Source organism: Silene latifolia, chromosome 1, assembly GCF_048544455.1.
Source record: "Silene latifolia isolate original U9 population chromosome 1, ASM4854445v1, whole genome shotgun sequence".
NCBI lineage: Eukaryota > Viridiplantae > Streptophyta > Magnoliopsida > Caryophyllales > Caryophyllaceae > Silene > Silene latifolia.
In genome coordinates this window covers 146,236,794-146,308,882 of record NC_133526.1, presented here as the reverse complement: position 1 = coordinate 146,308,882, position 72,089 = coordinate 146,236,794, and the positions used below count along the sequence as shown (strand labels likewise).

General features: G+C 41.1%; 2 protein-coding genes across 2 annotated transcripts; one reads left to right on the top strand and one right to left on the bottom strand.

Annotated features, from left to right (window-relative positions):
* The first annotated feature begins 38,322 nt into the window (after nt 1–38,322).
* On the top strand, nt 38,323–56,495 carry LOC141610293 (E3 ubiquitin-protein ligase KEG). Its single transcript, XM_074428608.1, has 16 exons — nt 38,323–39,266; nt 42,905–43,267; nt 43,359–43,589; nt 44,006–44,131; nt 44,210–44,546; nt 44,666–44,823; nt 45,864–46,021; nt 47,702–47,820; nt 49,014–49,148; nt 49,740–49,864; nt 51,307–51,411; nt 51,499–51,732; nt 51,864–52,197; nt 52,531–52,719; nt 52,816–53,121; nt 54,977–56,495. Exons 1-16 carry the CDS (start codon nt 38,590–38,592, stop codon nt 56,189–56,191), a joined length of 4,812 nt encoding a protein of 1,603 aa, XP_074284709.1. The 5' UTR covers nt 38,323–38,589; the 3' UTR covers nt 56,192–56,495.
* A 935-nt stretch (nt 56,496–57,430) lies between these two features.
* Nucleotides 57,431–64,463, bottom strand: LOC141610277 (histone-lysine N-methyltransferase, H3 lysine-9 specific SUVH1-like). Its single transcript, XM_074428607.1, has 3 exons — nt 64,091–64,463; nt 61,709–63,960; nt 57,431–57,760 (listed from the first exon to the last, which is right to left on the bottom strand). Exon 2 carries the CDS (start codon nt 63,759–63,761, stop codon nt 61,731–61,733), a length of 2,031 nt encoding a protein of 676 aa, XP_074284708.1. The 5' UTR covers nt 63,762–63,960; nt 64,091–64,463; the 3' UTR covers nt 57,431–57,760; nt 61,709–61,730.
* Between the last annotated feature and the right edge of the window lie 7,626 nt (nt 64,464–72,089).

Genomic DNA, 72,089 nt, shown 5'->3' with positions numbered 1-72,089 from the left:
GCAATTTAAAGAAGTGTATCTGACTAGCTACCTAAAGATATGTATCTAGCCATATATATGAGTGTATCTAGCTAACTAGAGGCATGTAACTAGCAACTTAAACGAGTGTATCTAGCTTGCTAGAGGTATATATCTAGCAATTTAAACGGGTACGTCTAGCATGTTAAATGTTTGTATCTAGCAACTTAATGATATCAAACGAGGGAAACGGGTATCCTAAATGTGGGACAGACTAGAGTAGACATGCTCACAAACACTAAATCAAAATTAATTAGTTAGTAGATTCACATTTGCATAAAAAAAATAGATTCAACACTTATATTTTCAACACTTAGATTAAACACTAATATTTTCAACACAATTGTATTTTCAATAACTAACAAAATCAACTGCTCAAAATGTTACCTTTGTCAAAAAAAAAACTGCTCAAAATGTTGGTTTTTGCACTACCTCTAGCAAGTAAAGAAGGTTTTCTGTAACTTTATGTGTGATTCAAATAATCATTGAAAATGCCCAAACAATATAAAATCAATATGAATCAAAAACCCAATAGAAGAATAAAATGGATCTTATCAAGTTTTCAAAGTCTCACAAATTACACTGTAATGCACCATTATCTTACACAAATTGCAGTAATATAATGATAAAAAAAAAACTAACAGACAAAAGTCAGGTACATAATCCGTACCCCTACAACCACCGCTATGAACCCCGTGACCACCACCATCCACCTCATAAACCAACACTGACTAACACCACGACCATACCGCCATCACCACCAACTTCTAGTCGCCGACCACCATGCTACAGTCCATCAGCTATGTTGTGCAAGCTCACCTTTCGCCACCACTAAAACCTCCACCGGAGTCGTTTCCAGCCGATGAGGGTGTTTTCTTACTCGAAATCGTCAAACTAGAGCATTACTGTGATTTTTTTTTGTGAAATTTCACTTGATTTTTAGTAGATCTATTATTTTAAGCATGAAATTTGAAAACGGAAAGTAAAAATGAGAAACAACAAGGGTGGGACGGAGCGACGTCATTGGCAACGTCTATACTGAACACCGACGTCGGCGCGTGAAGTGACGGAGACGATGATCGACTCAATGGAGAAGAGATGTTGAAAATGGAAAGACGCATTAGGCGTGAACCACCGAACTATGTCGGAGCTCCGGCGACGAGGTTGGGGCCGACGGTGACGACATGTGGTGGTATTGATGGTAGTGGGTGAGAGAGGTTAGGTGTTTCTTGTTGAGGGAGTGGGTTTTATTGTTTTAAGGAAGAGGAAAGATGACAGGAGGTTTAATATAAGCCATGTGGTGGTATCACCTCAGTTCGTAAGTTCGCACCGAACTTATAGTTCGCACGAGATCCTATTTCTATATATATATATATATATATATATATATATATATATATATATATATATATATATATATATATATATATATATATATATATATATATATGTATATCATTAAAAAAGACAATAACTTAACAACAATCACAATCAAGAATAATACACAATAATTAAACATTATAACCAATATAAATGACGATTGTCTACAAATAATCTTTCTTTCTTTGAATTGGGTCCTTATCACTCCAACCTAAACCCATCAATGTACGTTTCAATTCACTAGAAAACAAGCACTTGTGATTTATTAATGTGAAAAAAAATCGGCAGCAATTCCCCTCCGTTCTCCAAATACACAATGTAGAATAAATAATTACTCCACATATGCATTCAGAGAACATTAAAGGAATTGTCACCAAACTCTTTTCTCATTAACAAATCATAAGTACATGTTTACTACCTAAGTGACTTGAAACGTACAAAGACAGTCCCAAAACGGGGAATATTCAAAAATTACTCCTAATGAGTAATTTTTGAACGAGTACTAGGTCAATATGAACAATAATTTTAACAATATTAAAAACAAAACATACAACAATGACTACTATCCTAATAATGTCAATTAACAAAAACTAAGTAACATTAAGACTAATTTTTCATTTAACATATCTAATCTAATTAACATTAAGTCTAATTATCATTTTAAAAACATTAACATTTCACAAAATTTAACAAATTTCAACATTTAAATAATGGCTTCTATCCTAAGGAAACATGCATGAACACCAACAACAATTTCAACATCAATTCAACAAAAGCTTCTATCTTAAGGCAATTAACCTAATTAAACAAAAATTAAATCAAAAGAAAATTAATAAATCACCAAATTAAGAATCAAAGAATTAAAAGAACAAGAAACATTAAGACTAATGTTTCATTTTACATAGCTAATCTAATTAACAATAATTCCAATTTTTAACAATATTATTAACACTTCACAAAATTTTCACAACATACATTTAAACAAAATGGGCTTCTAACCTAAGTCAACATGCATCAACACCAATAGTAATTCAACAACAATTACAACAATAACTACTATCCTAAATCAATTAAGCTAATTAAACAAAAATTAATTAAAAGGAGATTAAAAAATACCTAATTAACTTCACAAATAATTAAAAAGAAAGAATGAGAAAGAAGGCGGCAGGACGGCGACGGCGTCGGCTGTGGGAGCACAAAATAAAATGAAAACAAGAAAAGGAAAAGGAAAAAGAGAAAAGAGAGAGGAGAGAAAGACAAAGGAGATTACCTAGTAGTGGCCGCGACGGCGTGGTGGTGGTGGTGTCGGAAGTGGAGGAGGGTGGTGGTGGTGGTGTCAGGTTTTAGAGGGTAGGGTTAGGGGTTTAATAGATTTGGGGGAAATGAATTGGTAAAGTGTCGAAGGAGTTTGTTCGCGTTTGAGGTAAAAGGAGTGTCGTCCGACGGAAATTCCGTCAGTTATTCTCGGTTTCCTGGCGGATATTCCGTCAGTATTTTTATATTACTGACGGAAATTCCGTCAGATGCTCAATAATGCACCCAACTATAACCCACCACAGTGTGAGAAATGTTTGACGGAAATTTCATCAGAATTAAGCTATTACTGACGGAATTTCCGTCAGATGCTCAATTATTGTGATAGCTAGAAGGCACCACAGTGTGAGAAATATCTGAAATGTCTGACGGAAGTTCCGTCAGAATTAAGCTATTACTGACGTAAATTCCGTCAGATGCTCAATTATTGTGAAAACTAGATTCCACCACAGTGTGTGAGAAACGTCTGGCGGATATTCCGTCAGAATTAAGGATTTTCTGACGGATTTTCCGTTACATACTATTTAGCGCCATTGACTTTGTCAACGCGCCAATATTATCTAACGGATGATCCATCAGGACTCGCTACTGACTGTTTTTCCGTCAGTTTCCCGTGTTATCTGACGACTCGTTTTTTCCGTCATATTTCCCGTCGCTATCTCGAGTTATCCTAGTAGTCCATGTAACACCCCCTCATACCAAGGTGCCTTACCAGGACCACCCCACCATGAAAGTGTGTTACCATCTCGGTTGCCCGAGGTTAGTACATATCAAAAGCGTCTGAACTGAGCACATTTATTAAAATACCATAAAGTGTTAAAGTTTACATCAACCAAAATCCAAAACTTGTTCAATAAAACAACTCCAATGTCTGACAACTAATGAAATCAACACTAAGACTCGGATGGTGATGCTACGACTGGTGATGACAACACTCCCATGACTGCCCCAAGCTCACCACTAACAATACCTGTCAAGCCTGCTCACCATCCCCGAATGGATCACAGTAGATTCCACAAACAACAACGGGGTCAGTATTACTCAATCAATATAAGACAAACAAACAAGGTAACCAGTTGATCATCCTCCACTCCCGTCTCCCGATCTCACACAATAACTGACTACACACCGAAGTGTGTAGCCCTGCCAGATTACCCATCGCAACAGGTAATCCTCGCCGCCAGTGGGTGACCGCAGCCGATCCCACCTAGTCCAGCTCATCAATGAGCGACTGACAATCCTTGCCCCTTAATGTGCACATCTCCTCCCGTGGCGGATTCCACGGAGGGCGAACTAGGGTGTGAAGCCACTCCCGCAAGTGACTCCACCACAATCACAACCCACACAGCATCACAGCTGTCACAACATCTCCACACCAACACCGTCACAACAACGCCCGTACACCGATGATCAGCAGATAACAACAATCACAACACAATTATGTCTTAAACAATGAACAGTAAACTGAATAGGGAAAACCCTACCTTAGCAATCAACGGCAGTACGAAACCGAACAATCAGAAAGGCTCCTCTATAAAGTCTTCTCCTATACAATAACCACATAACACAATTACACATTGCACATTCCCCCCTTATTTCCCAAATTCCATACACACAGTAACCCCAAAAGAATGTAAATAACATGGGAATAACACTTACCAACAGTAGAGTGAGAGATTACACGCAAGGACCACAACGATTACACACACAATGAGATTATGGAATGATTTGGGGAGTGATTAGAGTGTGATTAGGGAAATCGTAAAGTGATTAGGGTAGAAATGACGTTTTAGAAACTAACTTTGCATATTAAATAACCCTAAACACTCCCGCATCAAACCGCTGAAATAATACTCTCCAGACCGGATACTCGGTCGAGTAAAGTGTATACTCGGCCGAGTAAAGTGTATACTCGGCCGAGTATCCTCTACTCGGTCGAGTATTCTTCATACTCGGCCGAGTATTTATCGGCAGAACCAAAACATACCACGCAATTAGCACTACTCGGCCGAGTAGGCTCTACTGGTCGAGTATTCAACTTAAGAAAATCCGTAGTATTACAGTCTTCCCCCCCTTAAAAAGAACTTCGTCCCGATGTTCACACTCCACCCTAAAACAAGACACCACAAAACACAAAAAGACACACCACCAAAACATAAAAAGACTTTCCAAACAAACATTTATCAACCCAAACAACTACACAAGACACCACAAGACTCACCAACCCGACTCAAAAAAAACAAAACACAACCGCGACCATCTCCTACCCCCTAAAAAGACAATGGTTACGTCCCCGTAACCAAACGTACCTGATCAAAAAGGTTAGGAAAACGTTCTCGCATAGCTTCCTCGGGTTCCCATGTGGCCTCTTCCACATTGTGATTAGACCAAAGTACCTTGAGTAAGACCGTCTCACCATTCCTTGTCTTACGAACCTTGCGGTCAAGAATCTCTTTAGGAACCTCGGCGTAGGACAAGGACTCATCAAGCTCGATATTCTCCATCTCAAGGATATGCGATGGATCACTCACATGCTTCCGAAGCTGGGAAACATGGAAAACATTGTGGACTCTATCCAAAGCTGGTGGCAAAGCTAATCTGTAGGCTACCTCGCCTATCCGGTCCAAAATCTCATAAGGACCTATAAACTTCTGACTTAGCTTACCTTTCTTTCCAAACCTCATTACACCTCGCATAGGTGACACTTTCAAAAGGACCTTGTCACCTACCGCGAACTCAATGTCTCTGCGGTGCAAATCGGCATAACTCTTCTGACGGTCCTGAGCTGCTCTCATCTTTTGCCGAATCATCTGGACCTGCTCAACCATATCCTGGACCAGCTGTGGCCCTAAAACCACAGTCTCAGAACTATCATCCCAACAAACTGGTCTTCGGCACTTCCGACCATATAAAGCCTCAAAAGGTGCCATCCCGATACTCGTATGATAACTGTTGTTGTATGAAAACTCAATCAGGTCAAGCCTGTCTTCCTAGCTGCCCCCAAACTCCATGACACATGCCCTCAACTTGTCCTCTAAGGTCTTGATGGTTCGTTCTGTCTGACCATCGGTTGCCGGATGAAAAGTTGTATTCATCTTCAAGGTTGTACCCATCAACTCCTGCAGGTCTTGCCAAAACTTGGATATGAACCTCGCATAACGATCAGAAAGGATATCCTTGGGTGTACCATGTAACCGTACCACATGCCTCCTATAACCCAATGCCAGCTGCATCTTAGACCAGGTATCTTTCATAGGAACAAAGTGAGCTGACTTGGTTAACCGGTCAATAATCACCCAGATCATGTTATTACCTTGCTGTGACCTAGGCAATCCCACAACGAAGTCCATAGAGATTGACTCCCACTTCCACTCGGTACTTCCAAAGACTGTATCTTACCTTGTGGTCTCCTCTGTTCACCCTTGACCTTCTGACAGGTCAAACATCTGGCCACGAACTCAGCTACATCTTTCTTCATGTTTGGCCACCAGAAAGTCTTCTTAAGGTCTTTGTAAAGCTTGTCACCACCCGGGTGAACCGAATAAGGAGTGCAATGAGCCTCCGTCAAGAACACTCTCCTCAACTCTGCATCCTCAGGAACACACCATCTCCCATCAAAATGGACACTCCCATCTGTATGGATAGAAATCCTGGAAACTGTCCCACTCTCTACTCTTGACTTCCATTCCTGAATCTTAGGATCAAGCTCCTATTTACTCTTGATGTTCTCATATAACTCTGGCTCGATCGTCAAATCCCCAATGGTATCTCCCTTCCTTAACATAAAGATCCCCATCCTAGACACCCCATCCCTCAGCTTCAGCAAGGACATGGCCGTACATAGCGAATGAACGCTCTTCCTACTCAAAGCATCTGCAACAACATTAGCCTTACCCTCGTGATAGATGATCTTCATATCATAATCTCTAATCAGCTCCATCCACCGTCTCTGTCGCATGTTAAGCTCCTTCTGAGTGTAGATATATTTTAAGCTCTTATGATCAGAAAACACCTTAAAGGTTGCTCCATAAAGGTAGTGCCTCCAAATCTTAAGAACGAAAACAAATGCACCCAACTCTAGATCATGAGTAGGGTAATTCTCCTCATATAGCTTTAGCTGCCTCGAAGCATAAGCTATGACTTTCCCTGCCTGCATCAAAACACAACCAAGACCATTCTTTGAAGTATCGGTATATACCTCAAAGTTCTCACATCCCTCTGGCAAAGCTAGAACAGGAGCTGTGGTCAAGCATTCCTTTAAGGTCTGAATCGCCGTCTCACAACTCTCATCCCAAACAAATCTGGTCTCTTTCCTCATCAAGGATGTCATAGGTCGTGCTATGGTAGAGAAGTCTTTCACAAATCTCCTGTAGTAGCCAGCAAGGCCTAAGAAACTCCGAATCTCAGCAACATTCTTCGGTGATTCCCACTTGGTTACGGCCTCAATCTTGCTAGGATCCACAGACACCCCCTTCTTAGATATCACATGACCCAGAAAAGCCACCTCCTCCAGCCAGAACTCGCACTTAGGTAGCTTGGCATAAAGTTGATTCTCTCTCAGAGTCTGCAAGACTATCCTCAAGTGCTCCTCATGTTCTTCCTTAGTCTTAGAATAGACTAAGATGTCGTCGATGAAAACAACCACAAACATGTCCAAGAACGGTGTAAAGATCTGGTTCATCAAGTCCATGAAAGCTGATGGTGCATTGGTCAACCCAGGCATCACCACGTACTCATAATGACCATATCGAGATCGAAACGTTGTCTTAGGAATATCCTCATCTGCTATCCTCAGCTGGTGATAGCTCGACCTCATATCAATCTTGGAGAACACACCTGCTCCACTTAGCTGATCAAACAGGTCATCAATCCTAGGCAAAGGATACTTGTTCTTCACTGTGACACGATTGAGCTCTCTGTAATCAATGCACAGTCTCATACTCCCATCTTTCTTCTTCACAAAAAGAACTGGGGCTCCCCACGATGACACACTAGGCCTGATATAACCCTTGCTTAGCAACTCATGTATCTGCTTCTTCAACTCTGCTAACTCTTTAGGTGCCATACGGTAAGGTGCTTTGGATATCGGACCTGTTCCCGGTTTAAGCTCCACACTGACATCAACGTCCCTCTTGGGCGGAAAACTCGGTATCTCCTCAGGAAAGACATCATCAAACTCTCCCACCACAGGTATCTCAGCAGCTGTCTGCGGCTCTACTCGGCGATATCTCACATGACAGAGAATCAAGGGGCACTTCTTCCTCAAACATGACTTTAAAGTCATCACAGCTATGAACTTACACTTAGGTTTTACCACAAACCCTCTATAGGACACCCTTAGGACCCTTTAAGGACACTCTCTTTTGCCGACAATCTATCTTGGCATCATACTTACCCAGCCAATCCATCCCGACAATCACCTCAAACCCATCCATAGGAAACTCTAACAGGTCTACCGGTAAATCTACCCCTCCAACCACCATAGACACCCCCTTATATAACTTGAGACATGACACAAACTCCCCTGAAGGTATGAACACATCATCTTTTACAACCTCAAACTTCCCCAAACCCATGGACAAGGCATGACTCTTAGACACAAAAGAATGTGTAGCCCCCGAATCAAACAAAACAAAGGATGGTACATTATGAACAAGAAAGGTACCGGTAACTACATGAGCATCACCCTGCACTTCCTGTTTGTCCATCATGAAAAGCTTCCCACTGTTTTTCTGTCCTCCACCCTGAACCGAAGCATTGGAGGTACTTGGCTTGTTCTTTGAATCTTGGGTGGTCTTTGTTGTTCCGACTGACGCTGATATGACCCACCACCACTGCGGTTATAACTGGCCTGGTTGCCCTGTCCACCTCTGTTGCCCCATGATCCACCCGGTCGGTTACTAGCAAAACTCTGAGTTGGCCCCTGAGAGAAATTCCCCTGCTGAGCTCCTGAACCAGTGTCGGGCCTGTAACTCGTGCATTCCCGTCTCCTGTGGCCTACTCCACCACAGTTGAAGCATGTGAGGCTGGAGTTGTCACTCAGACTCCGACCTCCAGTCTTTCCCCAGCCACGAGATCCCCCTGAGAAACCAGCTCCACCAGAAAAAGCCTTTGCATGGTTGAAGTTTCCCTTCTTGTTGCCCGATCGATCGTTGCTTCCACTTCGTCGGCCTTCTCTTTTCAAAGAAATATCCTCTCATTGATCTCCCTTGAGAGATCTACCATTCTCTCAGCTTGGCCCGCTCTTAGGTACACTTCCTTAAGGTCAGTAGCAACCCCAGCTGTCATACGGCTCACGATCTTGGCAGATAAACCCCTCTCAAAACGGAGAGCCAAACTCCTCTGTCCCAACTGCATGTCCTCAACATAGCGAGATAGCTCTAGAAACCGATGATAGTACTCAGTGACTGTCATCTCCTCTGACATAGTGAAGGAATCAAACTCGGATCTCATCTTGTGTCGGATATGCTCCGGCACAAACTACTCTCTCATAGCGCTCTTCAACCCTGACCACGGGATAGCTCCCAAACCCTCAGCCTGGTAATAGGCTCTAGCATCTTCCTTAACGTTCTGCCACCACTCAGCGGCTTCACCTCTCAGGTAGTATACTACCTGCTCAACGATCATGTCTTCGGGACACTTAACCATTTCCATGAGACTTTCAATCTCACGGTGCCACTTCTCGAGCAGCTTTGGTTCCCCCACCCCTTCATATGTGGGAGGGTTGAAGCGAGCAAAGATGATGCTGAGCTGAGTAGCATCCACCGGCTTCTCATTCCCCTTTCCCACATTTTTAAGAGCTTCAAGGAGAGCCTCTTGTTGCTCAATCATACGAGCAACCTCATCAAGGGACATCTCAGAAGCTTGGATCTGTGCGGAGGTTCTTTTGGGCGGCATTTTGAGCTGATAAGAAACAAGAAAACCTAAGCACAAAAGCCTATGGCTCAAAATGTATCAATCCTCCGCCAAAGAAACACTCGGCCGAGTATAAGACAATACTCGGTCGAGTAAGGACTACTCGGTCGAGTATCCCAGATACTCGGTCGAGTAGTCGACTCCAGAAGCCAACGTCAAATACCCAGAATGAATACTCGGTCGAGTACAAACATCACTCGGCCGAGTAGTCACTACTCGGTCGAGTACACCTACTTACTCGGTCGAGTAAACACATACAGTAGCCATTGCTACTCACTGTCAAACAAACCTCGGTCGAGTGCTTGGTTACTCGGCCGAGTACTCCCTACTCGGTCGAGTGCCTGCCCTGCTCGGCCGAGTCATACCAAAGACGGGTTAAAACAATATACAGTCCCCTATCATGCTTTCTATTCCCTCATCAAACATATAACAACAGGAACTTTAATGCCACGTTATAAACACACAATCATACCAATCAATCACATGCCAAATCCAATTCACCAAATTTCACATACTCGTCCCTTCTACTACTTTTCCATTCACCATACTTACGAATTTCCACATACAAAATTTCAACTCACTTATTATCACCATGAATCTTCACATACATGCACATATATGACACAACTCTCAACACACTTCCCCATGTGACCGGCTCGAGTTAATGAGGGCCAAATTGCGACTTCGGGACGTCTCCCGAGTCTTTGCGGTAGCTCCAAACAACTCTCCCCGGGTTCATTTTATTTAGACTCCCTAAGTTCATTTGATTCATTTTTTTAGGTGCCGGAATCTTCGGCTCTGATACCACTTTGTAACACCCCCTCATACCAAGGTGCCTTACCAGGACCACCCCACCATAAAAGTGTGTTACCATCTCGGTTGCCCGAGATTAGTACATATCAAAAGCGTCTGAACTGAGCACATTTATTAAAATACCATAAAGTGTTAAAGTTTACATCAACCAAAATCCAAAACTGGTTCAATAAAACAACTCCAATGTCAGACAACTAACGAAATCAATACTAAGACTCGGATGGTGATGCTACGACTGGTGATGACAACACTCCCATGACTGCCCCAAGCTCACCACTAGCAATACCTGTCAAGCCTGCTCACCATCCCCGAATGGATCACAATAGATTACACAAACAACAATGGGGTCAGTATTACTCAATCAATATAAGACAAACAAACAAGGTAACCAGCTGATCATCCTCCACTCCCGTCTCCCGATCTCACACAGTAACCGACTACACACCGAAGTGTGTAGCCCTGCCAGATTACCCATCGCAACAGGTAATCCTCGCCGCCAGTGGGTGACCGCAGCCGATCCCACCTAGTCCAGCTCATCAATGAGCGACTGACAATCCCTGTCCCTTAATGTGCACATCCCCTCCCGTGGCGGGTTCCACGGAGGGCGAACTAGGGTGTGAAGCCACTCCCGCAAGTGACTCCACCACAATCACAACATACACATCATCACAGTTGTCACAACATCTCCACACCAACACCGTCACAACAACGCCCGTACACCGATGATCAGCAGATAACAACAATCACAACACAATTATGTCTTAAACAATGAACAGTAAACTGAGTAGGAAAAACCCTACCTTAGCAATCAACGGCGGTACGAAACCGAACAATCAGAAAGGCTCCTCTATGAAGTCTTCTCCTATACAATAACCACATAACACAATTACACATTGCACAATCCCCCCTTATTTCCCAAATTCCATACACACAGTAACCCCAAAAGAATATAAATAACATGGGAATAACACTTATTAACAGTAGAGTGAGAGATTACACGCAAGGACCACGACGATTACACACACAATGAGATTATGGAATGATTTGGGGAGTGATTAGAGTGTGATTAGGGAAATCATAAAGTGGTTAGGGTAGAAATGACGTTTTAGAAACTAACTTTGCATATTAAATAACCCTAAACACTCCCGCATCAAACCGCTGAAACAATACTCGCCAGACCGGATACTCGGTCGAGTAAAGTGTATACTCGGCCGAGTATCCTCTACTCGGTCGAGTATTCTTCATACTCGGTCGAGTATTCATCGGCAGAACCAAAACATACTACACAACTAGCACTACTCGGCCGAGTAGGCTCTACTCGGTCGAGTATTCAACTTAAGAAAATCTGTAGTATTACAGTCCAAGACTAAATGCACCTTCATCGTCCGAGCTTCTCTCCTTATATTGATGTTCTTCATCTTCACCTTCACCCTCACCCTCACCCTCACCTTCACCCCAATAACCATCTTTTTATCCCTTTCCTCTCGAATCTTGTATGTTGTCTTCCCTGTCATAATCTCTCATTATTTGCTCTTTTTCAGAATAATTTCTCCTTGAGACCCAATCCTTTTTTTCTTTTGTGCGTGAATGAACTCATCATCAGTACTTGCCTCATCTTCATCTTCGATAACCTTTTCGAATTCACTGAGATATGTTTCTTTAATTTCTATTAATGAGCCTTCCTTACTTTTCATAACCGGCTCTTCTAAGACTCCATTATTGCTTATGTTAGTAGTATGTAAGCCAATCCGAGAATGAATAAGATATAACTCAACTTTCCCATATGTGGCTCCATCAACACGAAGTTGCTCAATGGTCTCATCATCACATAATAATTGAATCTTCTTATCATTTTGAAGCCTGAAAAAACAATCAACATCACCTACTTGATAACCCAATCTTTGTATCAGTAAGTCCTTTTCGCTTCATATGTAATTGACATATATCCAAAGCTTCTTCGTTAATAAATCCACCAACATACTCAACATCGTCTCCGTTAGGCTCATATGAAAACATTGATAGGAGACAGTATTAGCCGACTTTGACCCTAACATAATCAATAAGTGTTCCATAGACATGTTAGCATCTGGTGATATACAAAGAATCAACTAGTCATGTATACAACTAACAAAAATTAGCAAATTACACATACGTCACAAGAAAAGTTATAACTTTTACTAAGAGTATAAAAGGTATAAGCATATCAGATTACTTTTTGACATAATGCATATTTTTTTCTTATGACCAGGTACCCTTCAATTGAAATTATAGTGCCGTAAAAATATGAAGCATTACATTTTAATGAGAAAAATTACCTCTTGGCAAGTAGGTAAATATGGCCGCTGGAGAAGAAGATCTCTGAAAAGAAGAGGTGATAGACCAAATAGAGAAGATAGAGAAGATAAACAGAGGTAAAAGATGAGAAATGATGAAATACCTACTTACCTAGATTTCTTTTTAGTAGCATAAACGACTTACACTGTTAAAAATCATGACTTTTTCCTTTTTTTAAAAAAAAAATATTTAGTCTAATCCTAGTCATCTTTTCGGTGCCACGTCATTTTTTACCGGCGAGAAATAAACCTAAATATATTCAATTTGGTTTTATTGCACATCAAGTGTAACTAGTGGGATTTATTTGCACTATTAAAAAGATATGGAGCTAATATACACATTTTAATAAGATTAACATGTGTATATTAGCCCCATATCTTTTCGAATAGAGAGGGCAAAATCTCTTCGAATCACAAAACTGCTTATTCATATGGACAACCTTCCATTGTTAATCTTATTAACGAAGAACAATTGGTGAGCACCAATCTAAAATTTATTGTCAAACGGTGCCAAGAGTTAATTCGAGATAGCTAATGGATGATCAAGCTGGAACATACTTATAGAGAAGCTAATAGGGCCGCTGATTTACTAGCAAATAGAGGAGTCGCCTCTAGTACTATTCCTATGCATTTAGATGTACCTTTCAATGATTTGTGTCATATCATTCGTGAAGACATTTTTGGGGTTGCTATTCCCCATGTAATAGCTAGCAATTAATTTTCGGGGCTTTGCCCCTCTTACGCGCACAAAAAATAATAAAAAAACATAGGATTAATATACACATAGTGTGAATGTATACTAGAGAGGAATGAAAAGATGAAGAGATAGAGAGAGAAAAAGCTCTAAAATTCATAAACCCTAAAAAATCCCTAAAAATATCTTAAACCCTAAAATCCATAAACATGTCTATTGATTGTTCGAATGTTGAACAATTTCCCCCTCTGATCTCTGGTAATTCTAAATCAAAAAGTTCTAAATCGGGTACTACTTCGGTTGTGCCGTCTTCTGATGCGTCCTCTGCTCCTGTGGTGTTGGTTGGGGGTCCGTCAGAGGAGGATATTCAGAAAACAAAAAGCGTGAATTCTATTGTTGGGGTTCAACCTTATGACCTGGATTCACTTCAGCCTGATGAACAGAAGTGGGTGGTTCAGCGTAGGAGAAAAGGGAAGAACCAGCTTGAAGTGATTGAGGAGGAACCTGATGCTCTGTTACGGTTCTCCTCAGAGGATGTCAAGGAGGAAATTGAGTTCTGGCAAAATTCGGTATATTGCTTCATACTGGGTGCTAATCCGCCAGTAGAAGTAGTAGATGGTTTTATCAGGAGAATCTGGGCTCATCTTCCAATCGATAAGGTATCATTCCTTCCGAATGGAGTATTTTTGGTGAGATTTACCACTAGTGCTGCCAAAGATCGTGTCTTGCAACAAGGGCACTTCTTGTTCGATAATAAACCTTTTATTGTGCGTCCTTGAAGTCCTGATGTTGACTTAGTGAAGGAGGATGTCAAAGAGGTGCCAGTTTAGGTGAGATTAGAACAGCTTCTTCTGAAATTTTGAGGGAAGTGTCTTCCCAGAATTGCAGGCTTATTAGGGAAATATATTCAATGTGATGCGGCTACTAAGGATAAGACTAGACTTGGATTTGCCCGAGTCATGGTGGAAGTTCCTTTTGGCAAGGCAATACCTGATAAGATTAAGTTTGTAGATGAAGATGGCCATGTGGTTGTTATTAAGATTGTTTCTGAATGGAAACCTGTAGACACCTCGTTTCTGCACCCCTCGCAAACCACCCGGTGATGATTGGGCCACATGTTTGATTCGCGGAACGATTAGTGACAGTTCGTAAGATTATCGTCAAGTGATTGCTCAAATATTAATGTCAACCTCTTAGTTGTCATCTACGTCCCGATACGGTCGTTTTGACAGTAATTAGAGTACATTCGGAGTCCGGGTCAAAAAACCGTCTCCATTTTCTGGTAGCTGTTAAATCCCGAGTCAGAATATTCTGGAATGTTCCGGATATTTCTATTCCATATTTCTCAAATTTTATCTTTTGGCAAATAATATCCCGTAATATTCAAAAGATAATCGAATAAATTCCGTCCTACCATAACTTAAACACGGAAATCTTTCTTAAACAGGAGGAAACCTCCTGGGAATAGACGCAGTCTTTGCGCCTCTTCCAAGAGACGCGATGGGCGCGCGCCTCTTCCCGTGCCCTTCTTTGCATGATTTACGTATCTTTTTTATATCTTTCCGAGATTCACTTCCAAAGAGTCTCCGAAACCCTATTCCGTCGTGTGATTAGTATAAATAGGAGCTTTCGTTCCTCATATTTCTCACGCGAGTGTCCGCCCTTCTCTTCTCCCTTTGCATTCTAGACTTCGTTCTTACTAATTGGCGCCTACGTGCTTGAACATTCGACCACGTAAGCTCGGATCCTTCCGGGTACCAGCCTCTCCGTTGCATGACCGACCAATTTGACCACTACACTCAATCAATCTAATTAATCAATTTGTTAAATCGTTTTCCTCTTTCGAGGGCACTCTTTCCTTGCATTCGCGTCGAGCATCACTAATCGATCTTCTTAGTTCTTCTCGTTTCGTCAACATGTAAGTCTGAGGGTGTATTAATCTCTCTTTTATTTATTGTACTTTTGATTTTTCGTATAACAATTGTAAGATTTATGTCGAATACACCATTAAAACCGATTTCTAAAACCGTCTTTAAAACCTTTTTTTGCGGATTTCCAGTAGACAAACGTCGAGAAAAGACGCAAAGAATCGCCGCGCCTCTTCGAAGGAGCGCAGCACTGCTGCGCCTCTTCGTGAGCCGCCGCAGATTCTCGCTTCTTTTCTTCTTCCTCCGTCCTCGTAATTCGTATCAAATTTTATTTCCTTTGTTTTGTTTTCTCGCTAATTGCGTTCATCATAATAACATATCAATTCACATGTATATAATTAATCATCATCATTAATATGTTTTATTCATTATTCATCCTAGCCTAAATCCTAGATAATCAATATTTACGGGTTTTCGTCATTAATATTCAAATCTGGATTTTTAGAGATTCAATCTGTCCATATTGAGTTTCTGAGATTCGTCATTGATATATTTGCATCCATATTCGTTGTTAATTCGTCATTGATAATTCGTAATTGTTTAGTTTGTTTCACCGATGTCACTAATTAATCGTTCATTAACATCGACCCTTCACATAATTAATTTGTCTTGTTTCCGTCTCATTCATGTTTTCTTGTTTTATGACCTCAATCATATGTAAATAATCCATTAAATCACTTTCATCCGAGTCTAAAATCGCAATCAATCCATTAAGTTACCAATTAACATTAACGGTTTGCAGTTCCGGCTTCACAGCCAGAACTCACCCTTGGAACAGACGCGCAAGAATCGCCGCGCCTCTTCCAAAGGGCGCGCAGTGTCTCTTCTGCGCTGTTCAGGTGAATTCTGTCTCTCGAACTCCTTTTTTCGCCTTGACCTAGTTAAATTAGCTACGTATTAATCTAACTAATATTCGTATAATCACCTTCTAATTTCGTCGTGTTTTATTCTTTTATTCCCTTTTTCTCAAATTATCCGTTTTAAAGGTATTCTCGACATAAATCGCCTTTCCCAATGTAATTATTGTAATTTTCATTATTGTAATTTATCGTTATTGTATTCCTTTTTATTGCTTGAATGTTCTCACATGTAAATCAACATTAAATCCAACTTCGACCCAATTGTATGATAAACTACTTGTCAACTGACTTAGTCTTAATTCACATGTTAGGATCAATTCTATGGATGTTGCATTGCATGCATATAGCCGACGATATATCGAGTACGAATAAACTCCCTAATCATTAGTAGAGGCCGCTATCGAGGCGGGCGGGATTAGGTGTTCGATCAAAAGAACTTCCTAATACGTACCCTCACCCCTTACTCCAGATCTCCGTGAGCACCCGTGTTCATTGGCATCCACGAGAGTCATTCTAGACATAGAATGCTAAGGGTAACGATTGCTTAGTGTTCATGTCACTACTTTATGTCTTGACATGACATGAGGTATTCGAACGGTTCCAATTTCCCATAAAAATTGGTGGCGACTCCATACAAAATGCAAACGCTTGTTTTCGAGCCCCTTCAACCAAGCGCCCCCGTGGGCGGCCCGTCTGTCCACGTTTGGCGACTCATTTGGGAATACACTTACGTGTAGCTAGGGTGAAACTTGAACAAGGTTAGGGAATAAGTTTGTACAAGACAATTGTCGGTTTTCATAACTCGGTCTTCCTAGACCGTTTATTCGGCCTTCCTAGGCCCAACCCAACCCATTCGACCAATCGTCCCGTCTAAACGGTTCTAATTCTTATTCGGGCCTAAAGATGGATAGCGATTGACGTCATCCATACCATGATGCTTACTCTTGTTTGTATCAAGGGCCTTCACTACTTGAGGAAATGGACTAGGAATCGGCCTTACTCTTGTTTGGCACGAGCCTCTCCACAGACTTCGGGTTTGATGGTTCGGTATGGCAACCCACCCTTTAAACCAAAACCCTTCTAAATGCACTCAGCATCCCGTTATAATGCTTGTATAAATATGTAAACCTTATGTGATCACCATTTCTAAACAAAACCATGACGAATTTTCAAAAAATCAAAACCCGTTTTCAATCAAGAATTTCGAAAATAGGGCCTTTAATTAGTACAAAATCCGGTCAAAACTCTGTCCGTTTGTCAAGTCAAAATTCGGGCCACAAGCCCATTTCAAAACCTCACTTCGAGTCCACTCCTACAACCACACTACAGTTGGCTAGGACACACATTTTTCAAAGACCTTGTCTTTCTTCAAAACTCACTCAACACAAGTGGCACACACCCACTTCACGAGTCAAAACTTTTCCTCTTTTAGCAAGTGTGATAGAATGGTCGATCGTGTTTTGATTCGTCGCCGGTCTCTTATCCAGTTTCCAAGATGCCTGGGTCAAGTGATGATACGAACCTCCAGCAAATTCAAGAGAGTAATGATCGAATCCTAGCCGCGATAACCCAAATGCAAATCACTCAAGAACAAACCTATGACCGCCTTGAGCTTATCGAAGGCCGCATCTTTGATGTAGAGGGAAAGCTACCTCCCATTAAAGGTGAAGTACTAGGTTTTTCCGATGACGAGTCCAAAGATGAGAATCCTACCATGGGGACAACCGCTTGGTGAGAAAAGACTCCAATACCTAGAGGAGCAATTGATGTACCTTAAGGGGGATGACATTTACCGGGAGAACAATCGTAAGTATGAAGCCGTCAATTCCAAATTGCCCACTAACTTAGCATGACGGATATCCCTAAGTTTAAAGGACATGAGAACCCTTTGAACCACATCCGCGCCTTCAAGGACTACATGTCTATCAAAGGCATCAAACCCGAGATGTTCTTAAGGATCTTTCCTTCATCTCTTGACACCATCCCAAAGCAATGGTTCTACACTTTAGATCACAAAAAGGTCGCTACTTGGGAGGACGCCGCCATCGAGTTCTCGAAACAATACGCGGATAATGCCGAGATCCAAGTCAACATGCGCACTCTAGAGGTTCTTACCCAGAATGACAAGGAAGGATTCACCGACTTTCTAAGTAGGTGGAGGAAGACTAGTACCCAACTAGTTGAACGCCCGGATGAGGCTACTCTTGTGGAAAAGTTTGTGGACAATCTCAAGCCCATATATGCCAACCATTTGAGATATCAAAACATCAAAACCTTCAAGGACTTAACTGTACTAGGGACACGAATTGAAGACGACATCCGTAAAGGACTCTTGTCCAAAACGGTAGGTCGAGGATATCAAGGGTCCACGAGTCGTTCATACGGCTCTACTAGCAAGACCGACGAAGTTAACCTTCTCGAGCCATCCAAGAAAACTAGCCCACCAAGGAAGTTCACAAACCTTGGGGATACGTACTCCAACGCTCTAAAAAGGCTAATGAAGCAAGGTAAACTCCAACCCATTGGACCTACTCCCGAACCCGAAAGGAAGTCCAAATTCTGGGATGAAAATTCCTACTGTGAATACCATAGGGGCAAGGGGCATGACACAGAAAAATGCTACAAATTGAAACACGTGCTTCAGGATATGATTGAAGATGGTCGACTTCCAATTCCACCAGGAGGTAAGCCCAACAACACTCAGAATCCTCTTGGAGTTCTAGTGATTACAAGTGACGAATCTACCTTAGATTGCTCACATCTCATTTCTCCCACCGAAAATGAAATCCATGCGATTGAGAAAGAAAGACTCTACTCTACCATCTCCCCTGCCATTTCCGACTTCATCGCATGGGCAAGGAGTGTAGATAGACAAGTGTGGGAACTAGAAAACATGGTAACGACCTTACGCGATCCCAAGACAACACCTAAAGAGCGCGCACCATTGACCTTCTCTCAAAATGCCACTATGCAAGAAGTAGTCACCGTGGTCGACAAGCTAGTCGATCAAATCATACGACTAGAAAGTGACATCATGAGAATAAGGGAACTAGCTGCAATTAATGGGGTTTGGGCCGATGACGACGAGGACGAGTATCTCATCGAAAACTCCTTAGTCAAGGAGATAGTCCAAAATGGCGAAGACCAAGATGTGGATCACCTAACTCGCTCGGGTCGTCCATACCAAAGCACCACTCAAAACGGTCCAACCAATGTCATCACACCAAATGACAACGAAGATGACCCCACGGATCATTTGCTCAAGCAATTACAGAAAACCAAGGCCGATCTTTCGGTCGGCAACTAGTGGCAAGCTCATTTCCGCATCGCCAAGCTTTACTGCAAGCTTTGGCCAAATTGAATGTAGCGCATAACTCTACTCCCGAAGATGTAGTCAACTTGGTCTTCCAAGAATCACCGAAGCTAAGTAATCCTATTACTTTCTCAGACGAAGACTTACCACCTTTCGGCGCCAGTCACAACCTTGCTCTATACATCACCGTCATTTGTCTAAAGAAGAATGTGCCGATGACCTTGGTAGATGATGGCTCCGCGGTCAACGTCATACCCCTCAAAACGGCATACAAACTAGGCATGAAAGAGTCGGATTTGGACCCCTACAAGTCAAGGTGTACGTGCGTGCATATGACGGTACACGACGAAAAGTGGTAGGACTTGCTAACCTAACCATAGCAACGGGGCCAATCGAACGAAAGGTTAACTTCCAAATAGTGGACATCGAAGCTTCATTCAACATACTTCTGGGAAGGCCTTGGATTCATGCTTCCAAAGCAGTAACATCCACCCTTCACCAAAAGATCAAGATCCCACTCAATGGCAAAGTTGTGACGATCACTTCGTCGCCTATCAAGGCAATAATTGAGAAACAATCAAGCAATCAAGTCCTTGCGGATCCCATATACGAACTTGGGGGCTTCCAAAGTGTAAGTGTCATAGAAAGTGAGTTGGCACCCTTGTACTATAATCCCTACTCTAACTTGGTGGTCAACCACATACTCAAAAATCGGGATACTTCCTGGAATGCCTTTGAACCCGATTCGGAAAAACACCTTCGCGCCATACAAGAAAGGCAACTCATCGAGAATACCACTTGGACTAGGGTACAAACCCACAGCAGAAGAAGTTCTCGAAATGCTTGCCCAAGTCCAAAACCGCAAGTATGTAGGAGTCCAAATGAAGCCATATCTCCCCACCTTAAATGGATACTTCGTTCAAGAAGGAAGTTCAGAACTCTATCACGGATTTCCCGAACCTTGGCATTACCTTGAGAGGAAGTTAGCCGGAATCGAGATCTTTCACGATTGCTACTTCATCCCTCCAGAAACGGTTCCTACCGTCAAAACCCGTCAAGCACCTTGCTTAGACGAGCAAGCTGTTAGCCTCCTATTCGGAGAGGACCGATTTGTTAAGGCGCGCGAGATGAGATCATTACTACGATACTCCAAGACGATCGCTTCAACCCCACCGCATTAATCACAGAAATCGATACAAAGCAGCAGAAAGGATGGAGAAAATCAATCAAATGGACCGACAATCAAGGAAGACTCTTCAAGCTCACCACTGGAGAAGGAGAGATGTTCAAGGAAGAACCAGAAGACGACGAGTTCGAATCAGAGTCGGAGTCGGAGTCAGAGTCAGAGTCTAGAGAAGTCATTAGAGAGTCTACTCCTGTCGTCATCCCCACTCCTTTCGTTTCTCCTAGCTTACTCTCAAGTAGTCACAGTAGTTCGGGAAATGCCCCAACTACTGTTCCTTTGCCGCCACTGACCATGGATCAGTTGGCTTCTTTGTTTCAACTTTACTCGAATCTTAATATGAATAAATCTGGTTCTGCTTACTCTTTGCGTTATCTTGAGTGCAATTCTGTTTATGATGATACTGAGGATGACCAAGACCCAGACTTGACCGAAATACCTCCCTACGTAGCCAAAGAAATACTACAGGAAGGGGAAGGGGGACCAGTAATTGAGGACAGCGAACCCATCAATGTAGGAACCGAACTAGAACCCCAAGAACTTAGGATAGGGACTACCTTGAGCTCTGCCGAAAGGGACGATTTCATAGACCTCCTAAATGAATTCAAAGACGTTTTCGCTTGGTCCTACAAAGACATGCCAGGGATCGACAGGGATATTGCCGAACATAGAATTCCGATTAAGCCGGGTTTCAAGCCTGTGAAACAGAAGCTTCGACGAATGAGAACAGAATGGGCTCTAAAGATTAAGGAAGAAGTTGACAAACAATTCAAAGCCGGGTTCATCAAAGTTTCCGAGTATTCTGACTGGGTGGCTAACATAGTACCCGTACCCAAAAAGGATGGGAGAATCCGAGTTTGTGTTGACTTTAGGGATTTGAACAAAGCGAGTCCAAAAGATGACTTCCCTCCGCCTCACATCGACATATTAGTGGACAATCTTTGCGGACCACGCATTGCTATCCTTCATGGATGGGTATGCGGGTTATAACCAAATCAAAATGGCCATGGAAGACATGCACAAGACCGCGTTCGTCACCCAATGGGGAACCTATTGCTATACTGAAGAATGCCGTTCGGATTGATCAACGCCGGAGCTACATACCAACGCACCGCAACTACACTCCTACATGACATGATGCACAAAGAAGTTGAGGTATATGTAAATGACATGATCGTCAAATCCAAGGAGAGAGAGGGACATATTGCGAACCTTCGCAAGTTCTTCGCAAGGCTACGGAAGTACAACATGAGACTCAACCCTCAGAAATGCACATTTGGGGTAACGTCTGGCAAACTCCTAGGATACGTCGTTAGCCAACGAGGTATAGAAATAGATCCTTCCAAAATCAAAGCTCTGATTGAAATGCCACAACCTCAAACAGAAAAAAGAAGTCGGAGGATTCTGGGAAAAGTCCAATACATAAGTCGATTCATATCGAAACTTACGATGATTTGCGAGCCTATCTTCAAGAAACTCAAGAAAACAGACCACACCATGTGGGATGATGATTGTCAAAAGGCGTTCGACCGAATCAAGGAGATATTGGCTAAACCACCAGTGCTCATGCCACCACAACAAGACCAACCTCTTGGTTTGTATCTCACAGAATCGAAACCGCCATGGGTGCCATGCTAGCTCAAACCGTAGGAAGTGAAGAAAGAGCTATTTACTATCTAAGTAAGAAGTTCTTGGAATACGAGTGCAAATACTCACAACTCGAAAGGACATACCTCGCTCTTGTGTGGGCAACAAAGAAGCTACGTCACTACATGCTTAGCTACTCTGTCAAGATATTCTCCAAAATGGATCCAGTTAAATACCTCTTCGAGAAACCTGTCCTCAACGGACGCCTGGCAAGATGGACCATGATGCTCTCAGAATTTGACCTCAAATACGTGCCACTAAAAGTAATAAAGGGTCGCGCCGTCGCCGAATTCTTCGCAGAAAATCCCATCAACGACGCACAAGCCATAGATACGTGGTCATTCCCCGACGAGGATATACTTCAAACAGATGTAGACTCCTGGGACCTATACTTTGATGGAGCATCAAACCTAAGAGGATTTGGGATAGGAGTGTTGCTCATTTCTCCTGAAGGTGAGCATACACCAATCATTTTGTCAAACTCGACTTCGAGGTGACAAACAACGCCGCAGAGTATGAGGCTTGTTTAATTGGACTACAAGCGGCAGTAAGCTTAGGCATCAAAAACCTCCGAGTGCACGGTGATTCGTCACTAATCATCAACCAAATTACAGGATCCTGGAAAATCCGAAGTGAAAGCCTAGCACCCTATCAGGCTAGGATAGACCAAGTCGCCCAATTCTTTGATCACGTAACCTACTTGCACCTACCTCGAGAGGAAAATCAATTTGCAGACGCTCTTGCGAAACTTGCATCTTTGATAAACATGCCAGATTACATGATGGAAATGCCTTTGTGTATCGAACGACGGTCGGAGCCGGCTTATGTCCATCAAATTACCAATGAAGAAGAAATCGCGGTAGAACCCTGGTTCCAAGCAATCCTAAACTTCAAGCTTAACGGTACCTACCCATCAGATATGGACAAGAGGGGACAGCGAGCTATACGCCTACTAGCTTCACAATACGTCCTCATGCAAGGAGAATTATACAAAAGAACACCTCTTGGTGTAGTCCTACGTTGCCTTGAGCATTCACAGGCACGAAAGGTGATGGAGGAAGTCCACGACGGAGAATGCGGTCCTCATATGAGTGGACCTATGATGGCAAAGAAAATCACGCGTCTAGGGTACTATTGGACTACAATGGAATCCGATTGCATCAAATATGTGAGACATTGCCACAATTGCCAAATCTTCGGGAATGTACAACATGTCCCTCCTTCGTTGCTCTATACGATGACATCTCCTTGGCCATTCTCCGCATGGGGAATTGACATAATTGGGAAAATAACCCCGGTAGGAACAGGGAGGTCACTGTTTCATCCTAGTAGCAATTGACTACTTCACCAAATGGGTAGAAGCGGCTTCCTACACCGCTCTTACGGCCAAAAATGTAGCCAAATTCATACAAAATAACATCATCTGCCGATATGGTTGCCCACATGAGATCATCAGCGATAATGGGTCCCACTTCCAAGCCGAAACCGAGCAATTACTAGCCAAGTACAAGATCAAGCATCATCACTCATCGCCCTATAGACCACAGACTAACGGCGCGGTAGAAGCGGCTAACAAGAACGTCGTCACAATCCTCAAGAAAATGACTGACAATTATAGGGATTGGCCAAGCAAAATACCCTTCGCTTTGTGGGGGTATCGAACATCCGTCAGGACGCCCACTGGGGCTACTCCTTTCTATTTGACTTACGGCATGGAAGCCGTACAACCAGTCGAGCTAGAAATACCATCCTTGCGCATCCTACTAGAGAGTCAAATCCCTGAGGCCGATTGGAAGAAAGATAGATACGAAGAACTCATCCTCCTGGATGAGCGTAGGCTTCGTGCCTTACATAATGTCCAAACATATCAAGCACGTATCAAACGAGCTTTCAACAAAAGGGTTAGGCCAAGAAACATCAAAGAAGGAGACTTAGTTCTCAAATCGGTCAGAGCTCTTTTACCTGTCGACCCAAGGGGAAAATTCAAACCTAACTGGGCCGGACCATATCTAGTCAAATCAATACTCCCAGGGGGTGCGGTTAGAATCACAGACCTAGACGGGAATGAGTTCTCAAACCCCACAAATCTCGACCAACTGAAACGATACTATGCCTAGAACAGGAACAAAAACGCGCCTCGCGTAAACCTACGTGTCGCTCTTGCGGCACTAAATAAAACCCCTGGCCCATCCGAATGTCACTATGCTCTTGCATCTTGGCAAACTTGTCATCCTCGTATCATCAAACAAACTAAATTCGCACCTCCAGAGTAAGCAAAAGCTCATGCTTATTTTCTATGTTCATTACAAGCTCTTGCTTCGAACAATTATTCTTTTACATTTACTCGAACTACGCGCAAGGGTTTGATTTCGCTTTTTTTAAGTGAATACGTAGGCAATCCTTCACGGGATTCAACCCACCATTTTATTTAAAATGTAAATAGAAGGACATCTGCATTGCATTTGAAATTCGACAAGAATAATTAAAGAAAATCACAACGGTTTCATAACCACTTAACCTTTTTATTTCATTCAATTTCTAATAATAATAATAATACGGCAAATAATAAAAATAGACTAGCCTAGGATTCTAAAAATCCCTCCTTTTTATTACAACAATAATAATAATAATCAAATAATAAATAAAGACTTAGGCTATTCCTCCATCTTTCCCTTGCCTTTGTCGTTCTTGTCATATTTCTTGTCACGACCTCGAGCCGGGCGCTCTTGCACCACTTCAGACCTAATCACCAACGGTCTTTCTCGAGGCCTGACTCTTCCATTCTTGCCAACCACCATCTCTGCGACAGGAGTAGTCTTCGATTTCTTCGAAGGATGAATGACTTGGAACCCGGCTTCTTCTTCTCCTTCTGTCAGATGCTTCTCCTTCTCCTTCTCTCCCTCGCGCACCTTGTAGTCAACGGGCTCACGCTTCCTCAGTTTTTCGCGCTCTTCCGACGTTGCGGCCTTCCTCCACCTCAGATAAGATTCCGACACCCACAAGGCATTGGAGGAGAAGTTCAAGAACCACATGTTTCTTTGGGCCCATTTCATAGCCCACTCTCTTCGGCTCTCTGTAGTAAGCGTCATAGCAGTCTGCGGAACAGTGTCAAGCCTAGGAATCATCCGCTTCAACCCGACTTGCCTCATCAATCTCTCGGGAAAGATGCATACCATGAACTCCAATCCGGGAATGCGCACGGACCTAGTAGGATCCAAAGAAGACACTCCGGTGATGACTTGAGGTGCCACCACGGAACGACCCACCGATCAACGGGCCATCATCATTTTGACTTGTTCTTCCAATAATCGCAGACCGGGTGAAGTCCACCATGTATGTACCGTGTCCTCATCGAAATCATACGGCCATGATAGGAAAGTGCATGAACTGGGGGCTCGAGCAATCGGAGCCGTTCCATAAGCCAAACCTACCAAAAAACAGGTATTAGACACCCAAACAAAAAAAAAACAAAAAAAAAAAAAAAAAAAAAAAAAAAAAAAAAAAAAAAAAAAAAAAAAAAAAAAACGAAAAAAAAAAAAAAAAAAAAAAAAAAGAGTGTCTTTTACCTGTAAGATGACGGGACTCCCCAAGAATGGAAGATCGCGGTTGGATTTCCTATTATCCAAACCCAAGATAATCTCCCTAAACACAAGCAAGTGGGCTCTCGTGACTCCATTTGCTCAACGAGACCCAAAAGACGGGGATCACCTCTCAAATCTTCATCAACATGTCCCTGAAAGACATAAACGTGAAGCAAACAAAAGCCAAATGCTCTCCTCCTCGCAACATAGGAGACAGTGGGATCGGCCCTGTTGATGAATCGGTCTATAAAGTCTAGCATCCTCACGCCCTTCGGAGTAACGAGACGATCTACCTCAAGCCTAGTAAGTCCAAGCAAATCTCTAAACTTGCTCTTATACCCTTGTGAAGTGGAAGGGATGGCAGGTAAATGTTCGGGGTCCCACCCGCCAATAGCAGCAATTTCCTCCGGAAAAGGACAAATATCGCCTCCTGGGAACGCAAAAACATGATAATTTGGGTCCCAATAATCAAGGCAAGCATCCAAGAACGGCTTTACTACCTTAATGAGTTTCAAACTCAACAAAGACCCAAGGTTGTAAGCACCCATGTCATGTTTCTCAATGTTCGAAAACTCGTTAGTCCATTCCTTCAAGCGAATTTCTAAGGTATTCATGATGATAATTTTCTCTTGAAAATTTATTGGGAGTTTTATATGTGAATCGACGAAGAAGAGACGGAAGAATTATATGATTTAAAGCTTCGTCGACGCTCCTATTTATACTAATTGCTGTTTCCAAAAATCGTCGAACCGACTGCTTGGGAACAGGCGCGGCACTCTTTGCGCCTCTTCAAAGGGACGACTCGTCTTTGCGCCTCTTCCCCAAAGATCACTTCGTGATTTCGCGTTTGGATCTTTCCTAATTCTATAAACGAATAATTTCCTATTCCTACGGGATTTTATTTTGGTAAATCCGAGAAATTTACCATGCTTCAGGTTTCCTTGATCCGTGAACGCGCATTTCGAGGCGACATCGGCATTTTCCGCCATTTTTCTCACACTTTTATATTTAGTTTTCATTTTAATTCTTTTTAACTTTTATTTAGTCATTTCATTTTCTTAATTTCTATTTTCTTCATTTTCTAACTTATAGATTTCTCTTTTTCTTTTTTTTTGCGGGGGTAACCCTCCCTATCGTCCGGTCATTTCCGACAAAATTTTTTGCATTTTCGCGTCCTTTTCGAGTCTCATTTTGCACCAATTAAAGGCCTTATGTGTATATAAAAATGTAAATGTATGTGTTTTTTCTATGTAAATTTCGGCAGCATGGCGGTGCGAACCGTTGTCTACCAAACTTGTCCAAAAGCTAACCTGCAGGTACAAACAACACAACCCAGCGGCAAAAGGCACTCAGGCCGTCGTATATACAACAAAAAAGCAAATGTACAAGCAAACTGGGGGCTTCGCCCCAAACAAATCCAAATGTGCAACTGGGGGGCTTCACCCCAAACAGGTCCAAATCCAGGCAAACTGGGGGCTTGCACCCCAAAACAAATCCAAAAATGTTCAAAATCAAGTCTACAAAACCACGCAGACTACTGCTGGGCACCCTCCAACTCGGCAACCCTCGCCATAAGAGCGGCAATCTCGGCGTCCCGAAACTCGAGCTCCCTCGACAAACGAGCCGTCTCCTCCCGAGACTGGGTCAACTCTCGCTCCAGCTCACGATCGGCCTGTAGACAACAAGAAATTGGCTCGTGTCAATCAATTCAAACAAAACTGAAAAACCAAAGATCAAGGAAAATCAAATGAGGTTCATACCTGACGACCTCGACCACCGATGAGTGCCTCGATGGCCGTAGCTCGTAGCCGGTTGGCCACCCTCCATAGTGCCACAAACCGAGATGGCGCGACCTGCGTTTCAAAAGAGTTCTCAGTAAACTGAACAAAGTTCAATCAAATGTGTTCTTACACGAAAACTATGCAAAGTAAAAGCTCACCCTCCGAATCAAATGCTGCCAGTCATCTAAGCCAGCATCCGTCACAGCCACGTCAAAATCACGCAGCTCGGAGATCGTCGTCCTCCCGGTCGCGTCGGTGTACTCGAGAGTCTCGGGATACACTGGGGGCTCGATGCCCGCCGCCTCAACCTCCTGCAAAGACAAATAAGCTTTCATTAATCGATGATCTTTCATCGTAATTCACGAAGTCAATCAAAGAGAATAAGAGGATACTCACCACTACTGGCCAGTACGCCAACCTCCCGTAAAGGAACGCCGAGTAGTCCTCACCAGGCAGAAGAAGGTCGTCGCCACTGGCACCAGCCAAGTCTGCCTCCCTCTCAGCCTCAGAAGGCTCCCTAAACATCGTCCTCGGAGGGTCAATGGGAACCGCCAATGCGCCTCGAGAGCACTGACGAGCCAAACGCTCGCCTAAGTACCACACAGGACCCATCGACGTCCACAACAACAGCCGACTCGGGCTCCTAGGTCGAAGGACCTCAGCAACAAAAGGAGGCGCCTCGGCATACTCCGCCCAAGGTCTGGGCACCCACTGCGACAAGGTAAAGGCAGAGGTCATTCCTATGATCAGATGAAGGAAAAGAAGTACAAGTGCATACAAATAGGATACTCACGCTGCTCTGCTGAAGAGCGTTCACATCCCGCCGGTAGACATTGTGAGAAGAACGCTTGCTCTTCGTCCGGCACATGACCCAATCCCTCACCACGGGATAGGCCCTCTCCAACGGCTCCGTCCTCTTGGGCGCGAGGCCCGGGAAGTAAGAGTACACCCACGCCTGTAAACGGGATAGTCAATGACGATCTTTCGATCTTTGATAAAAGAAAGGAATTTACTTTGGTCCAAAGGAAGGTTCATACCTCCAACAAGAGCCTGTGTCCGACGGCACCAGGAGAAGTCCCCTTCTCCATCAACTCCGGACGAACCATGGCCCTCATAAAGCGGATGAGGACCGCAAAACCAAGTGATGACCCGGTCCCAACGCCCTAGGGAGCTCGGGTCGGCAAGAAAGGGAAGAAGCTTCGTCGTGACCTCTCACCCTTGTCTCCGAGGTAAATCGAAGACAAGAACCACCAAAGCCACGAGACGAGCCCTCCGCTCACCTGTACAAGGAGGAGGAGCCGTCTCCCTCCCATCGATCACCACCGATACCGGGGTCTTCCCCGCAAAGTAATCTCGAACGTAGGTGCGGGTACCAAACCCGCACCGCAACAGCCTTCGCGACGGGTTCCACCGATCAACCTCCTCGCCTCGGCCGAATCCGCTCTCATGCCGGTCTCCGGCCACACCATCTCCTCGACCCACACGGCACGAGAAATCATGCCGTAGTCCTCCAAGGTGACTCCCACCTCACCAAAAGGCAGATGAAACGTGGAAGTCGTATCCCAAAATCGATCCAAGAAAGCGCGGACCAGGCTAAGGTTGGCCCGCAACTTCCTCTTCACGATATCCCTCCGGACTGAACAGGAGAGGACCGAACGCTCCACGCTCGATCATGGCCCCTCTCCTCCTCCGATGACCGCTCGTAGTGCTCCATCGCCGTCGTGTACCCCGGGAACGACCGGATGTTCCCGGCCTCCTATCATGATTCGAAATAAAGCTATCTTTAGTTTTGAAGTGAATTTGAAAGAAATTTGGACAAAAAGAATGAAAGAGGATGGATAATGAGTAGTGAATTCCTATTTACCAAGCTCTTCACCGTCCTGTAGGACAAGTGACCCTCTGCAGCCCACACAAGGTGCCTACTCTCCCAGGTCTCAGCCCACGCGGGAGCTCCTCTCAGCTGACGACCCCCTCGTCCGAGGTGGGCCCGTCTCGGAATCTCCTCCTCATCGCTGACCTCCTCCTCGGGAACCTCGTCTGCAGCAGCCATCACCGCGTCGGTGAAAGCCTGCTCCAAAGCCTCCTCAACCGCACTGGCGTCTACCTCCATGGGAGTCCTCCCGGAAGTGGAAGCATCGTCACCTGCAACGTTAAAGCAAATACAGGCCGCGTCACGTGACGGCGAGCCTTTGTTAAGAAATTTTCGAGCCTTCGGAGCCCTGGAAGCTATCCTTTCTGGCCATCCTTGGCCATATTCTCACCAATTCAATCACTCATGTGACAAATTGGGTCAAGTCAAGTCAAAATCAAAGCCTAGTTCCGGGTTCAAGTCGAAAATTCGGCAGCATTTCGCTATAATGGCGGTTTATGCCCTAGAAAGGTGCCCTGCAAAAGTTGTCACCAACCAAAATTCCGAGATGACAGGAAGTTTACCCATCACCCAAGGGTCCCAAATATCAAATTTCATCACAAATGGGCAATCCTAAGGCCATTTTCGAAGCCATTTTCGATCTAGCTGTGAAACCGTCTCAAAATTCGCTCAAGGGCTCAAAACTCGATGAAAATTCAAAGCAAATACATGGTTATGTTCCTAACATTGCCTATTATCCATTTCTAGCATCAATTTGGCAAGATAAATCCATTTGGGGGAAAAGCCCCAAATTTTCGATCAAAAGGGTCGAAAACCCTAAATGATTGCGGCTCAAAATTCGACAAATATGGAAGATTAATGCAGGATTAAAACACATACCTCGATTAGTCATATTTCAAGCAAGCTTTTGAATCCAACCTTGACGGAAATGGTGAAGATTTGAGAGAGAAATTGAAGGATTTGTGTTTCGAAATAATGAAATAAAACCCTTCTGATTTCGCGTTTTTACGCAGAATTGCCAAATTGGGGAAAAGACGCAGCAGGCGCTGCGCCTCTTCCAAGAGACGCAGCTCTTGCTGCGCCTCTTCCTTTTGTTCCCTCCATACGAATTTTCAAAAATTCGTTATGAGTTCGTTATTTGTGGGCCCATCTTTGGTGCGCCTCTTCCTCGATGACATTTTTATCATTTTGGTCCGTTTCGACGATTTTCCTTCGTTCCGGCCCGCATTTTATCCAGCGCGACAAGATTTTGCAAAGATCGTTCAAATTCATTTTATCCTCGCAGCAGATTTTGCAAGTATTGCTCATTTTGTTTCGCCCAAGCAGAGTATTTTGCAAAGATCGCTCACTCAAGACCTTCTTCCCTGACGATCAAGATGTTCCTAGTCGTCGGTGTGTTCCCCAACAAGAGTTCGCTTGAGACCGGCGCAAGCAAACTCAACTTCAACCTCAAGTTTTCTTGCCTGAGTTCGTTTGAGACCAACGCAAGCGGATTCCCCCCAGCAGTTTCTACCGACGTCCTGCTGCTTTCAATGTTTTGTGTTTTCCCGCGGAGTCCGACAGGGTGTCGTTCTCCAGAAGTTCCTATACCCAAAGCTTAGTTACCCTTAGGTCGAAACTCATATTTGGCCTCCTTCCCGTCAATGCTTTCCTTTAGGGTCCCACACCCTAGCACAATCCTTATATATCTTTTAGGTCTTACCCTTAGCTCCTACGCTCAACTTTAGCTCCTATGCAACTCCGAAAGCATCTCGAGAAGAAGTCTCAGGTATGGTCTCTTCTTATGGCTGGCGAGCTTCCTTACGTAGTCTAATTGACTTTAAACGACCCTCCCCGATAGTCGACAGACTCTAAAATGTTCCCGACGACAGGTCCTTGGTTCAGACCCCTTGAACCGCCTCGCGTCGCCATAGTCGTCAGGTTGTAATCTTCGATTGACCTGATGGCTATACTTTGACTTTCGCCTTGTCCAAGCCTCAGTCAAAGTGGGGGCTCTGTAGACACCTCGTTTCTGCACCCCTCGCAAACCACCCGGTGATGATTGGGCCACATGTTTGATTCGCGGAACGATTAGTGACAGTTCGTAAGATTATCGTCAAGTGATTGCTCAAATATTAATGTCAACCTCTTAGTTGTCATCTACGTCCCGATACGGTCGTTTTGTGATAATTAGAGTACATTTGAGTCGGGTCAAAAACCGTCTCCATTTTCTCGGTAGTTGTTAAATCCCGAGTCGAATATTCGGAATGTTAGGATATTTCTATTCCATATTTCTCAAATTTTATCTTTTGGCAAATAATATCCCGTAATATTCAAAAGATAATCGAATAAATTCCGTCCTACCATAACTTAAACACGGAAATCTTTCTTAAACAGGAGGAAACCTCCGGGAATAGAGACGAGCAGTCTTTGCGCCTCTTCCAAGAGACGATGGTCGCCGCGCCTCTTCCCGTGCCCTTCTTTGCATGATTTACGTATCTTTTTTATATCTTTCCGAGATTCACTTCCAAAGAGTCTCCGAAACCCTATTCCGTCGTGTGATTAGTATAAATAGGAGCTTTCGTTCCTCATATTTCTCACGCGAGTGTCCGCCCTTCTCTTCTCCCTTTGCATTCTAGACTTCGTTCTTACTAATTGGCGCCTACGTGCTTGAACATTCGACCACGTAAGCTCGGATCCTTCCGGGTACCAGCCTCTCCGTTGCATGACCGACCAATTTGACCACTACACTCAATCAATCTAATTAATCAATTTGTTAAATCGTTTTCCTCTTTCGAGGGCACTCTTTCCTTGCATTCGCGTCGAGCATCACTAATCGATCTTCTTAGTTCTTCTCGTTTCGTCAACATGTAAGTCTGAGGGTGTATTAATCTCTCTTTTATTTATTGTACTTTTGATTTTTCGTATAACAATTGTAAGATTTATGTCGAATACACCATTAAAACCGATTTCTAAAACCGTCTTTAAAACCTTTTTTTGCGGATTTCCAGTAGACAAACGTCGAGAAAAGACGCAGCAACTGCTGCGCCTCTTCGAAGGAGCGCAGCACCTGCTGCGCCTCTTCGTGAGGCTGCCGCAGTTCCTGCTTCTTTTCTTCTTCCTCCGTCCTCTGTAATTCGTATCAAATTTTATTTCCTTTGTTTTGTTTTCTGCTAATTCGTTCATCATAATAACATATCAATTCACATGTATATAATTAATCATCATCATTAATATGTTTTATTCATTATTCATCCGGCCTAAATCCTAGATAATCAATATTTACGGGTTTTCGTCATTAATATTCAAATCTGGATTTTTAGAGATTCAATCTGTCCATATTGAGTTTCTGAGATTCGTCATTGATATATTTGCATCCATATTCGTTGTTAATTCGTCATTGATAATTCGTAATTGTTTAGTTTGTTTCACCGATGTCACTAATTAATCGTTCATTAACATCGACCCTTCACATAATTAATTTGTCTTGTTTCCGTCTCATTCATGTTTTACTGTTTTATGACCTCAATCATATGTAAATAATCCATTAAATCACTTTCATCCGAGTCTAAAATCGCAATCAATCCATTAAGTTACCAATTAACATTAACGGTTTGCAGTTCCGGCTTCACAGCCAGAACTCACCCTTGGAACAGACGCAAAGAATCGCCGCGCTCTTCCAAAGGGCGCGATTACTGCTTCGCGCTGCTGTTCGTGGTGAATTCTGTCTCTGAACTCCTTTTCTGCCTTGACCTAGTTAAATTAGCTACGTATTAATCTAACTAATATTCGTATAATCACCTTCTAATTCTGTCGTGTTTTATTCTTTTATTCCCTTTTTCTCAAATTATCCGTTTTAAAGGTATTCTCGACATAAATCGCCTTTCCCAATGTAATTATTGTAATTTTCATTATTGTAATTTATCGTTATTGTATTCCTTTTTATTGCTTGAATGTTCTCACATGTAAATCAACATTAAATCCAACTTCGACCCAATTGTATGATAAACTACTTGTCAACCGACTTAGTCTTAATTCACATGTTAGGATCAATTCTATGGATGTTGCATTGCATGCATATAGCCGACGATATATCGAGTACGAATAAACTCCCTAATCATTAGTAGAGGCCGCTATCGAGGCGGGCGGGATTAGGTGTTCGATCAAAAGAACTTCCTAATACGTACCCTCACCCCTTACTCCAGATCTCCGTGAGCACCCGTGTTCATTGGCATCCACGAGAGTCATTCTAGACATAGAATGCTAAGGGTAACGATTGCTTAGTGTTCATGTCACTACTTTATGTCTTGACATGACATGAGGTATTCGAACGGTTCCAATTTCCCATAAAAATTGGTGGCGACTCCATACAAAATGCAAACGCTTGTTTTCGAGCCCCTTCAACCAAGCGCCCCCGTGGGCGGCCCGCTGTCCACAAAACCAATCCTTTGTACGTCGTGTAAAGGAGTTGGTCATGCTTCTGCAAGTTGCAGGAAAACTAAACAACCACAGGCTCCTAAACCTAAGGCTCCAAAGGAGGTAGTTAAGCAGTGGAGACCTAAAGCTCGACCACCAGTTGAGCCTATTGTTCCAGTGCCTGCCACTGAGGAGTCAGGATTAGTTACTCCTATTGAGAAGCCTAACCAGTTCCAGGTGACTTGGGGAACGAATGGGAAGTACCATATGGCTCAAACCCCTGCAAAGAGAATTATCGGATTTAGTAGACAGGAGTTGATGGACAAAGGGTATAGTTCTATCAAGTTTGGTAAGGACACATTCCTTGAGTCCCTTAACACTCCTGCTCCTTCTGTTGGAATTGGTGTGGTTACTGTAAATGGTAGTGCATTACCTCCCTCTGGGGGTAATGTATAACTTTGGATTTTGGAACATTAGGGGACTAAATAGCCCAACCAAGCAGAATACTATTAAATGGTTCTTACACCATCATCAAATTGGGTTATTTGGTCTCCTTGAGACAAAGGTGAAGCCTTTGTCTCTAAATAGTGTGCGCAATAATATTTGTGCTAATTGGTGTGTCTCTACTAATACTTCTTATCATAAAGGGGGTCGAGTTTAGGTTCTGTGGCAACCTTCTATGTTTTCTGTTAATTTCTTAGATTATACTGCACAATCTATTCACATGGAGGTTAAGGACTTAGGCACTGGTTTTCAGTTTAAGTGTACTATGGTGTATGCCTTTAATGATTTGAATGAAAGGAAAGCTTTATGGTCTAGACTGTGTGTTTATAATAAAGATGTTAAGGGACCTTGGGTTATATGTGGTGATTTCAATACTGTCTTGGTTCCTTTTGAGAGGTTAGGAGGTAATTCAACTTATGAGGAAATGGATGATTTTCATCAGTGTGTTGCTGAGTGTGGGGTGACTGATTGCTCTGCCATTGGTTCTCTGTATACATGGTCTAATAAACAAGAGCCTTCCTCTAGAGTTTTTAGTAGATTGGATAGAGTTTTGGTGAATGAAGCTTGGATTAGGAGTAATGATAGTTCTTATGCTCACTTCTATACTGAAGGTGTTTTTGATTACACCCCCTGTGTGATACAAGAACATAGTAATGCTTTTAAACCAAGGAGAAGTTTCAAGTATTATAACATGTGGAGTAAAGCTGAGGATTTTAAGGAGTGTGTGAAGCAAGTATGGGATACTAGCTGGCATGGTACTTTGATGTTTCAGCTGGTTAAGAGGTTGAAGTCCTTAAAGTGGCCTCTGAAGAAGCTTAACAAGGAAAATTTTGATGATGTTGTTAACAATGCTACTAGGGCTAAAATGAACCTTGCGTTTATTCAATTAAAACTCAGGACTGATGTAACACCCCGGCCCAAACCGGGTCGGGAGCGTTACTTATGATAGCTCACCAGGCTGTGTACATGGCCCACAGATCAACACGGGTCCTTTATAGAGCATTTTGTCCTCACTCATGCGCATCCCGGAAACCTTCCCAGGAGGTCACCCATCCTAAGACTACTCCTAGTCAAGCACGCTTAACTTTGGAGTTCTTTCGCATGGATGACCATAAAAGAAAGTGCACTTTGTTGATATGAGTAGTACTTCCAATCCCTTTAAGCACTAGTCATTTAAGCCTATCACTAGACCTCTTCAATTACCGTGGGGTGTTACAACTGATCCTTCTAATGCTGCACTTATTGTTCAAGAGATGGAAGCTAATAGTAGTGTAAGATTCCTGGAGTCTGCCTGTTCTGAGTTCCTGATGCAAAAATCAAAAGCTATATGGGTTGATAAAGGTGATGACAATACCAAATACTTTCATAGTGTTATTAAGGGGAGGCAGATCAGGAATAAGGTTATCAAAATTGAGGATACTCAGGGGGTAAAGTGTGAAGATCCTCAGCAAATTCAGAAAGCCTTTTTAAATTTTTATACTAAGTTGCTGGGTACCTCTGAGGAAGTCTTGAATATTAGTCACAGAGTGGTTAATATGGGGAAGGTGTGTACTGAAGATCATAAACAGTTGCTGTTGAACCCTGTCACTAATGATGAAATTAAGAAGGCTATGTTTTCTATACCTAACCATAAGGCAGCAGGGCCAGATGGTTATTCTAGTGCCTTCTTCAAAGATGCGTGGGATGTTGTGGGGGAGGATGTGTGTCTTGCTATTAAGGATTTCTTCCAAACTGGTAAATTACTTAAACAATTAAACCATACCCTCATTTCTCTAATACCTAAGTGTGCAATGCCTCAGAATGTTACTCAGTTTCGTCCAATTTCCTGTTGCAATGTTGTTTACAAGTGTATCTCTAAACTTTTGTGTGCAAGACTTTCTGGGGGGTCTTTGAGTTGATCAGTGATAGTCAAGGTGGTTTCATTAAGGGAAGGAGCATTGTGGAAAACATTCTTATATGCCAGGATATAGTCAAGCTATACAATAGGAAATCGTCTCCCTAGATTTCTTATGAAAGTTGATCCGATGAAAGCATATGATTGATCAGTGGGACTTTTTAGAGGAGATCTTTGGTTTCTTTGGAGTTCCCTACCCATTTTATATCCTTGATAATGGAATGTGCTAGGACTGCAAGTTACTCTTTGGTTCTGAATGGAGATGTGTTTGGATTTTTTAATGGCAAGAAAGGGTTAAGGCAAGGGGATCCATTGTCTCCTCTCTTGTTTACTATATCTATGGAGTACTTGAGCAGGATTAAGGTTATGTTACGTAGAAAATATGGGATTCAAATATCACCCTATGTGTGGCAAACTCAAACTGTCACACTTGATGTTTGCAGATGACTTGCTCTTATTCAGTAAGGGTGATGTGGGTTCTATCATGGTAATACTTAGAGCTTTTGCTACTTTTTCTAGGGCTTCTGGTTTACATATGAGCCCTCCCAAGACCAATGCTTATTTTAATGGGGTCCCTGGGGGAGTTAAGGAGGAAATCTTGCTTGCCACTGGAATTCAGGAAGGGCAACTCCCATTTAAGTATCTTGGAGTGCTTATTACAGCTGGTAGGTTAACAAAAGCTCAAGGTCAAATTTTGGTTGAGAAGATTACTGCAAGAATTGTAAGTTTTAGATCCAGACACTTGTCTTATTCAGGGAGGTTGGTACTTGTTAATTCAGTATTGACCTCTTTATACTCTTATTGGATGAACATCTTTGTTATTCCTAAGGGTGTATTGCATAGGTTGAACTCCATCTGTCGAAACTATTTGTGGGATGGCAGTGTTGATCACCTGAGAGTACCCCCGTCAGTTGGGCCAAGATTTGTTCACCTAAAAAGGAGGGTGGTCTGGGTTTAAGGGATAGTTTTGTGTGGAATGTAGCTGCTGTGGGTAAGTTAGTGTGGTGGATCTACTTTAATCCTGATAAACTATGGGTGAAATGGATCACCGATTTATTTAAAAGGCAGTCTTTGGATCGAGTATGTACCAGTGGTGATATCGGTGGGGTTGGAGATCGATTTGCGAGTTCGTGATAAGCTCGATTCCGGTTACTGATCGGGGTCACCGGTTACTTGATGCTAAGGGGTATACTGTGAAGAGTGGTTATGAGATGTTGAGAGTAAAGTATCATCCTGTTGATTGGCATAGTATTGTGTGGAACAAGATGGCAATTCCCAAGCATAAATTCATCTGTTGGCTTATTGCCAGCGAAGCTTTGCAGGTTAAAATGAAACTGTTTGGTTTGGGAATTGCTCCTGATGCTGATTGCTTGCTATGTGGGAATGCTGCAGAGACACATGTGCACTTATTCCAGCAGTGCCTGTATAACAGAACTATCTTGTTAGAAATGGCTCGTTTGTGCCATGTTGCCCTCCCATCTACTGATATTCTTAGATGGATTTGGCTGTAGAAATGGTCTAAGCATAGAAGAGGAGTTTTACTTTGTGCGTTCATGGCTTGTTTCTACTTCATTTGGTTGCAGAAGAATAGAGCAAGGGTGGAGCACTCCCTGGTCAGGCCTGCTGAGGTAGTTAGGTTGGCTAGGAATGTTACTAAGATGAGAGTTTGTACTTTCTAGAACCAATTGGATATTCTTGATAGGCAATGGTTAGAAAGTATTGATGTATGTAAATAAAGGCTTGTCTCTATCAAATTGGCTTAGTTTGTAAAACTGTTAGGTTGTATTACCTAAGTTTGTGCTTAATGAAATCTTACATTTCACAAAAAAAAAAAAAAAAAAATATATATACAAAGTGTCAAACGTATGAGACTTATTTGCCACTTTTCCACTTATGTAGCATGAAGTTACCTTGTTCTCATTTCACACTCGTAGTTCCACTCTCTTTATCTGGTGATGATCAACAATTAAAAAACAAAGATTGCAAAAAATAAATATAAAAAAAAAAAAAAAAAGAAAAAAAAGTAGCAGTAGTGTTGTCACCAAATCCCTACCTTGTCTCTCCCCTAAATTTCTTCCATTTTGATTCGAATTTTCCGCCATGGATCTCACACAAGCTTTCTCTCTCTAGATCTTCCCCAAACTCAGCTTACTCGATCGAATTAAGATGAAGGTACCTTGTTGCTCAGTATGCCAAACACGTTACAACGACGAAGAACGAGCACCTCTTCTCCTCAATTGCGGCCATGGCTTCTGCAAAGACTGTCTTTCTAGAATGTTCTCCTCGTCCCTCGATAACTCTCTCTCCTGTCCTCGCTGTCGACACGTCACTCTCGTTGGAAACTCCGTCGCGGCGCTGCGTAAGAACTACGCTCTCCTGCCACTCACCGCTACCGCCGCCGCGTCGGCGTCTTCCTCCGCCGGAGGCACCGACTCCGATTCTGATTCCGACGACCGACTGTGGAGCTGCCGCGCCAGCTCAGGCATTGAGATGGTTACTCACGGGGACTTGAAGCTGGTGCAGCGGATATGTGAGATGAGGCGGCCAGGGGTCGAGGTTTGGGCGGCCACGATTGTTGACAAGGGAAGGGGTTGTCGGCATAAGGTTGCAGTGAAGAAGGTTATGGTGGAGGAGGATATGGATGTGGTTTGGGTACAAAGTCAGTTGGAGAGCTTGAGGCAGACTGCTATGTGGTGTAGGAATGTGTGTAGTTTCCATGGTATGACTAGGTTCGATGATACTACTACTAATTCTTTGTGTCTTGTTATGGATAGGTGTTATGGTTCCCTTCAATCCGAAATGCAGCGTAATGAAGGCCGCTTCACGCTTGAGCAGATTCTCAGGTCCTTTCTCTTTGCTTGTTCATTTTAAGTTACTCTAATCAATGAATTCCCAGCTGTTGCTTACAATATTCTCAGCTGCTTTATCTTGCTCTTCTTAGTGTTTTCTTGCTAATTTGAGTGATTCTATTTTCATCACTGTCTTTAGTATGCCTTTGATGTTTTGAGTTGGAACTCGCCAAAACTTAGCTCAAAGGTGGGAGATCTTATACATACATAAATGCCACCAGAAGTAACACATTAAGGGTGTGTTTGGATAGCAAAAGTGGAGGGAAAGGGAGGGGAGGGGGAAGGAGGGAAGAGAAAGGGAGGTAAGGGAAGGGGAGGGCAAATGGGGAGTGGGTGTTTGGATACAATTTCCTTCCAAATCTTGCCTATTGTGGAGAGATTTTGATATGCCTTGGAGGAGGGAAAATGTATCCCTCCAAATCTCTCCCCCTCCATTTCCCTTCACCCTTATTTGCTATCCAAACAAGGGAGTTTAAATCCCATACTCTCCCTCCCTTTCTTTCCCTCCAAATCACTCAATCCAAACACATCCTAAGAGTTAAGACTGAGGTGGAACTTAATTTCTTCGCACTGCCAATTGGTGGATCATAACAAAGTTTTAGATTTTGCTTAAAAGATTCTCATGGTTCAACTGAAGTGAGATCCTTAATGTTTGTTGAATATTTTTGTGCAAGAATAGCTGTTGGCCAGTTTTTCTGTTAGTTTGGAACTCCACTTACAAATTTCGCTCCCTTCTTTCCATTAGTGTTCAGGGTCGAATATATTCGGGTGAATGAAAAAAGTTAATGTCTTCAAGGTTCAACATATATGTTTATGGAATATGCAGCAGTTGAGGCTCAGACCTCCACCTTATGTTGTTCAGGTTGTGTAGATGAAATTAATTTGGTAAAAGCCAAGGTCGTAAATATTTGTCTCACAGTTTCCTGCATGAATTAGTCTTTAACCTGAGAGTTTCGAATTTTCAGGTCATCTATAAGGTTGATTCGGATTGATGATATCAATTTGATTAAAGCTTAGGACTTCTGTTTTTTCTTGAGAATGTATCTCAGAAGACGTATTACACAAACCGTTAATTTACTTTTTTTTTTTTTTTTTTAATATAATTAGAACTTTTTAATTTACCTCTAAATATGGGTTACTGGCCCTAATAGTTGTTTTGTTTTTTATTTTAAAATTAAAACGGTAACAGGCAGTACAAAGTATGATAAGCTAGGATACCTCCTCTCTACGGTAAAGCCGTGGCCTGAGAGATAAATATATAGAGTGATTTGGTTTTGCCGCTCTGTACATGTAATGGATGCGAAAGTGTTAGAGCTGAGTAACTTCTATATGCCCCCTATTGGTTGAACAGTTTGTGTAGATATACGCCCGGACTAGATTAGGTAGCAAATCCTCTGGTTTGATGTTCACTCTATTACTGATTTGGCTGAAAAGCTTTGCTTAGTTAGATAAAAGACTACAATGTTGGCTAATGTTTCTGCACAAACATGGTGTTGGTTGACACTTGTGGTTGTTACTGCTGGTGTTGGTGACTTCATGGCAAGTATAGTTAAAAATGAAAAAATCACTGGGTATATGACTTTATCATATTGGGTTGATAGGTAGATCCGTTGGCGTTCTTGTCATGACATCGAAGTGTCGACTGACAGAATTATGGATCCTTAATTTACAATTTGACTTCCTGTGAAGGCAGGATTTACAAGTATTGATGTTAGAATTTGGGGGATTCAAAATTCACGTTAATGTCCCCACTTTCCCACATAAATATACCGTGCTTCTTTTAAAAAGGAGCCTATTAGTTAGTGTGTGATGATGGAATGGATAACTTTTCTCACTTGCCGTCCTATCCTCAACTCAAAACATGTTCATAAATTTAAAAAATAATTGAATTGTGACATTTAAATCTTAGCTTGACATTTAAGGCTATGTTTATCGGGGTCTTAGAATGGGTATGAGCAAAAGTCTCAGGCTGAGACTTGTAGAGTTTAAAGCCAATCCCACATTAAAGTCGCTGAGAGTGGGTTTTGGGTTTCCAAGACCCATTTTGAGACTTGTGAATAGTGAAAAGTATAGTATTTTATTAATTTATATACAACAAACATTTAGCTAATGAATTAAAATTTAGGAAATTCTAATTTATTAAACTTATCTTCAATAAAAAAATCCGGCTCCTCCGAATGAAAATTTTTTAAATCTGGGAAATAAAAAAAATAGGTCATCTAATTAATTATTTTATTTGGTCTTTCTACAGTAAGTCTCCCTTAAGACGGCACAAGTGGAATGATACTTAACCTGTCTTAAGCTTAAGACGGATAGTGCCGTCTTAAATGAGAATTTGTGGTCTTTCTAATTTTCGTGGTTAGTTTTATTTTATGTGTGGGTAATTCTCCTTTGAATCTTGGATTTTAATTTGAAGTACAATTTCTTTTATTTATATATATGTCGGTAATAAAAAAATGTCACAAGGTTTATTTATTGTTTAGTTTATTTAATTGTAATTATTCAAATAAAAAAATAAATGTTGATATTGAAGTAAACAAGTAAAAGGTAAAATAAGTTAAGTGGAAAGTTGAGGTGAAAGTCTGAAATAAGTCCGGGCATAAAGTGTATTTTTTGAGTGAGTTTGAGAGTGTTTGAGCCCGAGTTTAAAATATAAAAAGTTAATGGAAAGCTGAGGTGGCAGAGTCTAAAGTCTGAAGATGAGTTTGGGGGTAAACTTAGTGTAACGCTTAGCTAGGAATAGGAATATGTGTATTTATACGCTCAAAATATGACTAGATAGATGAGACCTTGTGATTTGAGTAGCGTTTCAAGTTGGTATAATGGAAGTGCTGCATTTAAACTGGGAAAGTGCTAGTTATCGTGCTACTGACTTGGCTAGCTGATTTGTACTCTCATCTCTTACCCTTTTTTCCTTAATTTTTTTTTTTTGCTGTGGGGAAATGTGGATGCGATGCTGACATCAAACCAGTGTTTCTTGATCTGGTTGTGGTTATGTATTGAAGGTTTGGGTTTGGAGAAGATGAATTGTGAGAACTGAGAATGGTGATTTTAGACTATCCAAAGCCACATAGCTAGCAATAACCTATGTGTATGTGTGTGTGTGTGTGTGTGTGTGCGCGCGCACGCGCCCCTAGGCAATCATTGATATTGTCAGGTATAGAACCCAGGCTATGAGAGTACCACTCCTTAATGGCTTTACCAGGCAGCTAACATCTGCAGTATCAGCCTTGTTTGGTTGGGGTATTACCGTATTAGTGACTATTTCTTAGAGAATCCTTGGGGATCTATTTTGCACTCAATGAAGTAATGTATGACACACCATTGCCATAAAAAAAAAGAGATAATAAACCTCATAGCTTTAGTTTACACTTTTCACTTAGTTGCAAAATTGCACGGGCCTGAACCTCCGTAGACCAGCCTTTGTCCAGATCCATATTGGAGCTCCTAATTTAGGTTGAAATTTACTGCATCTTATTCCGCTGAATGAATCTCTTCTTGTTGCTCTAATGTTAGTTCAAGTTCAATGAAAGGCGTTGGAAGTCTGACAAACATTTTCAAGGCAATGCTGGTAAACTGTTACAATATACTTTTGTCTATTGGTAATTTATACAATAATTTGATGGATTCAGATACGGAGCAGATATTGCCCGAGGCGTGGCTGAACTTCATGCCGCTGGTGTTGTTTGTATGAATTTGAAACCTTCTAATCTTCTTCTGGACGCGTCTGGCCGTGCTGTGGTTTCTGATTACGGACTTCCAGCAATCCTAAAGAAGCCCAGTTGTAGAAAAGCTCGAGCGGAAGGAGACTCATCTAAGATCCATTCTTGTATGGACTGTACAATGCTTAGCCCACATTATACGGCTCCGGAGGCATGGGAGCCTGTTAGAAAATCCTTGAACTTGTTTTGGGAAGAGGCTATCGGCATATCTGCCGAGTCAGATGCATGGAGTTTTGGTTGTACCTTGGTGGAGATGTGCACTGGGTCTATTCCGTATGAATCATTTTCATGTTAACTGATGATATATAGATTACTATTTGTTTCTGACCGTGAGATATTAATCGCACTTACTATTGGCATCCAGTTGGGCAGGTTTGAGCGCTGAAGAGATTTATCGAACTGTTGTTAAGGCTCGGAAGTTGCCTCCACAATATGCGAGTGTAGTAGGCGTGGGAATTCCACGAGATCTGTGGAAAATGATTGGGGAGTGCCTACAATTCAAACCATCTAAGCGGCCTACTTTCAGTGCAATGCTGGCCATATTTCTCCGCCATTTACAATCATTACCACGTAGCCCTCCTTTAAGTCCTGAAAAGTAATAATTTTTGTTGTCCTTTGTCATCTTTCCTTATCGGTTTATAGATTCTTTGACTTAAAACTTGTCACCTTTGCTTGATCTCTTATATGTTTTTGACGTATATGTAAAGTGGTAGAGATTGCACAAAAATGTGTTACCATTTTGTTATTCCTCATTTCCATAGTGGAGCCAAAAATTTGCTATTCTTCGGAATTGGAAAATAATGAAATGAGAAAATGGCTTATTGAAATTGGGTTGCTTTTCTTACTTCGTGAAGCAGCAGTCCATCAATGCAATTCTCCACACATTTTTTGTTAAGGGTCATGTGGACCATTCGAGGCACTGAGTAACATTATTGTATAATTTTGTTGTTCCCATCGTTTCAGTGTTGTATGCATTTTCTGGCTTATTTACTTCTAATTGTGTATCTGTAGTGACGTGGCTGCACATCCAGCTACAAAGTTGATTGAGCCATCCCTGACATCTGTCTTGGAAGTCTATCCGTATAACCCAAATGACTTGCATCGACTCGTTTCTGAGGGGGACTTAAATGGTGTAAGGTTGGCGTACTGCTGATTTCGTGGTCTAGGCCGACATTCTTTGTCTTTGTATCTGATTGTTCTTCTTTGTTTCTGCAGAAGCTTTCTTGCCAAGGCTGCATCAGGAGCTGGTAGAAGTGCAGTGTCTTCGCTGCTGGAAGCCCAAAATAGTGATGGGCAGACTGCTCTCCATCTTGCTTGTAGAAGAGGGAGTGCTGAACTTGTTGAGGCCATTTTGGAGTACAAAGAAGCTGAAGTAGATATTCTTGATAAAGATGGGGACCCCCCTCTTGTTTTTGCTTTGGCGGCTGGATCTCCTGAGTGTGTGCGTGCTCTGATAAAAAGACATGCAAATGTGAGATCTAGATTGAGGGCAGGATTAGGGCCTTCTGTCGCTCATGTCTGTGCATACCATGGTCAACCTGATTGCATGCGTGTACGTGTTTGGTGCCCTTTAGTAAAAATGATTGCTCTTTTTCCAACTGTAAATTTGTGGTCTCTGAGTTTTTTCAGAATCGTTCTTAACTTCTTATTATGATCTTCTGTTGCTGGCAGGAATTGTTATTAGCTGGCACTGATCCTAATGGAGTTGATGATGAAGGTGAATCTGTTCTACATAGAGCTGTTGCAAAGAAATACACAGATTGTGCTCTTGTCATTTTGGAACACGGAGGTTGTAGGTCGATGGCTATGCGGAATTTGAAGAACTTGACGTATGTACTTCGATCTTGTCTTACTTTTATTCACATCCTTGCAACTGTAGCAATAGTTAGATGGTGAACCATAAATGATTTCCTTCAATAGCCACATCTTTTATCTGCTTTTGTAGATAGACGCACTGTTATGCACATTGGTCATCTGTACCAAGTCCCAACAGATATTAGAAGGTCCCTTGAGGCCATGACTGAAATTTCCTTGGGAATTTGAGGAGCAGTATTTTGGTATGCTGACTAGATGTAACATAGGACTTTCAGAAGGAAATCACCCTCTGTAGGATAATTGATCTCTTCCACCGGCTTGGACCTATATAAGACTTCCACAGTCATCAACGGAACCAAAGCAAAGAAAAAGGCTGCACTAGAGATGGTTTTTTGTTTTTCCCAAGATACATTCCTCAAATGATTTTTTTGGGCGGGGGATTAGAATATTATCTTGATGAAGTCATAGCTTTTGTTTTATTTCTTAAAGCAAAGCTGGATTTCTCATGTTGAAGGTTCATGAAGGAGGTGATTTTCAGATGGTCGCGCCCTATCTATTAAATATAATAGAAAGTAATATAAACAGCCACTTGCGTTTTCGCAGACTTTCTTTGGCAGTCTTCCGTCCAGTGAATGAATTATTAAATACTTTTTCGATGATTGGAAGTACTCGCAAGTCGCAATAGGTGTTGACATTTATATTGGAGGATGATCATATTGTTGAGATAAATGTTTAGTGTTAATGAGACTGGCGATCTATAAGTCACCTTTGTAATGCTCTGTAGTGAGGGAGTTGGGATAAAGGCTTCTTGACACATAGATGCAGATTTTGGGACATGAGAAAATGAATGTGAAATTGTGGTATAGAAGGCCTGACATGTAAAACAATTGGCTTTGCCTGCACCAAGTTCAGAAATGGCTGTAGTCATGTATAAAATTGTAGCCTATGCTGCAGGGCTGTATATCTTCTTGACTTTGTTCTGTGCTATTTTCAAAGTGGTCGTATCTTTCAGTTCTTGTTTTCCTTCTCTAAACTTCTAGTGTTTATGTCACAGACCCCTGCACATGTGTGTGGCATCATGGAATGTGGCTGTTGTGAGAAGATGGGTAGAAGTTGCATCTTTTGAAGAGATAGCAGAGGCAATAAATATACTGAGCCCAGTTGGCACAGCCTTGTCTATGGCTGCAGCTGTTAAGAAAGACCACGAAAAAGGTATTTGTGAAGTGAGTATTTGTCATGCTTAGCAGAGTGTTTTCTATCAGCTATACAAATTGTTACTCCACCTTTTATTTATATGCTTGATATCGAAAACTAGTGACATTAACTAAGATGTGACCTACCTTTAGCTGAAATTTTGAAGTGCGTCAAAAGTTAGCGTGAAGTGTACGTATTGCTGCAACTCATGATAGTTTTGCTATAAAACAATCCCATTGTTTAATTTTTGAATAAGATGGAATAAAGCAAAATAACTTGCAAACCTTATGTTTGGTTACAATAAGAGGAAGAAAGGGGTGGGTGATAGGGAGAGAGGTCATTTTCTTTTTGAATCTTTCCAATATATGCAGGATTTTGGTTTGAAAGGAAATGGAAGGCTCTTCCCCCCCCCCCCCCCCCCCCCAAACCCCCAAACCCCCAAATTCTCTCTCTCTCAATCAGTTGATACAATTCTCAACAAATTTTAGCCTCCCGGTGTTTCATAGGAGTAAGATAGCACACATCCGAACCCTTACCCTATCTTTAAGGCTTTGATGAAGGTGCTCTTTACACGTACCCATATTAGTCCTGTTTTAGGTTAAGGAGTCTTATCAAGATGTCAATTATTCTTTCTTCAGGCTTGTGATTGTCAAAGTTTATGGCCTTTCTTTTATAAGAGTCTAGTGTGGCGACTTAAGCAACATTTGTACACACTTTCTTGTGAAAATAGTATGCACGTGAGTCTAAGGACATGATGACGTTTCGTCCTTTCTTTTGTAAACGGGTTTCAGCGCTTTATCTCCTTGTCTGTTGGTGTGCATTCAGTATACTTCCTTATTACCTAATAGAAGTGATGAGGGTGCTGCTCCATTAGGTATATCTTACCGAGGGAGATAAGATTAAGAATCATATGATAATCCACTTGGATTTCTACTTGGTAGACGAGAGTCAGAAAAGAAACAACTAGATCCATTGACAAGACATGGAGAAATGTGAAAGATTTGTGAGATAAGGTGTAGTGATCTGATCTGATTGGCACTTTGAAGAAGCTAGCAATCTTTCCCTTTTTTAAACTTCAAAAGCCAAACACAATTACAGGGATGGTGAGGTATAGCATGAGAACAAAAAAACTATGACTCCACTTTGCAAACTCAATGGAAAGGCTATTCTCAAAACAAAAATTACAACTGTTCCCATTAAGATGGGCATCTTCTGCCGCTTAAGTCTCAAAGTGGAAGACCTTGTTCCTTTTTAGTAGTGCATATGTGAGATCCTTCGTGAAATTATAACAAGTAAAACTCATAATCTCCCATTGTGGGGCAATCTTTTTCTCTTTAGGAATTGCAACAAAACGTAAAATAGAGACTAGGTGTTTTCCTTGGGACTATTTCAGAATTATATTATGTAAACTGAAGTTTTTGCCAAAAAAAAATGATCCAACTATAGGCAGTCAAGAATCCTAATGAATGTGACTTCAATGATTACAAATTTGACAATTCAAGCGGAAATAGCAGCACAACTCGCTCATTATCCCACGGCCTACCTCTTCTAAAAAAAAAAGGAAAGTGAAGTGGTAAAAAAGAGAGAGAGAAGATTAACGTTATCTGGATTTTCTATATGGGCTATCTTTGTTATTATTCTGGTGGACTACTTACACAATAGTGATGGTGAATTTGTGTTAACATATATTTGTTACAGAGGGAAGAGAATTGGTCCGGCTTTTGCTTGCTGCTGGAGCTGATCCTACTGCCCAAGATGCTCAACAACGGACAGCACTGCATACAGCTGCCATGGCTAATGATGTTGAGCTGGTACAGGTGGGAATTGCGATGCCTTCTTGATCCTCACTACTACATTTCTACAAGTCTACATTGATTAAGAAATCATGTCGGCTGATTTGCTGGTCGAACATATCTGTAACTAAGTTTTTATCAAACCTATCGCTGTTTAAAAGGATCGTGATGGATTAGAAGTTTTGGACTTGGGCCACGCTACATAATATTTGAAATTATTTGTGGTTTTGATATGTCCAATTGCTCAGCACTGAATTGACTTGCGGCTGTGATGATATGTCCTTTGGGTATGTTTGGATTCTCAGGGATTTGAATGGAATGGAAGGGGAGGGGAGGGAAAGGGAGGGAGGTAATTTTCTTGGTTCGGTTAGCAAAATTAAAGAGGGGGATTTGGGGGGAAGGGAAATTGGACCCCTCCATTTCCCATTAAATTCCCTTCAATTTAGGAAAGATTTGTAGGAAAAATGCAATCCCTCCATTCCCCCTCTCCTTCCTTTCAGTCCCTTTCCCTTCCATTCTCCCCCCTCCCCTCGCCTTCCCTTATTTTGTGTCAATCCAAACACACCCTTTATTTCTATATCTAGATATTGTTGTTTTAGCATTGTGCATATCGATGAAAGAGCCAATTGAAAGACTAAATTGCTTCTATTTGTTGGAAGAGTAATTGGTGATTGGTGAATTGAAAAAATGAGATACTAGCATACAGGCTAACTGGGAAATGCCAAAAGACAGCTCAATATTACCTAGTTTTATCCAGAATAATTTTCCGATTTTTGCCTTTTAATCTATGTTACTCTGACAAGGCAGACACGTGTCGTATGCTCGTATCCGATACATATCGGAGTGTCCGAAACTAATTAAAAGTTGAGATGGGACATGAATAGGTTGCAGCTGAACTACATTAATTAATTAAGTGATACTTCTTGGAAACTACGTAGCGACAGAAAAGACCTACCTTACGACCCATATCTTCTCTCTCTAAGATTCCTTCTTTTCTCCCTTGTTATTTTCTTTTACCGCTGTCCAGTAATCACTCTGGCAATAAGTCAGTCACTATCACCCTTCTTTCTCCTTTCACTTTTTTGCCTCAATTTTTCCTGTGTTGGTGTCGTGTCAGATTCCGGCGTGTCTGACACGTATCACGTGTCGTGTCGTGTCGACACGCCGGAGATGTGACATGTCGGAGTAACATTGCTTTTAATTGTGGTTGCAAGCAGATAATTCTGGATGCTGGAGTTGATGTCAACATTCGTAATGTGCACAATACAATACCACTTCATGTGGCTTTGGCCCGAGGTGCAAAATCTTGCATTGGCCTCCTTTTGTCTGCTGGAGCTGACTACAACTTTCAGGTTCTGCGTTCGCCTCATACAAGTTCTTTTGGTGGAGTTCTTGCTGAAACATAGGGATACTTTCAGATTATTGCAGAGTCTATTTGTAAAACTGGTCATTCCACATTTCGCATTCCCAGTATTTGTGTTGCGTTTAAATTAATGATCAGAAATCTGTGATGCAGTAGTATGGTGAAATATGTTCGTAGTATTTCCCAAGTGTGGAGTTATATGATCAAGACTGTGTCTAATGACTAACTGAGTTTTTTGCAACTTTATATATTTTGAGCCTGTTTTAGCTTGTCTATGTTCCCTATATAACTACCTCTCCGTACTTCGATTATGATTCATACAGGATTCTGATTCATACTATCTGAAAAAATCCTTGAAATAAAAACTTAATTCTAGATTAAAATTTCGTAAAGCAGCAGATTTGTTGGGGAGCATGGGACCTAACCAATTTCAAATATATGTCTAGTTATCTTGTAATCTTTTGTTGTTTCGTTGCAATTTTGCATTATATATAAGTATTCTGTGTGTTAGCTTGTTCTATTTGAACTCTTTTCCGGACCTCTCTTGCGTTTTTGCTCAGTTTGACATTTGCATCATCAGGATGATGAAGGTGATAATGCTTTCCACATTGCTGCTGATGCCGCTAAGATGATTCGTGAAAATTTCGAATGGATTATTCACATGCTTAACTATCATGACGCTTCTGTTGATCTTAGAAACCACAGGTGAGGGCCAGTGTTAGATGTATAGATTTTAATCCTGTGTGTAATGTTTGGCAGTCCTCGCTAGACAGAAATGTTAATTTCTGGCCATCTTATGTATCCTCTGATGTGAATTTTCCATGAACAAGATGCTTTATTTAACCGGTCCTTTTATCCACATGCTTAAAATTGAGATATTATAATATCTTAATAATGCAACAAGCATTTGAAATTTTATTTAGGGTTATTTAATGACAATAATCCAACCTAAGGCTCCCCTTCCCCATTTAATCCAAACTATTGATTATCCCATATTAATCTGATCTTTCCTATCATTTAACTTGCATTGATCTCGTCCCATATTTGACCTGCTAGAACCGGTTGCCCAACAGGTCATTGATTTGCCCCAATTATTTTCTATTTTTTTTGTTTCCTTCTCCATTCCATTGTCATTCTTCAAAGCTTGTTCTTCCTTGTTCATAAATCCTATCCTTTCATCACCCAAAACAACACAAACCCTCCACAAATTCGACATCACCACCCGAGCCGCACACCTATGATAACACCAAAAAATTATAAAGGAGATTTGAAAATGTAAATCTGAAAAATCACCACAATCCCACCATCAAACATCACCACCATCACCGACAACCAGCCGCATCACCATTAATGAATTAACAAGTGATTTTTTATGAAAACTTTGAAAATAGTGATACCCAGATCAAAGGCTTTGGGTTAGCTGAAGGATTAGCTACTAATTTGATGAAAATAATGATGCCCAGATTGAAATGAGGCGGATTTTTTTTTTTTTAAAAAAGGTCATGTCTTTACTTCAAAGTACTCCGATGATTGGGAATTGAGCTTGGATGAGGAGTTTATGGTAAGAGTGATTGAAACTCGTCTTGTTCCCAAGGAGCATTTGATTAAATTCTTCAAGTGGGCTTCGAGTAAGTTGTGGTGGATTTTAATGGCTGATTTCAAGGAACATTTGATTAGATTTTTCAAATGTAAGGATAGGTATGGGGATGCGAGAAGAGAGCAGATATGGGATGTAGTGGACATGGGAGAAGGCAGACAAATTAAAGGGAGAGGATAAAAGTGGCGGTAGCGGTAGGTGAGGTGGATGTCGGTGGCAGTAGGTGGATGGTGGTGGTGGAGGCAATTTGGATGGTGGTGGTTGTGGTGTTGGCAGAGGTTGGATGGTGTTTGACTATTTGGGATATGGTAAGGTTTGTGAGAAGGGAAGGTGAAAAATAAACTAAGCTAAAAGAAAAAGATGGTAAAAGGTGTTTAACCCAAAGGGTAACCTGTTTAATAGGTTGCCCTTCCAAAGTATCAAAATAAGTTAAATGATAGGAAAGATAAGATTAATATGGGATAATCAATAGGTCGGATTAAATGGGGAAGAGGAGACTTAGGTTGGATTATTGTCATTAAATAACCCTTTTATTTATTGTTTTTAACAGTGGCAAGACCTTAAAGGACTTTTTGGAGGCGCTTCCTCGCGAATGGATTTCTGAAGATCTTATGCAAGCACTTTTAAATAAAGGAGTTCAATTGTCTCCTACAATGTAGGGAAAAAAACTTCATGAGCACATCTATCATACTCAGTTGAACTCTGTTGGTTGTAATACTTGCCTGTGATATCTGTGTGATAGGTACGAGGTTGGTGATTGGGTAAAATTTAGAAGGAGCGTCACAACTCCCACTTATGGATGGCAAGGTGCGGAACATAAAAGTGTTGGTTTTATACAAAGTATCCCGGATAAGGATCATCTCATCATCTCATTTTGCACCGGAGAGGCCCGTGTTCTAGTCAGTGAAGTAATTAAAGTAATTCCATTGGACAGGGGACAACATGTGAAACTAAAAGAAGATGTCAAGGAACCGAGGTTACATTTATGGATATCTTGATCAATTGTTTATCCTTGCACATTATTTTTTTACTTTCTTTCATGGAGTGAATGTAACTATTTATTATTATGTGGAAATAATCATTACATGTAATCATGTGCTGTCTTAGGTTTGGATTGCGTGGCCAGTCACGTGACAGCATCGGAACTGTCCTTTGCGTTGACGATGATGGAATACTGCGGGTTGGGTTTCCAGGGGCCTCCAGAGGTTGGAAAGCTGATCCTGCAGAAATGGAAAGAGTAGAAGAATACAAAGTAGGGGACTGGGTACGTATACGGCCAACTCTTACAGCAGCCAAGCATGGGTTGGGATCTGTAACTCCTGGAAGCGTTGGTATTGTGTACTGTATAAGACCAGACAGTAGTTTGTTGCTGGAACTGAGCTATCTTCCAAATCCATGGCATTGTGAGCCAGAGGAGGTTGAGCATGTTGAACCTTTTCGGGTAATATATATAACTTTGTAGCCTTCGATGCATTTCTCGACGCAATTTTAATTTTGGGTCATCTAGCCATTACTTGTTGGTAATACACAGTTCAGGTTGTGTATATCCGACCCCTGTACTCCACCACATGCAGGAGCCATTGTGACACTTGGGTAATGTTATTATTGTTGTATTTAATTTTGTAGCATATTGACTCTTATAGGGTATTCTACAACTGTTATAGTAGATTTTTTTTATCTTTAATTTTTTTTTTTTTTTAAATTATACTTTTCTCTCTCTCTCTCTCTCTTTTTTTTTCACATGCTCATTGATTAGGTTATACTATTTTCACAGATTGGCGACAGAGTCTGTGTCAAACGCTCAGTTGCCGAACCTAGATATGCTTGGGGCGGTGAAACTCATCATAGTGTGGGGAAAATTAGCGAAATAGAGAGTGATGGCCTCTTGATTATCGAAATACCCAACAGGCCAATTCCTTGGCAAGCTGATCCTGCGGATATGGAAAAAGTGGAAGATTTTAAGGTACTGCCAGTATCTCACCGATATAATAATCTAATTTATACACTTTTGCAAATTTTGTCAGTTTTAAATTACTTGTGTGTGTGTGTGTGATCGCAGGTAGGGGATTGGGTTAGAGTTAAATCTACAGTCTCGTCTCCCAAATATGGCTGGGAAGATGTTAACAAAAATAGCGTCGGACTAATTCATAGCTTGGAAGATGATGGTGACATAGGTGTGGCATTTTGCTTTAGAAGCAAGCTCTTCAGCTGTTCTGTGACTGATGTGGAGAAAGTGGCTCCTTTTGAGGTTGGACAAGAGATCCATGTGAGTCAGTCTATTATTCAACCACGTCTTGGATGGTCCGATGAATCTCCAGCGACTGTTGGGAAGATTGTTAAAATTGATATGGATGGAGCATTGAATGTAAGTGTTTCTCTTGTATCTCTTATAGTCTGGCATAACTCTTTAAGTATTCTGAGTTGGTTTTTGGTAAGACCACCTAATGCATGAATAAATTTCGATTGTGACATGATCGCAACCATGTTGTAAGGTTTTGAATGTTAGTGGCCTCATTTATTCCACAATGAGTAGTGAGTAGTAGTATAAGTTCTGGTTTTAAACCTCGGTATCGGTCGTAGTCGCGGTAGCGGTATAACCGGTCCTTAATCGGCCGTCGCGGACGAATCACGGTGAATCTCGGTGATTTCTCGGGCGATATCTCGTATCGGTAGACTGAAAATCCGATACAACTCGGCCGAGATTTTGAACTATCAATAACCAAGATCAGGTTGCTATGACCAATCTATGACCAATCTGAGATCACACTCACACTGAGATTGAATACCAAGTTCTAATGATGATGGAGTGTCTAAACCTTTTGCTTAAAGTTTGTAAGATCTTAGGATCAGTGTTTAAATATGGAGTATCTCATAGTAACATACTTTCATTATATAATTCAACAACTTTTTAAATAGAACTTTTAAAAGCCAGTATGGATTGACTCGTTGACCATAAAACTATAGCCGAGCCATATACGTCCAGTCCCTTCTCTATTGGGTTTATTGGCGTCTTTTTCTTCCAAACCGCATTGATTTTTTTTTTGGTGACAAGGGAACCCGCAGCCGCTACCTTCGGTGCGCACTGGGTAAACCCTCGCCTCGCCCGTGATATGTGATACCCTCGCCTGTGATAGCCTGCAAACCACGTATACCAGATAAGCCACCCGAGGGTGACAGACTCGAAGTCTATTAGGCATGGACTCAGGCCAAGAATGCTCCACAAGATTTTGCTCTTGGGGAGGCTTGAACCTAGGTCTCCTGGAAATTTCACCCAAGTTTTTACAATATTTAGTTTGAATCGACCCTTAAGTTTTGCAGGATAAGAGGTGGCAATGTAATCAAAGTTTTTAATTTGAATTTCAAGAGCACCATGGGCAATATTTATTCATAATTGCTGTTTGATGTACAAGTTTTACTTTCATGTACATTTTTTCATAAAATTTCCAAACACTACCCTTCCCTTTAACCAAATAGCCAAAAGTTTTCTTATCTTTCTTCCAAACCTAGTCAAATTTATCCCAAATTTTTTGAGTATAAATCTTAATTCTCATGTCAAACCTAGTTATGAGCTCGTTTTATCTATATTACATTAGTTTTGAATGGATTGAGTTGAATATGGGAAATTACCCTTGAATTTTACTTCGGTTTTCAAATCTTTATTCTCGATTTAAATTTCAAGTTTTTATAAAAGAAATCCGGACTTCGATTTTAAAACCTATAAGTTTACCTTGCCTTTTATATTATGTTTCACTCTCCCTTTTGTTTTTCATTTTTCCTTTTCTATTTTGTTCGCATTTTGGGATTAAGGATCTGATGTTGTTGTTGTTGTTGAACCAAGCTAGGAGAGAAAAAAAAAGTGTATTATTGAAAACTAGTTTGGAGTGTATCAACTATCAACTAGTCAACAAACTTAACATATTCTGTAGAATGAAAACTAATATCATTTGTTGAAGGGTTTTTTTTTTTGGCGATACAATTTACAAGAATCTTTGTAGAACCAATATTATTGACCTTAACGGTATTTATGTGACAGACATTAGATAGGATATAACTAGAGTAACTAATAATGATAATTTAGAGGTGCAAGCGACTTTTGTTAACAATCACCAAGTTATTAGCTTATTATGTAGAATTTGATCAAGGGTTGAATTTTGTATATGAAAACTATGATTTTTAATGGTGTAAAATCATGTAAAAACCCAACTGTAATTTTTATGCAGGTAAGAGTTGTTGGGAGATCAAAACTGTGGAGAGTCTCACCTGGAGATGCTGAATGTCTCTCGGGTTTTGAAGTGGGTGATTGGGTGCGATCAAAACCGAGTTTGGGAACTAGACCAAGTTATGACTGGAATAGTACCAGCAAGGAAGGAATAGCAGTTGTTCACAGTGTTCAGGAAAATGGGTATTTAGAACTCGCGTGCTGTTTCCGTAAAATAAAGTCTCATGCTCATTGTACTGACGTGGAGAAGGTGCCGAGCCTTAAAGTCGGGCAGCATGTAAAATTTCGGGCTGGGATAGGAGAGCCTAGATGGGGTTGGAGACATGCCAAACCCGATTCCCGAGGCATTATCGCCAGTGTTCATGCTGATGGAGAAGTGAGGGTGGCCTTCTTTGGCCTGCCAGGACTATGGAGAGCAGATCCTGCTGATTTGGAGATTGAGCCCGTTTTCTATGTCGGCGAGTGGGCCCAGTTGAAAAACGCTGCCGGCAGTTGGAAATCGGTAGTGCCCGGCAATATTGGGGTCGTGCAAGGACTAGAGTATGAAGGTGATGACTGGAATGGACGGGTTTCTGTTGGTTTTTGTGGGGAGCAAGAAAAATGGGTCGGGCCCAGCTGCTATCTCGAGAGAGCGAATAAACTAATGCTTGGACAAAAAGTAAGAGTTAAATTTTCCGTCAAGCAGCCTAGGTTTGGTTGGTCGGGTCATTGTCACACTAGTATCGGGACAATAACTGCAATCGATGCCGATGGCAAGCTAAGGATATACACACCGGCCGGGTCTAAAGCTTGGATGTTAGACCCGTCCGAAGTTGAACCTGTTGAAGAAACGGAGCTCCAGATTGGAGATTGGGTCAAGGTCAAGGAATCGGTGACAAATCCGACTCACCAATGGGGAGAAGTAACTCCCTCTAGCATCGGTGTGGTACACCGAAGGGAGGAAGGAGAGCTTTGGGTAGCATTTTGCTTCATCGAGAGGCTATGGCTTTGCAAGACATCGGAAATGGAAAAGATTAGGGCTTTCAAAATAGGTGACAAGGTGAAAATGAAAGATGGGCTCGTGGCCCCACGATGGGGATGGGGAATGGAGACTCATGCAAGCAGGGGACAAGTTGTCGGAGTCGATGCGAATGGCAAGCTGAGGATCCGATTTAGATGGAGGGAAGGGAAACCATGGATTGGAGATCCCGCTGATATTGCTCTAGATGAGCCCTAATGTGATTCAACCTTTTACTTTATGGTAGGATCAGGGAAATTTGGCCTCTCAATTTTTTCCGAGTGGGTTTTTTTTCCGGCATTATGGGTTGTGTTGACATCCCAAGGACGGCCCATTATGGAGGGTTGTACGTTAATAAAGAGGGTTTGAATATCAATGTTGTCAGTTACCGGTAAATACTCGAGGTCGTAAACCATTTGTATTTGAGTTTAGTGGTGTTTATAGTGTAGTTGAGCCGAGTAAATAGATGTGTACACGGATGTAGCTTCCTGTTGTTCGCTATTTATTGGTTTGGTTTTGCACCCCTTCTCTTGTGGACCACATATGGTACGTTGTGATATTTTTGATGGTTTTCTCCACTCAAAATAGAAAACTTCCCGAATTGTTTGACATTGGTGTGTAGATGAAAGTGGCAACTGCAACTCATTTTAATACCAAACTCGAGCAGATCGCAGGTTGAACTTCTATCCATTGCCGGTCCTTGGCTGGACTGACAAGAATGGCCCGCTTGTCAAATTAAAAGATCATACTAGGGGTGATAATGAGCCGAGCCGAGCCCGGGCTTGGCCTTGTGAAACAAAACTCGAGGTCAAGCCGATCTCGAGCCTACTCGAGCTCAAGCTCAACGCAAGCCTATATATAGTAGTCAAGTCCTCTTTCTTTTTTTTTTTTCAATAGTTTTAATATCTGCCTTTTGTATTATGTTTCACTCCTTTTTTGTTTTTTCACTATTTCTTTTCTTTTTTTCTCATTTTGAGGTATGCGTTCACGCATGGACGGTTTCTAAAGGATGATTCATGTCAGTCGACCCCAAATCATTTTGGGATTAAGGCTCTGGTGGTGGTGGTGATAGTTTCAACAACACAATTCAGAGATTACTAAAAATATTGATTTTGTTTTGGGATTAAGGCTCTGGTGGTGGTGTTGATAGTTTCAATAACACAATTCAGAGATTACTAAAACTATTGGAAAAATCAATGAAAACATTTGATATGGTTATACAAAGATAAAATTATGATAAATATTTTTAAAAACTAAGACCAAAATATTATTTTATCACAATTCAGGCCACTCGCGAGCTTTTCGAGCAAAGCCAACGTTACCTAGGATTGTCTCATTAAGTTATCGAGCAGAAATTTGACCGAACCGAACTTAAACTGTTCGCGAGCTGGCTCGTCTCACTATTACCCCTATATAGCACTAAGATTGTAATTTAACGTTTGAGGAGGAAGGGTAGAGTGTTCGAACAAGAATATTTTAAAATATACCATACATCATCCAAGGAAACAAACGTTCATCTGAAACATCTAACATAAACTTACAATAGAAGCTACCTGCTACTGAGATCCTTACCACATGTCAACTACTGCTACCCGACTACATTACAATTTTTCGAAGGCAGAAGAACATGCACAAACTGCATCAAAACGTCAAGGAGACGATGGACCAAATTCAGCTTAATGCATTTCTAATAGAGCAAAATGAAGAGTAACCTAAACAATAGGAAGTCTTGAAGGTGTCCCGGCGGCAAAATGATTTTGCAACTTGCATCATACATATCGGCAGTTTCTGCAAGACAAAAATATAGTTGCTGAAAATTGGAAGACATGGGAACACCTTTTCTAAAACTGGTGAATAGACAGGAGACTAAACAAAAGCAGATCGGATTCTACAAATCAACATAGACAATCACAAAATCAGCAAAAGAGCCTACAAGACCGTTGCATAATTAATATTGCTATCATCAAAGGAGTACAACATGGGTCAGAACCATCGTGATCGTTCGCTGTTCAATTATTTTGGTACAAAATCACATAAAGGAATATGAACATGCACAAAGCTGGAGTAGGTATTTCCCTTTCCCAAATGCCACAAAGACAAGGGCATCAAACCAGCAGGCTCACTAGTTTAATGGTTCAAAATAATTCAAATAGCCTCCTTAGTAGACTAAACCAAAAAACTGGTCATATAACCTCTTCTTATTACCATCACAATCTAAACATACCAAGCGAAAATTAATGGATTGAAGTGGTTTCAAGAGAACCAATTTCCCATCATGTCCATTAGTTTCATCCTTATCAGTCAAAGTCCTTTTATAAGTCATTAGGTTTGGACGTAATACCTTAGAGGTTCACAAACATTTCAAGTGAAATAAAGCTTAGACAATTTGGTTTCTGGGGTTCAAGTAGACTAATAGGCATCCGATTCTTAATTAAACTGCTTTGACTGAACAATCTTAAAAGAACAAAAACTGGAATATATCAGGCTATGCAAGCAATTAGAAATTGATCACATGTTGTTACTATCCAATTGATGTACGTGATACCGCATCAAAATGAGGTTTACCTTCAAAACAATGGCAAATCAATCACGAAGCAATGTCGCGTCCGAATTTAATACCATGCACATTAATGAACCAACAACTTCTCTAATGGAATACAAGTGGATCCACTGTGCACTCTCTACAACTCAAAAACCTCACATCTAACACCCTATACTCCCCCACTGCTTTTGGCAATGAGGAATGGTTAAGCGAGATGAATGGTTGTTGTAGGTCACATCCACAAGAATGGTATTGGTATTAAATCTGGGCCGTGACACTGCATCCAAACCGAGTTATTAAGGTTTTGAAGGTTTCAGCCAATAGCACTAACAACACTAACAGACTACTCCATTTCATTGATAGGCAACACTTCCAAGTTCCAAGTGCTTTGGCAGGAAAGCAAAAACAATGCTCACAAAATTCTAGAAGCTATGAGCTATGTTATTCAGGCTCGTTTAGAAGTATCCGATACAGGTGCGTGTCCAAGTGTCGGACCCGGCAATTTATATGAAAAATCCACATATTATGGCTTTAAATGAGGTGTTCAAATGTCATACACTCATACCTATATCCAAGTATCAGGTGTACGAATAATGTTCAACTAAGAGCTGTCTAATGACTATCATCATTACAAGTTACAGCTGTACAGTAATATAAGATCCAGTTTTTTGGTAAGAGAAATCTGCATAAAGCCGTGTCTTTGCGAAAGAAGGTGCTTGCCATGGCAGATTTTGAATAATTCCATGGTACTCTCTGTCTCACAATAAGGTTTACAACCTCCTTCGGAAAGAAGTACGGAGAAAAATATAGGGCTACGCAAATGGGGACAATTTAGAGGGGAGTGGGAGAAAAGAGAAAAACGAGTGACATTTCTTGTAAAACAACGACGAGGGATACACAAAATGGGCACAAAAGTAGAATTTCTAGCAACTATGCCCTCCGTCTCAATGAAATGTTTACATATACTTTATACACAAAGCCCAAGGTACAAAGAGAGAGGAATTGTTTTAATATTATTAAAGATAAAGTAGAGAGTAAAATATACCCAAAACAGAAACGTAAACTATTTGACTGAAACACCCTAAAAGGAAAGTGTAAACTATTGACCGGCACAAAGGAAGTATAATATTTTCATTAGGACAAAAATGTCCCTAAATCACTTGAAAAGGGCTAAACCAAAGTGTGAATCTTATAAATTACGTCGTACAATGGAATATCGATTTGTCAACGACGAGAGAACATCAGAGATACATCTTTTAGACACTTGCCAATGCACAAATTTTAACGTAAAGATCTTAAATTTTACTCCCTCCGTACCACACCAAAGGTAACGTAGGGAAAAATGGAGTATTTAAGAAAAAGTGGAAAAAGTAAGGGTAAAGAGGGAAAAAATAGGTGGGGTATGTAATTGTGGGTTTAACTGTGGGTTGGTAGGTGGGGGTATGTAATGGCATTTTGTGTAAATATCAAATGGGTGTATAAGGACAACTTGGTAATGTTGTGGGCCAAATAAGGAATGTTACCTTTGGTGTGGTACGTCCGTTTATAGTAAGTGTTACCTTTGGTCTGGTACGGAGGGAGTACATAATAAAAAAAATATAAAACTTTGATATTCTTATTGCAGTTATAAAGACGAACCAAGCAAGATCCTGTATGACTATTTTTTCTTATATATTGCAAATAATCACGGAGATTCTCTTTGCTCATGAATAGTGTCAAAAAGGTGAATGGTTTGGATATGAATGAAGTATTAAATCTTTTGAGAAATCAAAATTCTTTTTTCTCGAACATAACAATTGCAAAGCTATTTGTCTGTAAGATCCTTAGATTAGAAAAACACAATAGCATGAAAAACATAGAAAATATCCAAAAATTGTATTTGTGATCTATAGTGCAATGAATCTCTCTCCGTGGAAAAGTGAGTTCCTTACTCCTGTGTTTGCGCAAACAGGTCCAGCTTATGCTTAATTTCTACGACATATCGCTTCAACATGCGTACCTTTTAAACATTAGCTTTACAGTTCTACTGGTGTTCTAATGGTACTCTAAATTCCCACAAAATAGCACCACACTCCCAAAATCATGATTTATAAAAATTTTGGCCGGTAATTACTTGAGTATGTCAGATACACTAGCCACAACGACACTGAAATACTGAATACACGCTAACCTATTCATAAAACTATTGTAAAGGAAAAAGCAAGTAAAAAGAACACTAGTAAAAAGAAGATAAAAATCCCCTATTTACTAAAAGAATAGGTGAATTCATGAATTTTCCCTCCAAAAAGCATCTTTTTAAATAAGGAAGTTATTTATATAATTGTTTTCACTAAATAAAGAAATTAGTAATTATAATAAATTTCATTAAAATTAATCTTTTTTTTTTTTTTACCAAATTATATAATTTTCACTAAGCACTAAACAATAATGTTTTAATTAAAATATAAATAATATAAAACTATAAAATATTAAATCTTTTATTGATACTATTATTTAAGAATGACTTGACTCATACTTTGTATTAACAAAACTATAATAAATAGTTTTGATTACTTTCATGACAAAAAAATTTGAGATAATTTATAAAATTGGAATCATCAGCTTTGTGGTATAAAAAATACTTTTTTAAAAAATACAATTCAGCACATTACTCAATTCTCTTGGATTAATTTTCAGTTTTAATATTTTTCTTCTCGAAATAAAATACAATAACGAGAAAAATGAATAATTAATGAGATGCCACTATTATTTTACAGTTCAGTTTTACTCAATTTTCTTGAATAACTTTACAGTTCAATTTTTTTTCCTTATCAAAATATAATGACGTGAAATATTAAATATTAATGAGGTTTTAATTTAGCATTATGAAGTAATATAAAATAAAAACTTTATAAATACCGCGCATTTATTGCGCGGGATCTAAACTAGTAGGTCAATTAAAAGCTAAACAATTTTTTCCAAGACTCACTATCCTGATATCAAAGACATTCATTCATTCCGGGATCTATCATCCATGTGACAATAAATCTTAAACCTTAACAGATGAGAATAGAAGATAAACGGGAATATTACACTAACCAAAAACCATACAGAAGAAACTGATTAACAAACATAGGAGGAACTTTTAACAGGTTGAGTAAGAACGAAGATAGAGCAAAACAGTAGAGTCAACCAAAGTATTCAAACATGTGTACCTGTTTTGAAAACATCGAAGAGTCAACCAAAGTAGCCTTTGCAATTTGACGAACCACAACAGCACCGTTTTCTCCTATTTTCAGACTGGGATATACCATAATCGTATGTGAGCTCAGTCAAAGGAGGAATGTGTCGGATCGCATAGAATGCAATATGAACATAAGATTCACCATTGTGATCATACACAAGAGGCTGCCAAAAGACATTAGGAGAGCAACTATGATTCATAAAGCGAGCAACATTCCCGGAATCTTTTGCATTAATGACCAATGGAAACGGGATGTCATAGTCCTCATCTAAACTCCCTGTAGTCACTTCACCTACCAATGGGGGATCACAGTTCCACTTAAAAGACTTGTCCAGAACACGGCATGTGTCAAAGATATAGTCATTGTTCTTGCCATCTCTATCATATTCAGCTTTGTCTATCACTTCACCAGCAAATTCACATATAAAAGTTCCGGATCGAATTGGGTCCCATGAGCGCAATCCCCAACCTCTATCGCTTGTCTTAAACACCTCTAAGCGCACCTTAAGCCCACTTTGTGAAACCCTATTCTTGCAATTTGGGATGCAAGGGCAAGAAGGTCCACACTCATACAATAGTGGTTTCCGTCCAACTAAAACTGCATTTGTTGTATAAGGAAAATCTCCCCCATTCTTGCGAATGCACGAGCAGTTAAGATCACCTGCAGTACATGCATTATTGCAGTTGCACCCATGAGACGATTCACCCAAATTGTACGACTTTGTGTATTTAACGGACTTCAAGTAGGTAAAATAAGGAGGGCCCTTTTCATTATCAAAGTCATTAACAAGAGAGACAGGAAGAGTTTCAGCCCCAGAAGTAAGATCAGGTAGAATAAGACCTGCCCTAGATGAAAGCCCTTCTTTCCATTTCAATATAGACTGCCAGGTGGCAAAAGCCGGCGGCTGTCCAGGTAACCTTACCAGCTTATACTTGAAAGTACATACACCAGATTTTGCCTTATCAATCCACGAGCCCTGAATAGAGTAGAGGCCATCATAGACATAGATCTTAATCAACGGATTAGTCATGTCTTTAATACCTCTAATGACTCTTATATGATTTTGACGTCCAGCACTCTTCTCTAAAGCTAAATTACCCCTTTCAAGCTTTTGATCGGACGCTTGCCCAGGTTGCTTACCTGCCCCTGAGTAATTTCCACCACCTTGACCAGTATAGATGAGAACATCTTGATCATCGGCCTCGTCGTCATATCCTCCAGAAGAAACAATGCTTACAGCAAGTCTCTCTTCTCCAGAATCACTTCTGACATTCATATAGTCAATACCACCCATTGACGGAGCATGCAAGCCTACTACACATAGTTCCATTCGAAAGTAGAAAATATCCCCAATTTCAACACCTGGGGCTGCTCCTAGTCTCTTCCTACTATTTGTCCTATAGCCTACAGTCAACAATGTGTTACCGGCTTTTAGATCAGCACGCCTAATGAGACCTGTGGAAGCCTCTTTAGAATCTTCAAGCTGGCTCAGCCTCCTACGAACTGCGTCAAACTTTATCATTATAAAGTTAACTAGTTCCCGGTTACCCTCTTCTTGTTGGGATTGAGGCAAGGGCACAATATTACTCAAATCAGGCTTCCTGATTTCACCAGCAGCCCCGCCCCCACCAGATTTCCGAGCCTTCCTCTGAGATGGGTTTGACTGACGAGTACCCCGCTTCTTGTTTCCTGTAAACCCATCCATGGAAGACTCTGTGTCCCCGTTGGATGTCCCCATCTGAGGGACCCCATAAGACCTCAAAGGAACGGCAGCAGCAGGACTCCCGTAATCAGCATCTTGCCTTGGGGCCCCCTGCTCATCTTCTGTTGGATTACCAGCCATGCTAAAAGGGTAAAATGGTGTAAATCCAGATGGGAAAGGACCAAATGGCGACGAGCAAACAAAAGGAGGAGCTTGTGGGGGTTTTGGAAACACAGGAACCAATGTCCTCAAAGGCTTAACATCAAAAACCCTAGACTTATCGAACGAGCTTTCAGAGCTTGGACCCGAAACCCCTTCCATCAACAAATATTATAACTTAATTATACAATTATTAAAATACAACCAGCAGAAACCCAAGTTTCACACCTAATTAATTAATCACCTTGTATTTCCCAGGTTTATTTCATACAAAAATTTTACAACAAAATAAACAAGTAACAGCAAATTACCCAACTAAATCTTAACAGGAATTACCAAACTCTAGAGGAAAAATGAGTACCTGAAAAATCAAACAAGAAAAAAAAATGCATGTTAGATAACAAACATATAACAACCCAAATCTGTAAAAATGAAATAGAAAACATAATTCATGTTGCATGCAAGTAAAAAATAAAAAGAAAACAACTTACAGAAGATTTGTGATAGATCACAGAGTTTGATAGAAGAGATCTGAAATTTTGTTAAATGTAAAAAGAAGATGAGATTTTGCAGTAGAAATTTGAGTAAAAGATATGAACTTTAAGAAATTAAAAGCAGAGTAAAGATGATGAAGAAATAAAGGTTGGAACTTAGAAGTTGGGAGGGTAAAGATGAGTAGGGTTTACTGAAGAGCGGATGAGCGGGAGATGGAGACTGAAAGGGAGAAAAGAGGATGAATGTTAAGAATTGAGGAATTGACGAATTGAGGGAGTATCATTTGTCGCCACACTCTTTTGTCTTCTCATTTTTACCCCTTCATTTTCTTTTTGGATATTCTCTACATGGTAAGAAGATCTTCTACATATCCGAATCATTTTTTGAAGAGTAAATTATATATTACTTCCTTATGAAACACGTTTTGTTAAAATTACTCCCTTAATTTCAAGTCAGGCAAGAATTTGCTCCCCAAATCCCAACTCAAGTGAAATATTCGTCTTTTTTATTTTAATTTTTCCGCCTTTTGTCTATTTTCATGATCATTTTGCCCCTATAATCTCTTCACCTTATGTTATATTCCTTTCTTTTGCTCAAATTACTCCATATCCATCTATACTAACTCTAAAACAAATTTCAATCAATTATTTCTACAATTTGGAAGGCAAATTTATTTGAAGGCGAATTTCTTTATCTCTCCCTTTATTTACAGATTTCATATGTAAATACCCTTCATTGTTTTTTTGTACAATTAATTGAAATTGTAATTAATTGAATTTGCAATTAGGGTTCTTATTTTATTTGGGTATTTTTCTGATTTGAATTGTTGATGTGATAAGATAACCATGAATATCAAAAACTCGCCTTAATTTGGATGAAAACGCGCAGATTACAGATTAGGGTTTCTCGCCTACTTCCCGAGCATTTGATTTCGTGGCAAAAAAAATTGATTGCATTGGGGGAGAAATTTAGGGGTTTAGGGTTTTGACTTAGGAAATTGAATTTTAGGTTTTGGGTGTTTGTATGAATGAGAGAACAAAATGAATCACTGAAATTATGAAAGCATTTTTTGGGCATATGTTTAATGAAGGGTAATATTGTCCAATAATTTGTTTTTTCACCTGAGTTGGGATTTGGGAGCAAATTCTTGCTTGACTTGAAGTTAAGGGAGTAATTTTAGCATTTTGTTTTAAAAGAGAGTAATTTTAACAAAACGTGTTTCATAAGGGAGTAATATCTAATTTACTCTTTTTTGAAATAATGTTTTTTTTCTTTTAATTTATTGATTTCCCTTGTTGGTGTTTGTTTGACAAAAATAAAGAGAATGAAATTCTCTTCCTTACCCCTCAATCCATCTAATTCCTTACCCCTAACCCCCCAAGGTATGAGATTTCATTACTCTTGTTACCCTTCAACCACCTTATTTACCTACCACCACACTTGCGACTCCCACCACACAAGTCACCATCAAGACGCCACCACCACCACCACCAAAACCATCACCACAGCCACCCCATATAAACCACCACCATAACACCACCGCCACAACCACCATGGCGCCACCACCACCACAGCCACCATATTGCCACCACCACCACGCCACTGTCACCACCACCATCACCACCACCACAACCACCCCACCTAAACTACCACCCGCGCACCAAAACAAACCACAACCCACCACACTTCATTTTCTTGTTGTAACCAAACAACTAGTTAAGTTTTAGGTAATCCCTTACCTTTCCCCCTCTTACCCTTTCTAATTTCCTTTCCCCTTCTCTTTCTCTAATCAAACGCCCCCTAAAAGTAGAATTACACAAAGCCACTAATATACCACTTAAAATTACATCTAAGATAAGATTTAATACGAGTAACACTATTAGAAACTGCTACGGGACTTTAAGCTTGTCATTTTTGTGAAGCAACTGAAGAAGTCTGGTGTTTTCGAATGTGAAAAGCACATCTTGAAGCCTACACTCTGAGGCATAAGACATTGCTTCAAGTAAGGCGGTAATTGAACATTGAAGATGAGAATTACAGAAACAGTTGAGACCTCATGAGTGATACTGTTATTGCAACGGATTCGAAAAGAGCCCTTCCACGTTTTTTTGTTGAAAGTAACATCAATCTTGAAGTAATGGTGAATGAGTTCTGGAGAAGGGAGCGGAAGGCTGGCAACATCAGTCGAGTTGATTTCATATTTATCACTCTTAGACCTGAACATGAAATCAAGCTGTTGCGAGAAAAGCATATCAGCTTCTTGTAAAATAGCAGCAGGTTTGGCTCGACAATCCCGAAAGATAACATTGTTCCTATGTTTCCAGATAACAAAAAGAAGTAAAGAGAAGTGCAGGATCTGAGAAGCATCATGGTTACCGTATAGCGATAAAAAGTTATGCATCTAATCAATAAAGGGTATGTTGAAGGATGAATCAACTCGGATTCCGAGGTGGCTGGCAAACCAAACTCTTTTAGTTATGCAACAATCTCGGAAAAGGTGTGTCATAGTTTCAGATTCAAGATGACAAAAACAGCGTGTATGACCAACATTCAAACCTCTGCGAAATAAGATGTCGGCAGTAGGTAAATTTTGACGGGCAATTTTCCACATGAAAATCTTGATATGAGGTTGATATGGAAGTTTCCAGATCAAAGCAAAGTGAGAGTATGAAGTAGATGAGCGATGATTCCTGTCCAAAAAGAACAAGTAGCCAGACTTAGCTGAATATAATCCGTCTTCCGTAAATTTCCAGTATACATAGTCGTCTGTAGGCCCAGGAGGAAGTTCCAAGGCACAAATACTTTTTGTTGTAGATTTATTAAAGAATTGAAAAACATTTGTAGAATTCCAATGAGTGGAATCTAGCATAATATCACCAAAACTGATTGCCTACACTTACGTCTGAAACTTGAAAATAGGCTTATTCCCAAGAACCCATGCGTCATTTCTTAGATCAATTAAGCTTTCATTCCCAAATTTCCATGCAATACCGTCACAAAGTAAGAAGGTGGACTTGATAGTCCCTTTCCATGCAAAAGAAGCGGCCGAATATTTTGAAATGCTGTCAGGAATAGGAAAATCTTTCCGGTATTTTGGACGAAGAATTTTTGAGATCAACAAAGTCGAATGTTGGTGACAGCGCAAAAAATTTTTAGCCAACAAGGCTTGGCTAACAAGTCGTGCGCTTTTTAAACCCAGACCGCCATTTGTCTTTGGTGGCTGTAATTGCTCAAATGGTAACCAATGTTGGGCGTTTCTTTTGAGAATTCTTCCACCAGAAGAGGTCAATCAAATAATCGATTTTCGAGGTGATCTGCCGTGGAATAGGAAGAACAGAGGCAATATAGGCAACGGAAGCCATAAGGATCGAATTAATAAGAATCAACTTAGCAGCTTGAGAAAAATGTGCTGGCCCCATGAGAGAATTTTGTTCGATATCTTGTCTATAAGAAACTGGAAAGATGAAGTTTTTTTCCTGCCTAAATCGACTGGGATGCCTAGATATAATCCAAAATTACTCTTTGTTTGCACCTGTAATATATCAATAATATGCTCTTTAAAATCCTCAGGAGAGGTGGGGTTGAACTTGATATAAGATTTTTGATTATGTATCATTTGACCCGACATAACTCCGCCTTTGAGTGTTTTCGGGCATTCACTGCCGGTCCCAAGCCCGGATAAAGGAGGAGGGTTGTGGTAGGTCTGTGGCAGCCAGCATAAAAACTTAGTCACATTTTATGGACATGAATCAGAATTTGAACATCGTTGGGGCGTCTCCTCAGAAGCGACGCGATGCACTTCTTAGACCCGGGTGTAGTGATAAGTATGTGAGGGTTGCTGGGTCGTCACCCGGAAGCGACGCGCCATCTTTACATCTGGGGGTGGTGTCAAATAGGCAAGGGTGCGCTACATCTTCTAGACCCGGGTGGAGTGAAAAATATGCAAGGGTTGTTAGGTCGTCGTCCAAAAGCGGCGCGCCACCTCGAAGTATGGGTGTGGTGTCAAATAGGTTTGGATCTAGGAAGCATGGTCAAGAGCGGGTAAAGAAATCAGGACATGACTTTAGGAAGGGTAGTAGGTTACGTTTTGGTACTTGGAATGTTGGCTCTTTGACAGGGAGAATAGCTGAGGTAGGGGAGGTTATGAAAAGGAGGAGAGTGCATATAATGTGTCTATAAGAGACAAAGTGGGTCGGAGATAAAGTAAGGGTGATAGCGCCTTGGGGTTATAAGCTTTGGTACACGGGTAAAGACAAAAGTTGTAATGGAGTGGGTATTGTCATTGATAAAGATTACATTGATGATGTGGTAGAAGTATCAAGAAAGAGTGATAGGATTATGAGCATTAAACTGGTAGTCGGGGATGAGGTGGTGACTGTTATAAGTGCTTACGCACCTCAAGTAGGTTTGGATGCTTCTTTTCGACGAGCCTTCTGGGAAGATTTGGAAGAGGTTGTAGAACGAGTCCCTATTGGAGAGAAATTGATCATTGGTGGTGACCTCAATGGGCATGTGGGTACTAGTCGAGTTGGCTTCGAGAACATTCATGGGGGTTTTGGGTTCGGGGAGAGAAATGAAGCAAGAAGTGACATATTAGATTTTGCTTTGGCATATGACTTGAGTGTAATGAACACTTGGTTCGAGAAAAAACATTCTCATTTGGTGACTTATAGAAGTGGAGGTAATGCTAGTCAAATTGACTTCCTTTTGGTAAGGAATGTGTGGAGGAAAGAGTACACCGATTGCAAGGTCATACCCGGGGAAAGTGCCACAACACAACATAGACTAGTGGTTCTTGATTTTCGGGGTAAGAGAGACTTAAGGAAGAGAAAGATAATCGGTGAGGCACGGATCAAGTGGTGAAGCTACAAGGGGGAAACCAACAAGCGTTTTTGGATAAGGTTGGAAGTAGCGATATTTGGTCGGATTGCGAGGAGAAAGATATTGATGCAACGTGGGATAAATTGGAGCATGTTGTAAAGGATTTGGCGAGGGAGGTGTTAGGGGAATCTAAAGGGAATCGACCATCAAGTAAGGACACATCTTGGTGGAACGATATGGTGAGACAAGCGATAAAGACTAAACGTGAATGCTATAAGGTTCTGGGGAAATGCATGAGTGATGAGAACTTTGAAAAGTACAAGGAGGCTAGACGAGCCGCTAAAAAGGCCGTACGGGATGCGAGGGCAAAAGTTAACCAAGAAGTGTATGCTAGGTTGGACACGAGAGAAGGAGAAAAGGATATCTATAAACCGGCTCGCATAAGAGACCGAAAGACGAGAGATATTGGGAGAGTTAGGTGTGTGAAAGATATGGACGACAAGGTTCTGGTTCAGGATAACGAAATAAAGGCTAGATTGAGTTCTTACTTTGATAATTTATTCAATGGACACCAGGAACAAGGTTTTGGGGATGTAGAGGTAACACCAAGCATGGTTAATCGGGAATTTATGCGTAGAATACAAAAGAGTGAAGTTAGAAAGGCGTTAAGGAAGATGGGGTCAAAGAAAGCAGAGGGACCGGATGGTATACCCATAGAAGTTTGGAGGTGCTTCGGGGAGAAAGGGATCGAATGGGTAACCATGCTCTTCAACAAGATTTGGAGGAGCAACATGATGCCATCGGCTTGGAGGAGAAGCACTCTTGTCCCTTTGTACAAGAACAAAGGTGATGTTCAAGAGTGTTCCAATTATCGGGGAATTAAACTTATGAGTCATACGATGAAGTTATGGGAGCGGGTAATCGAGCAAAGGCTTAGGAGATATGTAGACATGTCGGATAACCAATTTGGATTTATACCCGGAAGATTGACTATGGATGCGATTTTTATCATGAGACAGTTGATGGAATACCATCAGGACAATAAAAAGGACTTACATACATATGGTTTTTATTGACTTGGAAAAGGCATATGATAGGGTACCAAGAGAAGTACTTTGCTGGACTTTGGCGAGAAAGGGTGTGTCGCGAAAATATATTGACCTCATAAAGGACATGTATGAGGGGGCTAGTGCAAGTGTTCGCACTAATGTTGGGAGAACGGAAGAAGTTCCTATTACCATCGGGGTGCATCAAGGTTCCGCACTTAGTCCTTTTCTCTTTGATATAGTTATGGATGAGTTGACAAGGGATATTCAGGACGACATCCCTTGGTGTATGATGTTTGCTGATGATATTGTGTTGATTGGTGAGACAAAAGAGGGGGTGGAGAGAAAGTTGGAATTGTGGACGCAAACTTTAGAGACTCGTGGGTTCAGGCTGAGCAGGAGTAAGACTGAGTATTTGAGGTGTGAGTTCACTAAGGTGGTGGGGTTGAGATCGACAGAGGCGGGGAGTATTATTTTCGATGGGAATGTTGTTGAGGGTTCGGATTTCTTCAGATATCTAGGATCTATTATTCAAAAAGATGGGGAGTTAGACGGAGATGTGACTCACAGAATTAAAGCGGGATGGTTGAAATGGAAGAGTGCTTCAGGGTTTCTATGCGATAAAGATATGCCCCAAAGATTAAAGGGAAAATTTTATCGCACGACAATTAGGCCTGCCTTACTTTACGGCTCCGAGTGTTGGGCTGTGAAGCATTGTCACATTCAAAAGATGAGTGTGGCGGAGATGCGCATGTTGAGGTGGATGTGCGGACATACGAGGAAAGATCGGTTAAGGAATGAGATGATTAGGGAAAAGGTAAAAGTGGCGCCAATAGATGACAAGATGATGGAAAACCGACTGAGATGGTTTGACCATGTGAAAAGGAGACCTATGGACGCACTAGTTAAGAGGCTGGAGACTTGGAGAACAGAAAAGGTCCCTAGAGGTAGAGGAAGATAAAGACAGACATGGTTAAGAGTGATAGAGCACGATATGAGAGTTCTGGGGCTTGAGAAGAGTATGGTGACGGAGAGGACACAATGGAAGGAAAGAATACATGTCGATTTTGACATATTTAGTGTTTTTTTTATTTAATTTAAAGAAATTAAATTATTTATTCTTCTCTCCTTTATTACACTTTTTTACCAACCACTTTCTTATAGATTTTACCTGGTTCATTCCGGATCCTTAATTCTATTTCGGTTTTTAAAAATCGTTTTAATCTTTTCTCTCGATTTAAATTTTAAGTTTTTATAAAAGAAAGCCGGAATTCGATTTTAAAACCCCTAAGTTTACTTTGACTTTCCATTACATTTTCGTTCTTCCTTTTTGTTTTTCATCTTCCCCTTTTTTTTAGTCGCACTTTGAGGTGTGCGTTCACCCATGGACGGTTCGAAAGGATGATTCATGTCAGCCGACCCCAAATCATTTTGGGATTAAGGCTCTGATGTTGTTGTTGTATCATTTGACCCAACATAGAGCTGAAATCGTTCAAGATGCTTCGCAAGGTTTCACAACTCGAAGAAGTTAGACGCAAGCACAATAGTGAATCATCAGCATATAAAAGATTAGAAATAGTAGGACTATTGTAACACCCCACGGTAATTGAAGAGGTTCATTGATAGGCTTAAATGACTGTAACACCCCCACATACCAATGTGCCTTACCAAGGACCACCCCAGCATATAAAGGTGCTACCATCTCGATTGCCCGAGGTAAGTAGATCAAATAAACAATAACAGAACATTTATTAACTTTATCCTTTACAACTAAACCACCGTGAGAAAGATACAATCTATATCACTGAAAGAACTACTAGACATGAGTGACAACGACATCTATATCGGTAGCGTGATAACTCGATTCCCTTCCATGTCCCGCAAGCATCATGACTAGCCGTACCTGCTAAACCAACTGCTCAGCATCTCCGAATGGATCACCACAGTTTTGAAAACACAACATGGGGTCAGTCCACTGAGTAATTAAGATAAGAAATATACAATATAAGGATGACAACAACTCCGCAATCATTCACCATTTCCAATCATGTCTCAAAACTGACTACACACCTAAATGTGTAGTCCTGCCAGATTGCTGTCGCAACAGTTAATCCATACCGCCACTGGG

Coding starts and splice junctions, on each gene's coding strand:
- LOC141610293 (XM_074428608.1), top strand. CDS start 38,590: ATGAAGGTACCTTGTTGCTCAGTATGCCAAACACGTTACAACGACGAA. Junction 44,132..44,209: donor GGGGACTTAAATGGTGTAAG/GTTGGCGTACTG, acceptor TTGTTTCTGCAG/AAGCTTTCTTGCCAAGGCTG. Junction 51,733..51,863: donor GAAGATGTCAAGGAACCGAG/GTTACATTTATG, acceptor GTGCTGTCTTAG/GTTTGGATTGCGTGGCCAGT.
- LOC141610277 (XM_074428607.1), bottom strand. CDS start 63,761: ATGGAAGGGGTTTCGGGTCCAAGCTCTGAAAGCTCGTTCGATAAGTCT.